At 37.2% G+C, this 70,287-nt stretch overlaps 2 protein-coding genes across 5 annotated transcripts; both read left to right on the forward strand.

Annotated features, from left to right (window-relative positions):
- The first annotated feature begins 19,351 nt into the window (after nucleotides 1-19,351).
- Nucleotides 19,352-19,738, forward strand: LOC131167398 (dehydration-responsive element-binding protein 2A-like). Its single transcript, XM_058126207.1, has one exon. It carries the CDS (start codon nucleotides 19,352-19,354, stop codon nucleotides 19,736-19,738), a length of 387 nt encoding a protein of 128 aa, XP_057982190.1.
- Nucleotides 19,739-25,788: 6,050 nt separating this feature from the next.
- On the forward strand, nucleotides 25,789-60,513 carry LOC131167296 (threonine dehydratase 1 biosynthetic, chloroplastic). 4 transcript variants are annotated; one of them, XM_058126049.1, is made up of 9 exons: nucleotides 25,789-26,366; nucleotides 27,143-27,322; nucleotides 27,426-27,695; nucleotides 45,279-45,485; nucleotides 46,712-46,960; nucleotides 47,042-47,115; nucleotides 52,481-52,598; nucleotides 55,936-56,070; nucleotides 56,187-56,675. In XM_058126049.1, the coding sequence occupies exons 1-9, from the start codon at nucleotides 25,803-25,805 to the stop codon at nucleotides 56,331-56,333; spliced, it is 1,944 nt and encodes a 647-aa protein (XP_057982032.1). In that variant the 5' UTR covers nucleotides 25,789-25,802; the 3' UTR covers nucleotides 56,334-56,675. The 4 variants fall into 4 exon arrangements, with proteins under 4 accessions (XP_057982032.1, XP_057982030.1, XP_057982034.1 ...); XM_058126051.1 differs by lacking the exons at nucleotides 55,936-56,070; nucleotides 56,187-56,675 and adding exons at nucleotides 58,553-58,689; nucleotides 60,234-60,513 and having other exon boundaries at nucleotides 25,822-26,366; XM_058126048.1 differs by lacking the exons at nucleotides 55,936-56,070; nucleotides 56,187-56,675 and adding exons at nucleotides 58,553-58,689; nucleotides 58,935-59,409 and having other exon boundaries at nucleotides 25,822-26,366.
- Nucleotides 60,514-70,287: the final 9,774 nt, after the last annotated feature.

Genomic DNA, 70,287 nt, shown 5'->3' on the forward strand with positions numbered 1-70,287 from the left:
ACTGCCCCCACTTTTGGCCGACTTATGGAAATAGGAAAATATGTTATCGATGCACATTCTCATCGACCCATCTTCCTTTTTCACAAACAATACCGACACTTCTTAGGGTTACACACTGGGCCAAATAAACCCTTATCTAATAATTCTTGTATCTATTCCTTTAACTCTTTTAATTCTACCAGTGTCATTCTGTATGACGCTTTAAAAATCAGCACTGTCCCCGGAACCAGATCAATAGTAACTTCTACCTCACAATCAGGAGGTGGTCCCAACAAATCCTCGGGGAATACATCAGGAAAATCCCTCACTACCGGGATATCCTCTAATATCAACTCCCCTTCTAGTGACCCTCTTGGGGTACCTGATTACCTTTTCGGTACTGATGTTGTGGAGGTGGATAATTCAATGTTGTACGGTAGTCCCAAGCCATATGTCTAGCCCCACCACACCAATATCAGACAACTGGTCCCTGGGTCAGGTACAGGAACTCTTGAGCCTTCACCACTCGAGTGGCAGTAAGGAAGTATCTGTCGAAGAAGACCTCCCTAAAACGGCTCCGAGTAATAGATATATGCTTTGGACGCTATTCCTCCACCAGTTTGGCCAATCGACACTATCTCTTTGCTTCTCCTACTAATTTATAGGTGGCATACCAAACCTTCTGCTCCTCTGTGCACTCCAGCACACCTAGTAGTTTCTCTATCTCTTGAACCCAATCTTCAGCCACGATTGGGTTCGCCCCTCCTACAAAAGTCGGCTGATTTGTCCGGGTAAACTACTGAAAAGTGCAGCCCCGACCGGTGGCTGATCCTGCTCCCTAGAGTTCCCCTGGTTCCCCTTCCTAGCCTGACGAGCTATACTTCTCAGCACTACTGAAGCATCGACGTCATCCTTACTAGACGAATCCATGTGATTATCCCCTCCAGCCACGATGTTATTTACCCTAGAGTCCATCCCGAAGATAGGATAGAAACCGACTTAAAAACTCTTCATTTATCCTAATTGAAGCAAGTATGAAATGAAGAGATTACTAATACGTATGAATTCTCTGTTTAAAGATTCATTCCCTTAGTTCTGTCACAAAACCACCAAGATAACAATCTCCAACATAACACTATTCCACACACGTACCCGACCGCGCTAACGTCCCAACCTAAATTTTTGAGCTCCAGTCCCTCAACCCAGAAACGAAACCATCGATGGATTTACCATGGTTTTCATAAAATCGTCATTCCAGGAAAAGCACAAAAAATCGTCAAGGATCTCTGCCTCCAAGCTTCCAAACCAAAACTCAACCTAATCTACCCACTCACATCCTTATCCTATATCAACCTATACTCTAGTAATTATCAACCATCAAAGTCTACAGAACCTAGTAAACCTAGGCTTTGATACCACTTGTAACGCCCCAACCCGCCACATGGGGCCCGGGATGCTACTTTAGTGACGTCTGTGTTCTTATTACCAAACTCATCATATAAAATGTAGCGGAAATAAAAGATACAATCTCCAACAAAAATCCATTACCAGAGTTCTATAATACCTTTATATACAAAAGGTTCCAAAATCCTTAATACAAAACAACGTACTATACTTAAACAAAAACCAATTCAAACTACACTCACCACATACAAAAAACTATACTACCATCTCACCCTCTAGCCTGCTAAGAACATTTCTCGGAATTTCTTGAAAAGATAGTTTGTAAAGTAGGGGTGAGGCACAGCTCAATAAGGGAAAGACTAAGTTAATGTCAGTGTGTGGTCAGCATGCATTTAGTGTACAGAAAATAACCCGTTCACTAAGTAGATAAACACATTTATGAAATCATTCTTATTTTACACTCACACACACAATTAGCCAAGGATAAGGAAGATTACTTGCCCATACAAGTAGCTTCCCTCTACTCTAATATCATTACTGCTATTAGGGCACTCACCTTTCTCAGCAAGCCCTCGAAATTATCTTATTAATTATTCGTATTTACATAAATTAACAGATATGCATATAAGACACTCCCTGTGACAAACACGTCATTTACATCCCCATGGCACGGGCTGTGTGGCCCGAAGGCTGGACTAATGTCTTGGGGGATCCACCCAGACAGTAGTCATCTATACTCTCCGCTAACATACTCCGCGGGTACACGCAGCTCCAATTGCTGGTCCAATTGCCCTCACCTAAGGGTGCATTCTCCTCACGTAGGCAAATCAAACAAGGTCACCTTACACCTCTCAGCACAGGTGTGGGCGCACACGACCACATAACAAATCTCTAGAAACGGTACCGTGCTCACACTACATTGGTCCCCAGGGTTCCTAAAGCATATCATGCAATTTAGATAATAGAAAATACTATTTAAAACATCATTTCACATATATTTCTTATTATTCCAAAAACCCGAGCCTCGACCAAAAATACAATCCGGTATATAGCCATCAATTAAAACTCGGCCCTCGGCCATCAAATAATAATCCTGGCCCTTGGCCAATCAAACAATACCCAGCCACTGATTGTTAGTTCAAACTCTTGCATTTCATAAACAGTTCTAGTATTTTTACAAGCATTTTCAGTATTTTCACAACAATTCTAGTATTTCAAAATCTCAAATCCAGATATATAATAATCCATACAAATTAAATCATCTATCACACAATTTTCTACATTTTAGCATATCCATATAAAAAACAACATTTCCACCGTTCATTTTATTCAAAAATATTATACCATATATCCTACGTTTGTAAAACCCATTTCGAACGATTGGTTTTCAAAATAGCCTTTGAATTCTCAAATGAATAAATAAATAAATATATTAATTTAATTGATTCAAATTAAATAAAATTCCTGACTTAACTTAATCCTCTTACCTGATTCTTGAAAATGCCCGATAACACCCTAGCCTACGCCCCAAGTGTTCAAAAACCCCTAAACCCTAAAATTCAAATTTCACTATATTATTCGTCACAATTCCTAGAATAACTTTCCCTAAAATTTCCTTAGGTTCTGAATACCCTAAATAGCCTAATAAAAACCTAAATTATCAAACTTACCCCCAATTTAAGATTGGTACCCTGGAGCTCCAATTTGAAAACTCGTTACGGCTAAAATGTAGAAAATCTCCCCGCGAGTCTCCTGGAAATTGTCATTCATTAATGGGGCTTATAGTTTAAAAGAAATTAAGGTAAGTTTGAGATTTGGCCTTACCTCAGGAGATATGCCTACGCCGCTCCCATGACAGATCCGCTCCAGTAGAAATGTTGGTGGCGACGAGCAAAGCCCAACGGTATTTTTGATTTTTCGATCGGCCGAATATATGCCGAGAAAATAAGAAGAGAGAGAAGGAGGCATGAGGTGAGAGACGGACGAAACTGAGAGAGAAGCAGAAAGTGAGATGAAAGGCATGAGGAAGTTGGAGAAGATGCGTAGGAATATCCCAAATTGAATTTGGGATGAAGCTTCCTGAAGAAGCATTAATCATCATTTATTTATTATACTTTAACATATATATATATATATATATATAATTTATATTATATTAATCCTATATATATATATATATATCTTTATTTCAATTAATTTTTATTTTTTCATACTATTCCTTTAATTTGTTTATTTCATTAATTAATTTAATAGTATTTAATTAATTAATTGATTAGTAATATTATCTCTTTTTTTTTCAAGTTACTACATTCGTATCTTTTCTATATCTTGAAAAGTTTCCAAGACTGCCAAAATCGGAATTTTCTGATCCTTCACAATTTGCTTCAATCATTTCTTTGACGTGCCCAACCCTCTTATATTCTAAAACATAATTTTGTCAATCATAGGTTCAACTTTTGAGGTACTGCCTTAGACCTCTTAGACTTTCTCACTTGTCCATCATCTTTATTTCTTTATTTCGATTCACCCACTGTCACATTACCTGGATCAGAATAATATTCTTTTTGAGTATCAATGCAAACCTCCAAATCTCCCTCAGATAACACATCATAATTATCCCTCCACATCCCCCTCTCTCTCATTCACCTCCTCCACTAAAATCAACTCCCCATCCTTATCATTTTTAACTTTTCCCCTCCCCCCTTCATAAACAACTCTGATTTCCTGAGTAGACTTAGAACAATCTCCCAGTTCTACCTGTACCCCTACCACCCCTGACTTCTGGTCTTTACAACGATCGGCTTTCTCTCCACTATTCTTCTCTACCAACTTAACTTCCTCCACTTTTTTAGTACCCACATTATTAGCCTCATTTACAATTTCTTTATTTTTCTCAATCACCTTCGACGGACCATTCACGTTTCCATCCTTCTTCTCCTCCACTCGTTGATCCTGACTCTTCAAAACAAGAGCTTCCTATTCAACTATCATAGTTTCTTTTCTACCCACTTCTTTCCAAACTACCCCATCTCTCTCCTTCCTTATACCTACCTTCCTTTTATCCTTAAGCTTAACTCCAAATCGACATACTACTTCAGTGTGACCTTGCCTATAACATTTGTTACAATAGAAACCCCTCTTCTTATATATTATCCTTTGCCAATTCTGTTTTTTTCCTACCACCAACGGAAAACCCTCCACAGGATCCTTCTGCAAATCCACTTTAACACATAATCTCCCACCCGTGGCTCGTGTTCTATATAACGTGGCATTATCCGTTCCCAAGAATCTGCCAAATCTAGTGGACAAACTCTGTAAACAATCCATTCTATATAAATGTAAAGGCAGACCTGGTAAGAAAATCCATTGAGGTGCGATTGATGGCTCCCTGTTGACATCAAAATTCACAAACCAGCTAAAAAGTTGAAATTGGCACCCTGCCACCCATCTTCCTTCTCGTGCCCATGCATGAATGTAGTCCTTTTCGTTTACCAAATGCAACAGAACATGGTAGTTGTCCATAAAACTTATCATGGGGACTTTAGAGAGGCCCCAGGATTGGATAATATGCCTCCGAAGGATATCGATAGACGGCCTTACAAAAAGAAATTTAAGCACCAACACAAACTTCAGATCCTCCGCAGCCTTTTCCATCTCCACATCTTAGAAAACAAAACCTAATTCCCCATTAATTAGTTCCGGTTTTCTCAATGGGATTTTGAATTTTGAAGATGGAATTGGCCTCTTCATGGCTTCCGCAAACAATTTTCCCTCAGCGAAACCTTCCCCCTTTCGACCTTAACATCCCCCGAACCACTCCCTGCCACCCGTATACTAACGTCGACACCTCCCCTCAACCCTCCGGTAACAGCTACCGAAGATGGCGCAGTCATGTCTAAAAAATTACTTATTTTCCATATTGAACACCAAAAAAACAAATAAAAATAATAAATAAAAAAACCAAACATGTAGTCACGTAGACCTACGTCTGCTGTCACCGTATGTCGCCCACACAGGTTTGCCATCACCACTTCATATTTGCCCCAACCCTCCACGCAGCAACGCCAGAGACAATCGCTACCAACGTCGGAGGTGAAAATGCTGCTGCTCCCCGATGAGAAACGCTGCCACTGCAACTAGATAGTGGCACTAGCACACGGACGAGTTCTTTGACGCGGCGGATGCGGCGCTGGTGAAGACAAAATCCTCCTCCTTGGAACTGCATGAGAGCCAGTCCCAACGCCACCACTAACTGCAAAAAACACCGATGGAACCTCCCAACGCCATCTAGGGCGACGGAAAGCCACAACGGCAACGCAACCAGTGACTCCCCTCGCCTAATTCCTCGCCCTCGCTCAAGACGCCTTCGTCGTCGTCTCTCGTCACTCCGGCAAATAGGGATTCAAAGAACTCTCCTTGCCGAAGTCCCCACTCCACCTAGAGCACCTCGTCGTTTCACAAATACGTCCTACCGTGACGGCGAGTACGTCCCGATTCTCCCTTTCACAACTAGCAGAGCTCTAACGCCGTCGTCATTGTCTCTTATCGCGATGACGACGGCGAGTACGTCACGACTCTCCCTTTCACAACCAGCAGATCTCCGATGCCTTCGTCGTTGTCTCTCACGACGGCGACTAGGGCTACTAGGGTTTTGTCTTTTTCTTGTTCACACAAAAAAAAATAACCTTGGAGGTTTCATAATCATGTTTAATATGTTTTGATAATATTAACCTATTTATTGTTCTTAGTGTATCATATCTTTGCAGATCATGTTTAGTACAGGTATGCATAAAGTACTGGATCAAAGATAAAGATCGGACCGAATAGATGTCAAGTAAGAAAGATCAAAAGGACACTCACTGGGAAGAACTCAAGCACATACAAGGAAGCTTAATGTAAAATTATATGTATTGGGGAGTGTTTGAGGTAGTAATCATTGTAAGTCTTATGGTTCTGTTTCATGCATGATTTCTGAGTAAGAGTCGAGCAAAATGCACATGCATAGTAGGATACAAGAGTATATAGGATTTCACTAGTCACAAACTCAACACTAATAGTTTTCAAAGATAAAACAAAGAGTTTATCAAAAGAATCCTATACTCAAATATGTTTTCAAATAAGACAAGTGTTAAGTGGTATTTGTGTTTTAATCTTTTATATACTTGGTCCACAACAAGTTTTATGTCCTAAAGACTCAAGAAAATTAAGTATATATTCATAAGGACAAGTTTTAAATCATATTAGTATTATAATCTTTTACAAACTTGGTCCTGATTGGGTTTAAAACTTTAGTTGTGCACTTATCAAATTTATTGAACACCTTTCGGTATTTGGGCATAACTTTTGCCAAAAAAGTCCAAAAATGACCACCTTGGTATCTATGGAAAGTTAAGAAAAAGTATCACAACTTTCATGTTAATGACTTTTTCTAATTTGGGGTAATCATAGACGATTTCAACCAGAATGTTAATAGTGGACGAATTGGGGCAAATAGTCGATGAATTGGGGCAAATAGTCGACAAATTGGGTCAAATAGTTGACGATTTGCATCGAGATTCGGTCTCCAACGGCTATAAAGGGCTAGTTTTCAATTTAAACATATAATATATCATCCCAAAGGCCATAAAATAGCTAGTAGCCCATTTTGCCTATAAATACAAGTCCATAGACTTGATTAGACATGGTTTTGATGATTTTTACATGAGTTTAGTGATTAACATCTTTTGAATACAAAACCTAAGTGAATTTTAGTTCTTACATCAAGTGCTCAATTTCTCTTTTGCTCTCTAAATGTTGTTTGATTTATTACTTGAGAGATTAGTTTGAGGTTGTGTTGTCTTTGATATCAGATCAATTAAAGGAGCATCATTTTATATCTCATCTTCTTGTTGTAAAGGGATTGGCTCCCGTATTAAAGGGTTTGTGAACCTTGCGGCTCTTGGTGAGCGTTGAGGGATTTGTTCCTGTGTTGTAAGGCTTCTCCATTGGTAAATGAGTTCGTTAGTGGATTGTGGAATCCTTGAGTTGGTCTCAAGGAGTGGATGTAGGCTTGGTACCGAACAACAATAAAATATTGGTGTTAAGCTTCTCTACTCTTTACTCTTCATTTCATATCTTGTGCATGATTTACACTTCATATATTGTGATATAATTGTTTGTATCTTATCAAGATTATTATTTTATAGAGAAAAATGAAAATACTCGAAAGAGTCCATTCACCCCCCTCTTGACTCTACACCTGGGCTGACAAATTTAATTTATAATATGATAAAATGTGACAACTTTAACAACTAACTGTAAAAATTTAAAAAGAAAAACATTACCAATGATTTAATAAATTTGTTATTATTGTAGTCAACTTGCCATGTAGTGGTGCAAGTGCCACAATTGCGATGTGCATTGGTGTTGGTACTATTATGGTATTGGCCCATGGATTTTAGTTGTAGGGTTTCTACTTTCTAATTTTCTTTTCAGATTTTGACAAATGTAGTAGCAAATTTGTAGTATAGACTATACATTGGATTGAATGACTAGTCATTATTTTGGGCTTTGGATGGGGTTGGGCCTTTAGAGTTTAGGCTTGCATCATGGCTTGACACTTAGGCTAGGTAAATACTAAATAAGCTAAATTGTATGAGCTTTTGACTTAATGGATCAAGCAAATATTCATCTAATATAATCGACCTGGCCCATTTAGTAGCAAGTAAGATATGTTAAAACCATATTTTAACTCATATAACATGTGGATTGAATGTGAGTAAGTTTATTCCATTCAATTTTTTTTTTTTTAATATTCATTTTGACACTTGGTGGTGGCTAATTACACTTGGACTACTGTGGATAATGAATTTTTTTTTGTCATTTCTACGCAAGACAATAAAAAGGCTCACAAGTAATTATAATCATTATGTGTTGTACAATATAGATGGTGTAAAATATAAAGCGAGGTTGAACTCGTAAGAGTTCGTTATAATGATAAGAGAGAATGAGGGATTATAAGAGTTTTGCTTTTGATTCTTTATGTAGATGTTTTTGAATTAGTTAACATTGATTATGACCAGCACAATCAATTTACCTTAAATTTGATAACCCAACCATCATAGGTTTCCAGTCATAAGAAAAATTTTGTTAGATGTCCCAGTCCGGGAGTATATACGTGTGCCCCATAGCAGATATACAATATAGAGTCATAGGGAGGGTGAATGACCCTTTTCACGTATTTAAAATTTTCTCCACAAAATAAAATATTTGGCAAGAAGCAAGCAATTATATCACAATATATAGCAAATGCAAATCAAGCACAAGACAATATAATAAAGAGTAGGGAGATAAAATCTTAACACTGGGTCTTAACATGGTTCGGCACCAAATCTTCGTCCACGCGTTAGCACCAAGTCAAGGATTCCACAATCCACTATAGACGCTCCTTCCCCGGTGGAGCAAGCCTTACAACTCAAGTATAAAACCCTGTACTTGGGAACAAATCCCTATGCGCTCACAATAAGCTTTCACTTCGGTTCACAAAGAACATTCACCAAACCAGTTCATAACAAACCTAACAAAGAGATGGAAGATTACAAATCAATGCTCCTCAAATGAGCAAATATGAAATACAATTCAAACCTCACACTATTATCTTAAGGAATGATTCAAACAAGATGAATGAGTAAGAGAGATTGAGCACTTTGGGAATGAATAACTAGAATGCAAGTGCAAAGTGCTTGGTTTTGGATTCAAAGATATTTTTCACTAAATGCTTGTAATAATTAATCAAAACCATTGTTAAACAAGTCTAAAGACATGTATTTCTAGGCAAAAGGGCTACTAGCCATTTATAGTTGTTGGGGCGGAAATCCCAATGCAAACCGTCGATGGTTTTCCCAAAACCGTCAACTATTTTCCTAAAACCATGAAAATCATCAACATGAAAGTTGTGAAATTTTTTCTTAACTTTCCATAGACACCAAGATCGCATTTTTTGGATTTTTTTAGCAAAAGTTATGCCCCAAATACCGAAAGTTGTTCAAGAGATTTGATAGGTACATAAATCAGATAAAAAAAACCTTTTAATCACTTAAAACATTCTTTGACAAAAGTAGATAAAGTCTAATGAAGATTAAAACTTGTCCAAGTGAGCGTTTCCTCAAATATAAGATATCTTGAATTATGAAAACATATTTGAAAGACCGTTTAGATATCTTATATGCTTAATATGTCCTTTATAAAATATTTTTTGACTTTCTTAACACTTTAGGACATAAAGCTCATTTAGCCACAAATGGGACCAAGTATGAACATGTTTATAAAATCCTCATATTTGAAAACTTGTCCCTTTGAAAACATGCTTGAGTTTAGGATTGTTTTGACAAACTCTTTAATTTACCTTTGAAAACCATGAATGTTGAGTTTGTGATTTTAGTGCAATCATATAAACTCATGTGTCCTAGTATGCATGTGCATTGCTCAACTCTCGTTCAGAAATCATGCAGAAACAAAACGCAAGAGTTACAAAAAGTTTCTACCACACACACAACCCTTATTACAAATAATTCTACAATTAAGCTTCTAGTTGTGCTTGGGTCCTTCCAAGTATGTGTCCATTTGATCTTTCCTTCTTAACGACTATTTGGTCCGATCTTTGCCTTTGATCCAGTACTTCATGTATGAGTACTTGTACCAAACATGATCTACAAAGATATGAAAACATTAGGAACAACATATAGGTTAATATCATCAAAACACATTAAACAAAGATGGTGTAGCCACCAAAGCTAATAGAAAAATTATAAAAGGGTCACAGGCCCCCATTAGGAGTTTCTTTTTTTCTTAATTTCTATGATATTTAATTTTAATTTTAAAGTCATATATTAATAGTACAACATTAGATTTTGTTAGCCCCAAGGTTTTATTAACCTATTTTTTATGATAACAAACTATTATAGACTAATAACGTTGTGCTTAAGTTATTTTTCTATGGGATTTAAGCCATTGAAGTTGGAGAAAAGTTGAAGAATTGACAAAGATATTGAAGGTTTTAATTGATTCATTTGTATTATTTTCTCTCATTTGTATTGTACTTCAACTTGTTAAACTATGAGAAAATATAAGGTACTACTAAGAGACTAAAATCAATAAAATGGGAACAATTGGAAGATCAAACCTCAGCCTTGTGCTAGGGGTAATTGACCTGCCTGGGGGTTGTCAATTGGCCTAGGCAAAGGCCAAAGGTAGTCAACCAGTCTAACAAGTTTTAACTGCAACAATTTTTTTATTGCCTCTAATGACTATTAAGCGATCGACCAAACCGAGTAAGTGGTCAACTGGTCTGACAAGCTAAAAGACTATAATAGGCACAAACTGACTTGTTTTCATCCAAACTTTATATATATGCCTTCCTAAGCCCTGAGAACATTAGGGAAGCTATCCATATTGAACAACAAAGTACTTTTGCTTTCATTCTCCCTTAATCTGTCTTTGTGCTTTATGTGCTTACTTTTGAGAGAACACCAAAAGCTCTTGTGCCTTATTTTTAATTATACTTTGAGGGTAAATTTCTGTGATCTTTAATTGTATATCTTCCTTGTGAGAAATTTGTGTTTGTATGTTTTCTTGTATTGTTTCCTCGGTCTCCAAAAAAATAAGGGTTTTATTGTGATTGCCTTGTTTTCGTAGAAAACAAGGAGTGTATTGGTTTCCTTGGTATCCATTAAATGAAAGGGAGTTAGTGAGACATCAAGACATTGGTCTTGAGAGAGTGGACATAGGCAACGACTGTAAAAGAGTTTGCATATCCCTTTTCCCTTCTCTCTTTGATTTCATTACTTTTATTTTGTGTGAATTGCTAGTTTTCATAACTTGCTTTAAATTTTGTATCATTAACTTTAATTTTCATCAAACCTATTCACTCCGGCCCCTCTTGGGTTGCCTTTTGGGCCATCAATTGGTATCATAGCAAGGGTTCTTTTAAATTTTGACTTAATCGTGTTTAAGTGATTCATGACAGCCAACATCTAAAGTTCTACCTTCAAGGGGTATTCCACCATGAGACCACAATTTTTTTATGGAAATGATTATATTTTTTGGAAAACTAGGATGAGTATATTTCTTCAAACTCTTGATTTCAAAATTTGAGATATAATCCAAAATGGATATGTTCTTCCAACAACGGTAAAATAGTGCGGCAAAGCCTAAACATAGATGTATTGAGAGAAGACAAAGGATAAGGAAGAAGAAGAAGAAGCATCAACTCATTGCCTCATAGCTATTGAAGATGAAAAAAGAAAAAAAAAAAAAAAAAAAAGCGGAGTGGGAGGGAATGAGAAAAAGGAGGCAACTTCTTTTCGTGCCAAACATCCCTAGCCCCTATGATGAATTATACAATGCTTTAATTGAAATGCATGATAATCTTGAAAATATTGGTTTTAAATACAAAGAGCTCAAGAGAAAATTAAATTTTTTGAAAAATGAAAATGAGCTCTTTGAAAAGGAAAATAAAATTTTGAAAGCTAAAATTATGGTTAGTTCTCATACAAATGAGTTGATACTAAAAAAATAATTTTCGAAAAAGAAAGTTAATCAATCATTCTTGTCATGATTGGAATTATTGAATATTTTGTTGATATGGAAAATATTTGAATGATGATCTCTTGAGCTCATTAAATATTTGGTTAGTTTTCATCTAAAATCTATATATATGTTCTCCTAAGCATTGAGAACATTAGAGACGCTATCCAAAATGAACAACCGGTGTTTTTATTTTATGATCTCTTAATATCTCTTTGTGATTTATTTGCTTACTTTTAAGAGAACACCAAAAACTCTTGAGTGTTGCATTTGATTATTCTTTGAGAGTTTATTTTGTGAGTTTTAATTGTATATCTTCTTTGTGAGGAATTTATGTTTGTAAGATTTCTTATATTCGTTCCTTAATTTTCGAAAAACAAGGATTATATTGTTGTTGCCTTATCTCCCTAGAAAATAGGGGTTGTCCTGATTTCTTTGGTCTCCATTAAAACAAGAGAAATTAGTGAAACCTCAAGACAATTGATCTCCATTAAAATAAGAGAGTGGATGTGGACAGAATACCGAACCACTATAAAAGAGTTTGTGCATCTCTCTTCCCTTTTCTTTTTGATTTAATTGCTTTTTTTTTTTTTGTGAATTGTTTTTTTTTTTGTATGAATTGTTTGTTTGTTTCCCAAGTTCACAAAACAAAGAAATTTTACAAGAAAAGTTAGCGCCTCTTAATGGGGTGCTATTTGATCAATGAAAAACCTTTATTAAATGTATTATTTGACATTTAACTGAGTCACATAATTTAATAATAACTAGTGACAAATGATTAAAAAAATTTTATTATTATTTTAATACAAATTATTTCATATGTTAAATTCAACATAACCTAAATTTGAAAGGCTAAAAGAAAGTGGATTTCCATAAAATATTTTTTAAAAAAAATTAAAATAGTTTTTTTGAAATTTTATTCCTTGTAAATTTCTGAGTTATTTTTTATCAATTAAATATTTAATAAAATTAAGTCTTCTCCCAACAAAAGAAAATTATTTTTCTCTCTCCAAGGGTAAGTCTTACCTGAAAATTTAAATTTTCTTTGAAAAGTCAAAAAGCAAGACGCAACGGTAATTCCGATACGCGGGGATCGTGTGGCTGGGGAAGCTTCCAGTGTTACTTATTCAATCCTACGGACTATGAAGCACCACGTCACATATATTCGGGCGCGGAAATTTGTCTGGAAAGAAGCTATAAACATCTCACTTGTCTCTGTCGCATGGCCATGGGAGCAGAGCAAGAACTCCAGACGAAGCCTCTCACATGCGCATAACTCGGTGAAGAAGCTGCGAACAGACGAAACGAAACCCTAGCACAGACCGTGATCAGACTTTCCGCGTCTTCCATGTCGCCGACGCCGGGGAATATTACCCAGAGGTTGTATGATTTCTTTTCAAGCCTTTGATTCGTTTCTATTTCCTACTCTGTGGGTTTATTTTGGATTTTATATTGTAAATCTGATTTCGGTTAGGGTTTAATATTGATTTCTTCTGTAGTCTCTTTCCAGTTTAATCTTGATGACTTCACTACGAACGTGCGATTAGTTTATTTTGGATGATAAACTACTTCTGTAGTTGTGTTTTTTTTCCCCCTATCTTTTTGTTTCGGATCGTCTAGGGTTTTTTCTTGCGTGTGTTCGTGTGTAACAACAATACTTCGAAACATTGTGGTATAATTGTGTTGAATTCCGCAGGTGTGGAGCCGCAGACAGCCGCACCAAAACCAGCAACCATCTTTGACACTGGAGATGGACGGCCACCTGCTCTGCAGGCTTTGCTGAAATTGCAAGCCACCATATTTGAATATTGCTCCCCCCTCTTGTATATATATATGTGTGTGTAGCAGAGAGTTGTGAGAGTGTGTGTATTGCAGAGTGCAGAGAGCAGAGAGTTGTGGTGAGAGAGAGAGTTGAGCAGTGGCTCCTCCGTGTGTTATTTCTCCCAGATTATAGTGCAGTGGTGTGCTCCCGTGGACGTAGGTCAGTTTGGACCGAACCACGTAAATCCGGTGTTCCTTGTGGATGTGTTTGATTTTTTTTTGTGCGTGATTATTACTCCAGGTCGGTTTATTCCCCAACAACTGGTATCAGAGCTTTGGTCGGAGTAAAAATAGCCAGATCAAGAAAAATTTCGGTTTTTTGAGCCCCTGTCCAGTACCTCAAAATTTAATTTTGAGGCTACCATCGAAGTCCCCTCGCCGAGACGAAGCCAACGGCAGTAACCGGAGCTCAAACAGAGCTCAGACGAAGCTGCACGCGCCCACACGCGCCGCCAACGTCCAAAGGACGTTCCCACGCGCCCTCACGCGCTCCCACGCGCCGGCGACAGGAAGGGAGTGGTCCTCACGCGCCCCTACGCGCCGGCGAACGTCCGGCGACCAGAAGAAGCTTGAAGACGCTGACGTCAGCGCCGCGTCAGCCAAGCCCGCCACGTCAGCGCTGCTGCGTCAGCGCCACGTCAGCTCCAGTCAGCGCCACGTCAGCGCCAGTCATCTGCCACGTCAGCCGCCACGTCAGCACCACGTCAGCGGTGGGCCCCAGTGCCACATCAGCAGTGGACCCCACAGTGCCACGTCAGCAGTGGGCCCCACAGTGCCACGTCAGCAGTGGGTCCCACGTGCCACGTCAGCAGGGTTGACCAGGTTTGACCAGGTTTGACCAAAAGTTTGACCGGGTTTTTTGAAGCCATTTCGGGTCCGTTTTTCGAGCGGCTTAAGCCATTCCTAGGGTTTTCGACCGTTCCGGATCCAACCGTGCTGTCCGATTGAGCTAATTCCATCTCTAGATCAGTGAATCGAGATGTCGAACCAGAAAAGCTCTCACATCGAGATGTTTGACGGCACGAACTTCGGTTTCTGGAAAATGCAGATCGAGGATTTCTTGTTTGGTAAGGAGTTACACTTACCACTGATGGAGAAGCCAGAATCCATGAAGGAGAGCGAGTGGGAGTTGCTTGACCGAAAAGCCCTCGGAGTTGTGAGGATGACGTTGGCAAAGTCTGTTGCCTTCAACATCAAGCACTTGACAACCACCAAGTCCCTTATGGATGCGCTATCGAACATGTATGAGCAGCCATCAGCCGCAAATAAGGTACATCTAATGAAGAGACTTTTTACCATGAGCATGTCTGCAGGTGAAAGCTTCAACAGACACCTGAATAATTTCAACGAGTTGTCGGATCAACTCGCCTCGGTCGGGATTACCTTTGACAGTGAGATCCGTGCTCTATTAATTCTCAGCCAGCTGCCTGAGAGTTGGAAAGGTATTGTAACTGCGATCAGTAGCTCTGCAGGAAAATCGAAGCTGAAATACGACGAGGTTATCAGCATGATTTTGACAGAGGAGATCAGAATGCAATCGAACAATGCCTCCACTTCAAGTTCAGCTTTGAATGTGGAAAGCCGAGGAAAGGGAAGCGGGCATGGAAGATCTAACAATCGTGGCAGATCCAGGACTAGGAGGTCCAAATCCAGAGATTCCAGAGGTACTCAGGACACAGGTTCTCAGAGCAGAAAAGTTATTGAGTGCTGGAACTGTGGAAAGACTGGTCATTACAAGAACCAGTGCAGAAGTCAGAAGAAAGATACGAGGGCAAAGATAGAAGCAAATATTGCTTCCGAGAACGATGATTTGTTGATCTGCTCTTTGGAGAGCAAAAGGGAGTCTTGGGTGTTAGACTCTGGAGCTTCATTCCATGCCACTTGCAGCAGAGATTGCCTGGAGGAGTATACATCAGGTAATTTCGGTAAAGTATATCTGGGCAATGATCATCCTTGCGACATTGCCGGGAAGGGGACAGTAAAGATCAAAATGAACGGGTCAGTATGGAAGCTGAAGGATGTCAGACATATTCCAGACCTGAGGAAGAATTTGATCTCAGTCGGTCAATTGGCAGATGAAGGTTATAACACATCTTTCATTGGTGATGAATGGAAGATTTCGAAGGGTGCATTGACAATTGCTCGAGGTAAGAAAAGTGGCACTCTTTATGTAACTCCTGATACATGTATGTCTATTACAGTTGCTACAGAAAATGATGATAGCAACCTATGGCATCAACGACTTGGACACCTGAGTGAGAAGGGACTTAGGGTGATGCACTCAAAGGGTAAGTTGAGTGATTTACAGTCGGTGAAGATTGACACATGTGAGGACTGCATATTTGGGAAACAGAAAAGAGTTAGTTTCCAGGCAAATATCAGTACCCCGAAGAAGGAGAAACTTGAGCTAGTCCATTCAGATGTATGGGGACCAACAACCGTTTCGTCTACAGGAGGAAAGCATTACTTCGTCACGTTTATCGATGATCATTCACGGAAGGTATGGGTTTACTTCCTGAAGTATAAATCTGATGTTTTCAATGCTTTTAAAAATTGGAAAGCGATGGTAGAAAACGAAACTGGTTTGAAAGTCAAAAGGCTGAGAACTGATAACGGTGGAGAATATGTTGACACCGAGTTCAAGAATTTCTGCTATGAGCACGGCATCAGAATGGAAAGAACTGTGCCAGGTACGCCTCAACACAACGGCGTAGCCGAGCGGATGAACAGAACGTTGACAGAAAAAGCCAGAAGCATGCGTATGCAGTCAGGCTTGCCAAAGATGTTTTGGGCACATGCAGTCAACACAGCAGCTTATTTGATTAATAGAAGTCCTTCAGTACCATTGGACTATTGCCTACCAGAAGAAGTTTGGAGTAACAAAGAGGTAAGACTTTCACATTTGAAAGTTTTTGGTTGTGTTGCATATGTACATATCAATGATCATGTCAGGGATAAGCTGGATCCGAAATCCCGGAAATGCACTTTCATCGGTTATGGTGGAGATGAATTTGGATACCGCATTTGGGATGATGAAAACAAAAGGGTGATCAGAAGCAGAGATGTGATTTTTGATGAAAAGGTGATGTACAAAGATAGGCACACAGCTGAATCCACCGAACCAGTTCAGAGAGAACCAACCTGTGTAGATACGGATAATGTCCCAGAATGTATGGGAACACAACAGCAGAATGCCGAGAATCCTCAGGCAGAGGAACCAGTGGAGCAATTCGTCACACCACCGCCTCCTACTCCAGCTCCGGAGCTTAGGAGATCTACTCGGCCTCATATACCAAATAGAAGGTATATAGATTATTTACTTCTTACAGATGGAGGAGAGCCCGAATGCTATGATGAAGCATGTCAGGCAGGAGATGCGAGCAAGTGGGAGCTTGCAATGAAGGACGAGATGAAGTCCCTCACCTCCAACAGAACGTGGGAACTAGCTGAGTTGCCCAAAGGTAAGAAGGCCCTTCGCAACAAGTGGGTGTACAGAATCAAAGAGGAGCATGATGGCTCCAGAAGATACAAGGCTCGGTTAGTAGTTAAAGGCTTCGAGCAGAAGGAAGGAATTGACTACACCGACATTTTTGCACCAGTTGTGAAGTTGACAACCATCAGATCTGTTCTGAGTATTGTTGCCTCGGAGGGCTTACATCTTGAGCAGTTAGATGTGAAGACGGCATTTCTTCACGGTGATCTTGAAGAGGAAATCTACATGCATCAACCAGAAGGATTCTCAGAGAAAGGTAAAGAGAATTTGGTGTGCAGGTTAAAGAAGAGCTTGTACGGTCTCAAACAAGCTCCCAGACAATGGTACCGGAAATTTGACGGCTTTATGCACAGGAATGATTTTACAAAGTGTAACGCCGACCACTGCTGCTACTTCAAGAGGTATCAGTCTAGCTATATCATTCTGTTGTTATATGTGGATGACATGTTGATCGCAGGACCAGATATAGAAGAGATCAGGAAATTGAAGCAGCAATTGTCAATGGAATTTGACATGAAGGACTTAGGCTCAGCGAAGCAGATACTTGGGATGCGAATCTCCAGAGATAAGCGACAGGGAACATTGCAGCTATCTCAGTCGGAATACATTGGCCGTGTTCTACAGAGGTTTAACATGAGCAACGCCAAAGCAGTAAATACACCTTTGGCAGGACACTTTCGCCTCTCCAAGGATCAGGTTCCCCAGACTGATGAAGAGAAGGACTTCATGGCTAAGGTACCTTATGCCTCAGCCATTGGAAGTCTCATGTACGCTATGGTTTGTACGAGACCGGACATTGGCCAAGCAGTGGGAGCAGTCAGTAGATTCATGTCTAATCCAAGGAAGACTCATTGGGAAGCAGTGAAATGGATCTTCAGGTACCTCAAAGGCACTATTGATAAATGCTTATGTTTCGGCAAAGGAGACTTGAAAGTCAAAGGATATGTAGATGCCGATTTTGCTGGTGAAATTGATCACCGCAGGAGCACCACCGGATACATATTCACTGTTGGCACAACAGCTGTTAGTTGGATGTCGCAGATACAAAAGATTGTTGCCCTATCCACTACAGAAGCTGAGTACGTAGCAGTGACAGAAGCTAGCAAAGAGATGATTTGGCTTCAGGGTTTGTTGACAGAGCTTGGGTTGAAGCAGGAGAGGAATGTTTTGTACAGCGACAGTCAGAGTGCGATACATCTGGCAAAGAACTCAGCATTTCATTCCAGAACCAAACATATCGGATTGCGTTATCACTTCATCAGATCTCTATTAGAGGATGGAGTACTGGCACTTGAAAAGATTCAAGGCAGCAGAAATCCAGCTGACATGTTGACAAAGGTGGTAACTACAGAGAAACTGAAGTTATGCTCAACTTCAGTTGGTCTTCATGATTGAAGACATACATGAGCACAACATTTGCATATACACTGGTTGAGATGCTGTCTCCACCTCCAAGTGGGAGATTGTTGAATTCCGCAGGTGTGGAGCCGCAGACAGCCGCACCAAAACCAGCAACCATCTTTGACACTGGAGATGGACGGCCACCTGCTCTGCAGGCTTTGCTGAAATTGCAAGCCACCATATTTGAATATTGCTCCCCCCTCTTGTATATATATATGTGTGTGCAGCAGAGAGTTGTGAGAGTGTGTGTATTGCAGAGTGCAGAGAGCAGAGAGTTGTGGTGAGAGAGAGAGTTGAGCAGTGGCTCCTCCGTGTGTTATTTCTCCCAGATTATAGTGCAGTGGTGTGCTCCCGTGGACGTAGGTCAGTTTGGACCGAACCACGTAAATCCGGTGTTCCTTGTGGATGTGTATGATTTTTTTTTTGTGCGTGATTATTACTCCAGGTCGGTTTATTCCCCAACAAATTGTGTCTTCAACTGCTCCAGGAAGAAGAGGTCACGGGCCAGGCTGGATGGATCTTCTGTAGCTGAGAAAATTGCAGAGTGGAAGGAGTACAACAACGAACTTGATTCTTCTAATGACGAGGGAAAGCCAGTCCGTAGAGTTCCCGCTAAAGGATCAAAAAAGGGATCCATGAAGGGTAAGGGTGGACCGGAGAACTCCCGCTAAAGGATCAAAAAAGGGATGCATGAAGGGTAAGGGTGGACCGGAGAACTCCCATTTTAGTTACAGAGGTGTAAGGCAGAGGAGATGCGGTAAGTGGGTCGCAGAGATTCGAGCACCAAACAGGGGTACAAGACTCTGGCTTGGTACATTCCCGACACCACTCGAAGCTGCGATGGCGTATGACGAGGCTGCAAGGGCCATGTACGGTCCTGTAGCCCTGCTAAATCTTTCAAACAACGCTTCAGTGAAGGAGGCACCTACATCAAGCAGTGATTGTTCGTCAGACATATCAGCATCATCTTGCATGGATTATAGTTTGGATTGCTTAAAACCAAGCTGGCCAGAAGATTATGACTACATGTTGTATGTGCCAGGAACACTTGATTTGATATTACCAGATCTTGTGTAAATTGGTCGGAGAGACAGAAAGCACAGTGGACAGAATGCTAGTCTGCTTTTTGGCAGATCTTCAAGCTATGGTCAAGTCTGAGTTTACAAGCAAGTAAACAACCCTCCATGTACATTCAGATAATCCTAATGGCAAGTACAAAACCATCCACGCAGACTCGGATCATCCTATTTTGAATTTTTCCAGACTTTTGAAATGATTTCTTTCTTTTATTCTTTCTTTTTTGGGCAAAGTGAAGCTTTGAGCAATTGTACATTTATGATATTCTTTTTGTCAAAATGACATGTTTGTTCTAGTTTGTTCGTTGCTGTTGTCTCTTGGATTATGCCCCTGGCTTGTTTTTTTATAAGTTGTTTTTCAAGTTGAATATTCTTTTACAAAGCATGCAATTGGTTTCTGTTCTCTATGTGTTTCATAGTGCAAACCACTTTTAGTATATGTTTTTGAACTTGTATTAAAGTTCTCAGATGCCTTGCTAAATATGAGTTATAGTATCTCTATCTGTGAACATTAATCTGCAGGAACACAATAAAGGCTCTTATTTATTTCTGTGCTTTTTAGATAAATTGTTAAGACTTTTTTTTGTATTCAAGTGGGCTGCATCTTGCAAGGTGAAAACTATAATAAGTTATATGTATTTGGGGTTTTGTTAGTGTGAGATGACAATATTCATCTTAAAGTGAGTGAACTAAGGAAAATGGAGGAAAAAAGAGTCTTACCATGGTCTAGAAAGAACGAGGCATTGTGCATGATATAACTGGGAAACTATCATTCGTACAACTCTCTAATAAACTACTTGGTGAGGGAATCTCCTTTTCTAATTTCTATTGAGTTAATGGGTTTTGCTTGCATGTGATATGTTTCACCTGAAAATTACTATCACCATGTTATTTAATTGACTTAGGCATATTTTCTTGTTTACATGGCATTTGCTGTGGGTTATCAACACTCATAAAAGTAGTCTTACCTTGTAATTTGTATCATCTAAATAAAACAAGGAGGGTATACCTTATTTTTCAGGAAAATGCATTGTCTTGAACTTTCAATGCTTGAATTGAATTGTAGATACATAAATATGTGTTTATCTGCTTGGTATCTCATTCTTGGTTTGGCATTCTGAACTTAATGGTTCAATTGTACTGAAACAATGTAATCTGATCTTTTCAAAATTGATTTTTATTTTATATTGTTGTATATCTTATGAAACCAAATGGAAATTTATGTTTGTTGGGAGCTTCCCATGCAGGTTGAGTTGCAGTACCACAGCCATATTCTTTTCAGTATGGATGTCCACACCCCCCCTCCCCCCAAAAAAAAGAACCCCTTTGAATTTTCAAATATATTTGTTTTTTACATATATATATTTTGGGTGGTTGCTTGATACAATGCTACTATTTTTTATTATACTTTTCATGACAAGAAACTCTTCTTTAATATGGATAATTCATTCTCCTTCTTTAAGTGAGTATATTTTGTGAGCTTGGGCTATTGACCTTGTGGCTCATCTTTCCTCTTCCCACCGTTAAAAAATAAAATAAAATAAAATAAAAATATGCAGACACAAGAAAAAAGGGAAACAGGGGAGGCTAGAGGTTGTGAGATTATTTTCGTCCAAAGAGCATTCGATAGTTTGTTACCCTTCCTTATGTTTTAACAGGTGCTGAATTCTGGTTTCAATTTATTGTGACCCTTCATTGCTATTAATTTTGGCAGTGAAGTTTTATGAGATTGTTTTGGTATGTAAAGATCTCTCTCTCTCTCTCTCTCTCTTTCACACACACACAATTTGGACAAAGCGACTTGGTTTTTTTTTTTTTTGTTTCTGTATTGAATTCCTAGGTCAAATTTCCTATATAGCTGGAGCTTCGTTACTGTTGTAAATGCTGCTGCTGCTGCTGCTGCAGCTGTAGTAGTTATTTGGTTCATTCTTTTCTGTGTGGATCCTTGCTGCTTGATTCTACCCAGGTTCCCCTTCATTTGTAAGAAACATGTCCTAGAAAATCATTTTTCCATATGGTAAGTTTACATCTAATAGATGGAGAAAAGGAAATTAAACTAGAGAATACAAAGCTTCTCTACATCAGTAGAATACTCCAATTCTGAATTTGGCATTTGTGTGTTTTGCAGTCACACTTTTTTTTAATAGAAACATTCCAAAATAGCTCAAATGTACTATTTGTATTCTGTAATTTTTGAACATATTATTTGTTGTAACGACCCCGAGCCGTCACGTGGACCCGAAGTGCTACTTTAGTGATATCAGTGTACCTGATACCTTATTCATCAAATATAAAACACACGTACGCAGCACAAATAAAATATAAAATCCTCAAATTACATTACCAGAGTTTTGACTGTCTTTATACACGAATATATCCATTTCCACATAACTACATCCCATAAAATTAAATAAAAATAAAATCTCTATATACACACTACCTATATAAAATTTACATCACTAGTCTGACTCCTCTAGCCTGCTAAACCCGATTTCTAAGATTTCCTGAAAAGACAGTTTGTAAAGTAGGGGTGAGACACAACTCAGTAAAAGAAAGACTAAGTTAATGTCAGTGTGTGGTTAGCATGCATTTAGTGTATAGAAAATAACCAGTTCACTAAATAGATAAACACATTTATGAAAACATTCTTATTTTATACTCACACACACAATTAGCTGAGGATAAAAAAGATTACCCACCCATACAAGTAGTTTCCTTCTGCTTTAGTACCAATACTGCTACCAGGGCACTCTCATTTCTCAGTAAGTCCTTAAAATTATCTTATTAATTAACCGTATTCACATAAATTAACATATATGCATATAAGACACTCCCTGTGACAAACACGCCATTTACATCCTCATGGCACAGGTTGTGTGGCCCGAAGGCTGGACTAAACCTGGGTGATCGGCCAAAACAAAGTCAAAAACAATATCCTTTGCAAACACATCTGCAGGCATCCACAACAAAACTATAGGTCCGACGCTTTTCCTTCAACCTCACGCAGGCAGTTGGCTGGACTCCCTACACTTCTATCCGGACAGTGTGTGATGCGAACCTCAATCGACATGCATTAAGACCTAGCAAACAATGTTGGAATGCTTGTCCAAGAAAGCTAAAAATAAGGTTTTTGATAGAAAACCCCGACCCAACGTTTATAAATGAAACGCGAACCGTAGGTATAAAGTAACAAACCTTGACCCAATGATTATAATTAAAACACGAACCAAAGGTATAAAATTTGAACGCCACAAGAAAGAAATCCTTGATAAGTTCACAAGTTCTCTGAAAAACCAATAGAAGAAACAAAACCTCACATTTTTTATTTAATGTCCTTTTTTTGTAGAATGTGGCTACAAGTCTATTTATAAACCCCTCCAATTAAATTTAAATTCAAATTCAAAATCAAAATCAAATTCAAATTCAAATTCAAATTTAAATTCAAATTCAAATTTTAATTTTAATTTAAATTTAATTCAAATTCAAATTCAAATAACGTAACCCTAAACACCTATAACTAATAAACATAAAATAGGCCCACATGCCTATACTTATTGAAATAAAAAGTCTACACTAAACACTAGGCTATGTCGTCACCCGTTGTAATGGATTGCACCAATCCTTACATCGCTTCCTCGATCTTCTTAGTTCTTGACCTTGTGATTGGCCCAACTGGAACTTGCAATGGATCCTTTAGTGGTGCTTGTCAATTCTCATCAGTGTGGGTGCACATGGTCTAACTAGCAACGGTACCATGCTCACAATACACTGGTCCCCGGGGTTTCTAAAGCATATCATGTAATTTAGATAATAAAAATCACCATTTAAAATGTTAATTCACATATATTTCCTGTTATTCCAAAAACATGAAACCTGGCCCCTGACCACAAAACACAACCCAGCATATAACTATCAATTAAAACTCAGCCCTCGGCCATCAAATAATAATCCTGGCCCTTGGCCAATCAAACAATATCTGACCACTAGCCGTTAATTCAAACACTTGCATTTCATAAACAATTCATGTATTTTCACAAGCATTTCCAGTATTTCTCAACTAATTCAATATTTCACAGACAATTTAGTATTTCAAAATCTCAAATCCAGATATACAATAATTCATACAAATTAAATCTTCTGCCACATGATTTTCCACATTTTAAAAAATCCATATAAACAAACAAGCTTTCCACCGTTCATTTTATTCAAAAATACCATATCATATATCTTAGGTTTGTAAAATTCATTTTGAACGGTTGGTTTCCAAAATATCATTTAAATTCTCAAATGAATAAATAAATAAATAAGTATATTTATATAAACATAACAATTTAATTGATTCGAATTTCATAAAATTGCTGATTTAACTTAATCCCCTTACTTGATTCCTGAAAAAGCCCGATAACACCTCAGCCTACGCCCCAGGTGTTCAAAACCCATGAACCCTGAAAATTAAATTTCTCCATATTATTCGTCATAATTCTTAGAGTAACTTTTTCTAAAATTTTCCTAAATTTTGAGTATCCTAAATAGTCTAATAAAAGCCTAAATTATCAAATTTACCCCCGATTTAGGATTGGTACTCCAGAGTTCCGATTCAAAAACTCACTCCAGCTAGATTGTAGAGAATCTTCCCACGAGTCTCCTGACAATTTTCGTTCATTAATGAGGCTTATAGTTTAAGAGAAATTGAGATAAGTTTGAGATTTGACCTTACCCTGAGATATGCCTACGCCGCTCTCACGACTGATTCGCTCTAGTAAAAATGTTGGTGGCGGCGAGCAGAGTCCAATGGTATTTTCGAATTTTTGATCGGCCAAATAATGGAGACGAGTGGAAGAAAGAGGACGAGGAGATGAGCAGAGAAATGAAATTGTGCAGGTGGGCGGCGGCTCTCTATGTCAATCCTCTAGATTGTCAGGATTGATTTGATTCACCTTTATCTATATAACATATATTATTATAATATTATATTATAATTATTTTATATTATTTAATTTTTTAAAATTTTAATTTTAATTTTTTTATGATAATATTTTTTAAAAATTTTTTTTACATTTTTTTATTTATGTATTATTATTATTATTATTATTATTATTATTATTTATTTTATTTTTATGATCATTACATTTGTATTTTGTTGTGTTTGGGCAATTTGCCTCAAATCAATCTACTACACAGAGCCTTTCGCACAACCTCAATACAAATTTTAGAACACCACTTAGAGTGACTAATTACATCAAACCCACATGTGTACAAATACAATCCTTATATTTTCAAATTCGTATAATGTTATAACAAATTCGGATCCAAAATAAGGCACATCTTTAAAACCTACTTATATTTCAAAGCCTAAATCCAAACTGAATCTTAGATACAATTTCAAATCTAGGACCCAAATCTATGGGTCTTCTAACCAATCAACCCCTACCCGACCCAACCCATTAGCAGCAGTACATTCATATACTATCTATGTGATTGTCTCATATTATGGATGAGCCGCAAACTTGATTTTTTTTTAATTAAACATGAGAATCTTATGTACTTTATATTAAACCGAACCAAGCTAAGTCAATTTTGCAAAAAATTCTTTAGAATGCATATGCGTCAAATACATTATTATCATTTGGATCCCCTAACTAAAAGTGTATGAAGCTCATTAAATGAACGATGACAAAATATCAAATATAGATAATTTTATAGGAAACAACTTTACACATAATACAAAATATACGTCAATTAGTCTATTTAAATATTCATATAGTTTTCCTTTTCAAACATGCAACATATAATAATAGATACGGCAAACATTTTGTGATTTCAGAAATATTATAATTTATTAAATTATTATTATTTGCTTTTATTTTCGTAGCCACGTGGAAAATGAGGCTGGTCAATACTCGCGGCTACGAAAACGAGTTTTGGCTTACGGAATCTTGCAAGGCGAGATGTGAGATTTAAACAAATCTCGCAGCACGAGATTTAAAAGGGCAGCGAAATTTGTGTGATACGCGTCATCTGCGAGATTTAGGCAAATGTCCCACTCCTACGAAAACGCCATTTGCATGTCGTTTTCGTATTTCTCCCATTTCCCCTGTCCGTCCTGTAAACAAAACGCCCTTTCCCCTTTCTTCTTTCTCTGCTGCACCGCGTTGCAGCCGCCCTCTCTCTGCAAATCCATGGAGGCTGTCCGATTCAATCTTTCTCATTTCTCACCTCTGCGCCCCGAACTCTCGAAACATTCCAATGAGACCTCCAAGAGGAAGAAAAGGAGCAGCTTCTGCTCCCCACTCCTCGTCACTGCCACAGTTTCGAAATCAGCGGCCGAGATCTCCCATAAACCCTCCGCCGCCACTCCCCGTGAAGTTCCTCCGCAGCCCTCCCCCGCGCCTCCCCTTCTCAAGGCCTCCGCCCATTCCCTACAGTACCCCTCTGGTTGCCTCGGTGGCGTACCGGACCGTACAGTGGCCGACGGCCGCCACGGGCTGCTCACCGCCATGGGCTACCTGACCAACATTCTCTCCTCCAAGGTCTACGACGTGGCGATTGAGTCGCCCTTGCAGTTGGCCACGAAGCTCTCCGAGCGGTTGCAAGCTCGAGTCTGGCTCAAAAGAGAGGATTTACAGCCTGTGAGTTTTATTTATTTCTTTATTTACTGAAAAAAATTCCCCAACTTCATTCAATGTTATAGAACGCGAGTGGGTTTTTTTTTCTTTCTATTTATCTATATTTTGATGAATTTGTTGTTTTTGATTGTGGATAATCTGTAATAATGTGTCCAATTTTCAATTTTGTTCATTCCGAGCAATTTTATGCTTTTATTCATGTGTTCTAAATTTTAAGTTTGTCTTACTGTTAATATGCTGTGGCATTTGGTTTCTTCATGTACCTTAAGTACCTGGGTTTTCATGCGTATGCAAGAATCAAAATATATCTCTTTTCATGTTTAATGAAAGGTGGCTGTTCTAAGATATCTACGATTTCTTGGATTTGCAGCTAGTGACTTTTATTGTTAAGGTTATATCATAAAAAAGTTGAATTATTTGAATATAATTTTGACTTTGATTTAGTTCCAGGGGCAGACATTGGGTTGATTTAGGTCCCAAACATTATGGAGACCAGTAAATTTATCTTCTTTTTTTTTTTGTTATTTTATTGTATTGTTTTTTTTTTTTTAAATAATTTGCACTGGAGAAAATTTACTTTGAAGTTTTGATCTTCATGGCTTTTTCTTGAGTTCTACACTTTTGTACACAAAAATTTCTTTGAGGTGTAATGTAAAACGTAATATGTGGTTGGTTTTCTGTAATATGATAATGTATAAATTAGTGCACTGAACTGCTGGAAGAAGTTGAAATTTTCATATTCAGATGAGGAAAGCTACTTTGTATGATTGGGTTTGTAGGTTTTCTCATTCAAACTTAGAGGAGCATATAATATGATGGCAAAGCTTCCTAGAGAGCAGTTGCAAAGTGGGGTTATATGCTCATCAGCCGGAAATCATGCCCAAGGGGTAGCTTTATCTGCACAGAGACTTGGTTGTGATGCTGTTATTGCCATGCCTGTTACCACACCAGAAATTAAGGTTTGAGTTTTGTTTGATGTAATTTCTTTTATTCATTTTTGATTGTAAAATGGATCGCCTTCTCTTACTTGAAATAGTGAATTTTATTTATAAAACTTTTCAGTGGATGTCAGTTGAGAGGTTGGGTGCTACTGTTGTTCTTGTGGGTGATTCTTATGATGAAGCACAAGCATATGCTATGAAACGAGCTGAAGAAGAAGGTCGTACATTCATTCCCCCCTTTGATCATCCAGATGTCATCACGGGGCAAGGAACAATTGGGATGGAGATTATGCGACAGATGCAAGGCCCACTGCATGCAATCTTTGTTCCTGTGGGGGGTGGTGGATTAATTGCTGGCATTGCTGCTTATGTAAAGAGGGTTTCTCCAGAGGTCTGTTGGTTGCAGTAAGATTATTCTTGTCCTTATTATTAATGTCCTGTAAGGTTGTGTGCATTTAAGGCTGTCAGCTATTTCAATGACCCAGTGGCCCAAATCTCAATTATGTTGTTTCTGCATGGGAACATGGTTGTTAAAATCGCAATCCGGATGGTCCTCCTTTACCCAAACAAAACCATGAACCCTAGATAAGATTACAAATTTCTAGGATCACATTAGTATTGTAATAGGATCAACAGGACTGGTGGGCCACCTAGTAGGATTGTAAAATCTCGTACTACATTATATTTTAAACCTTTGTTGAATTTCTTGCACTATAGGGTTGGTTTTTGTCCTGTATAACTTGTACAAAGAAATGGACAACTTAGAAAGTGATTTGGTTGAACTAATATTAATGACATTATAGACTCCACAATTTATTTTTAGATGGATTTTGATTTAGTGGTACAAACATGGAACATCATTGTTTATGTTGAGGAATGCAACAATCTGAACACTTCATCTCTATTCTATGTGAGAGCTATGCAATTCTCTAGGTTTATCATGTTAAGTTGTATGAAAAATAGCTGCATTTCTTATATATATATATGTTATATTTTATATTTTTAGTAGAATTTCACAATCAACGATCCGATCTTGCTGCCCCTCCTACTGATCCTATGTAGGATCCTATTTTAACAACCTTGCATGGGAATATTTCATTTTCTGAATGTTTCTGTTTGATGGTGTCCTATGTAGTTGCATTAGTTTAGTACAGACGATAGAGTAGTACTTATTTTGCTGGTTTAGGGGAATTTTTTGTCCCCAGAAATATTTTATTTTGAGCACAGCCAGTCCGGGAGTAATTCTCCCCTAGCTGATTTTATACTCGCACTCTCTCCTTTCTTTTCTACGGATTGTGTCCCCAGCACTGCTGCTTCTGTTTTCAGCTATTGAATCAGGTCTCCTGGATTCACAACACGATATCAGACCACTAAATGTCCCAGAACCTGATTAATCTGACTTATTTGTAGCCTATTCTCTTCCTCTCTTCCTTTCTCCCCCTTGTCAACTCTCAAATTAGTCGAAAATATAAATAAACACTCTTGCTTACTTCCCCTCGTCGACTCTCAATTCATCCCCCTTCTCTAAACCTGATTATTCTTGTCCTCTTTTTTGATCTCTTGAAAATCTGCATATATGTAAGGTTTCCAGCTTTCTAAATGACTTAGTGGCCCAAATAATCAGTAATCTCAGTGACATTGTTTCTGTATGGGACGCGGTTGTTAAACACATGATCTGGATCGTCATACTTCACCAAAACAAACCCAATCTCGTATAGAATCACAAATTGGTAGGATTGTTACAGGATCAGCCGTATTCGAGGGTATTAGAGGGATTGATTGTAAGATCCTATGATACACTATATTTTTAAATCTTTGTTGAATTTCATTTAATATAAGCTTGGTCTATGTTTTGTATAACTTGGATAAATGCAAAATTTAGGGCCTGTTTGGTATCACCGTTAAAAATATTTACACATGGAAACAAAACCGAAAATGAAAACTGAAAACTAGAAATAGAAACTAAAAACTAAAAACTAGCAACTTGTTTAGTTAGTATTTTCAAAGCTAAAACAAATTATAAACCTAATCGAACTCATGTTCATCTTTATCCTTGAATCAAATAACAATTAGAAAATATGATTAAAATAATAGAAATGCAAAAGAATATAAATTAGAAAAATGTTACATTCACAAATAGAAATTAACTATTGTAATTTTATTTAATTACTATATTTTTAACTCAATTTTCAATGCTCCAAGAACAATCCTATTGTACATGACTATTGAAAAATGACAAAAAAATGTCTTTTTGAGTGACTTCTATTGTTTTTTTCAAAATTCTATGATTTGTTTAATTTTAATTATATTTTAAATTCATTGTGTAATTTTGTTGTAGTTTTAATAAAAAATTTTGTATATAATGAATGATTTCATCTATTGAACTCAATTTTGGACAAATTGAATTTTAAAATTTTGTGAAAACTTGCAACAGAAAATTAGAAGTAGAAAGCTAGCTATAAGGACAAACGTATTGTTGTAACCTGTTTCTTCATTGTATGGCAACGAAAACAAAAATGATAGGAAACAGCCCCTTAGGAAGTAATTTATATATGATATTAATAAAATTATAGACTCAAATAATTTATTTTTTGATTGATGATGATTTAGTGGTACAAACTTCAACATCAATGTTTAGGATAGGTTGAGGAGTGCCATATGAACACTTGATCTCTTGTTGGGGGCTCTACTATATGAGTGACTTGTTATTTTCTTAATCCCAAACACTTACTAGCCTATTTTCAAGGTTTATTATAGTTGAAATATTTGAAAATAGCATATAAATGCATTAAATTTATTTATTTATACCGTCACTAGAGTCTTGCAGTGCATGATCTGATTGGGCAATATGATTCTCTTCTAAACCCCAAGTATTGAGGATCCTATTTAACGACCTTGCATGGGAAAATTTCATTTTTTGTGAATGATTGAGCTTGACAATATACATGGATATATATATATATATATATAGCAGTGATCATTTAGTATAGAGTTGTATTTATAGGGGCATATTTATCCCATGGAAATATTTTATTTAGAGTATGGTTGGTCTGGGAGAGTAATTCTCCCCTAGCTGACTCTGTATTTGCTCTCCCTAACTGTCCTCTCTCTTTTTATGCATGCATTTGTCTCCTGTTTTCCTGGCTATTAGATCAGATTTCTCAGATTCACAGCATGATATCAGACTGCTAAACTTCTCTAAAACTTTTTAATCAGACTTAGTTGTAGCCTTTTCTCTTCCTCTCTTCGTTTCTTCCCCTTTTGACTCTTATTAGAAACCTCTTTTCTGGTTTGAGAGTTGTCTATGTTTTCTTATCCTTTTCTTCTTAGCCTTGTGCATCTCTTATGGGTGTTATATGGGTCTGTGGTGGTCTGTTTATGTGGATTTGTATACTCGTACTGGGAGACTGCTGTAGGTGTGCTGCTGTTTCGTCTGGGTGGTTGTGGTGTGGTGATGCTGTATTCTTGGATTGGTTGCCGGGAATCTTATATAAGTTGCGTGGTTGGTTTCAAATTAAGTTTAATCACTATGTTTGTGCCTCCATGCTCCTAGCTGCTGTCAGCTTTTGTAGATATTGTTTGTCTTGTTTTGTCTTGTTTCTGTGTGCCTGCAATTATTCATTGTGTTGTGCTCTATTTTGCATAGTTGTTGTAAGGCTCCAATTATATCTTGAAGTCTTGTTAGGATTTGGTTGTGGCTGCCTCTTGAAATTCTGGAATGCTGTTGTGTGCTGCTCCTATTTTGCTGTGTTGTTGGGTTGTTAATGTTGGGGATCGACCTGGTTCAAACAACACACGTGCCAAACAAAGGAAGAGCAATCACAAACGAGACAACAAGATTTAACGTGGTTCAGGACATCAATAGCCTACATCCCCGGAATGCATACACTCATCCACTAATGGCAAATACAAATTGGATTACAACAATGTCTAGCACAACCCTAGCCCAAAACACCCTCTCTAACACAAGATTTGCCTCACACTTGCAACCACACTTGTTGCACTCTTCACAACTCTCTTCACCCTTGTTTGTCTTGCACACAATACACTACTCACACGCACACTTATATAGCCGTCAATGGTAGGTGGGAAGGGAGGTAGGTGGAGATGGGAGTCAAATAGGGTGGGCGGTAGGTGGAGGTGGGTATGGCGGCTGCCTACTCCATTACGAGCCACATTCTAACAATCTCCATCTTTGCGAGTATCAACTCCCAAGTCCATAGCTCCACCTTGATTCAAACTCGATCGAAACAAATCTTCATAGCTTGGCTCAAATGTTTGAACCACGCAAAGAGCATCGCCTTCTCCATCGGCAAACCGAACTCGTTTGTACCTTCTTGACGACGTGCAACTGTCATCATCCGAGGTCAAACCACCAACCACCGTGGTTCCCATCAAATGATACAGCCCATGAGACTCCTTCCCGGTAAAAACCATTGAGTCATGTCGAGTCACCTCCATAGCTCCACCTGCAACAAAGATTTGGCAACCCTTAGAAGCCAATCGACTAAGGGAGATCAAATTTCTTCGCATCTTTGGAATGAAGTTTACGCCATCCAAAATACGAACTGCTCCAACAGGCGTCTTCAACTTCATAGATATAATCCCTCTGACATCGCATGAAGACCCATCACCAAGTGATACCATACTACGAACTTCTTTGAAAAAATGGAAAAGTTTTTTCTTAAAACAAACATGAACTGAACTCCCAGAGTCCAAAACCCATCCATCATCGTTTGGAATGCTGCGAGCATTCATGCTCTTTCTCATCAATTTCTGACACTCCCTCTTCATATGACCATATTTCTTGCAATATCGACACTGCACATCATTTTGATTGATTTGTCGATGTAAGCTGCTTGCCGTTACAAGGACCTCATCATTATTATGCCATGTGGCATGCTGCAATACATTGACACCGTACCGTGTCTTCTTTTCTTCTTCATACTGTTTTCAATCTTCACAGTCCCTTTTGAAGTGACCCTTTTTATCACACTAATAGCATACAACCTCGCTCGTATCTCGTTCTCTTGATTTTGAACGCCATTGTTTACCTCCGAGTTTTCGGTCTTTGCTTCTTCCTTGTCTCTCACTCTTAGCTACCAAAGCCTGCTCATGAGAAGTCACAACCGACCTTTTTAGCGTCTTAGAATCTTGAAGTGATGCCATCACATCATCAAACTTCAATGTATCTTTCCCCACGAGCAATGCAATTACCAGACCATCAAATGGAGCTGGTAGAGACGACAAAAGTAGAAGCGCCTTATCCTCTTCGTCAATTTTCACGTCGAGGCTCAATAACTGGGTCAAAATCTTGTTGAAATCATTTGTGTGATAAAAAAGACTACTTCCCTCGTTCATTCGGAGTTGATAAAGTTTATTCTTTAGAAACAACTTATTAGTAAGGGACTTCGACATATACCTTTGCTCCAATTTCTTCCAGAGCTCCATTGGTGAAGTTTCGTCTAACACCGAATATTTGACTTCATTTGCCAGACACAATTGGATTGTGTTGACCGTCTTCATTTCCAATTCGATCCAAACATTAGTAGCCATACTCTCCGACTTCGTCTCGATCAACGACTTTATCAAGCCTTATTGGACCAAAATATCCTTCACCGTGCTCTGCCACTAGTTGAAGTTGTTCTGCCCATCAAACTTCTCCACCTTGAATTTTGAAATGCCAACACCCGCCATTTTGCTCCAAATCTCACAAAACGGACACCACCAATGGCTCCGAAATGCTGAAAAACTTTAAGAATGACTTAAGGTTTAATTTTTTGAGACCTTCGGGGACAAAGTTCCCAAATCTAGGGACTAAACTGCAATATCCAGAAAAATATAGGAACTAAAAATGTAATTACAAATTTTGAGGACCCTTTTGTAATTACCAGAAACTCCAGGGACTGCTTGCAATAAACAAAAAAATTAGTCAAACTCAGTCAGCCTTGGTGAGTCAACTCAGCGAGTTGAAACAATGCTTCTTCAACTTTCACCAACACGATCTCTTCTTGCTCAGGATAACAATGACAGAAAGAACAAGCCCCGGGCACAGACGGCGGCCGAACCAAAATAGACTGGGCACCTACCTCGCTTTGATACCAATTGTTGGGGATCGACCTGGTTCAAACAATACACGCGCCAAACAAAGGAAGAGCAATCACAAACGAGACAGCAAGATTTAACATGGTTCGGCACATCAATAACCTACATCCACGGAATGCATGCACTCATCCACTAATGGCAAATACAAATTGGATTACAACAATGGCTAGCACAACCCCAGCCCAAAACACCGTCTCTAACAGAAGATTTGCCTCACACTTGCAACCACACTTGTTGCACTCTTCACAACTCTCTTCACCCTTGTTTGTCTTACCACGCAATACACTACTCTCTCTCTCTCTCTCTCTCAAACACACACACACACACACACTTATATAGCCATCAATGGTAGGTGGGAAGGGAGGTAGCTGGAGATGGGAGTCAAATAGGGTGGGTGGTAGGTGGAGGTGGGTTGGTGTATGGCGGCTGCCTACTCCATTACGAGCCACACCCTAACAGTTCAGGCATCTATCTTTGGTTCTCCTTGCCTTCCTTTCCTTGCTACTTGGTGATTCCTTGTGTTTGGGTAGTATATTTTGTGCTTCATCTTTTGTATTGAGTGTATTGTTATGGCTTCAACAATAAAGATTCAGCTAATAGTGTTGATATGTAGATTGCGGCCTTACATAATTTCCGTCAAAATTTTCACAAATCACCCAAAATTTATCTAGATCTAATATTTTTAAATTTGATTATGAAACTAAAATTTGCTTGAAATTGATTTTGTGAACTAGTTTTGTATTGAACTTGAACCAGTCACTGAAATATGATTTTGTGAACCATTTATGAATTGAACTTGAGCTAGTCATTGAATCAAAGTACTATCTAATATCGGAATATGTGTTTTATTTATTTATTTATTATTTATAATTTTAACCTTCTCAACTCTCAAGAGCATAAATATTTGATCAAATTAGCAGGTAGTTTCATAAAATAAAGTTTTTTAATATAATATAAACATTATTTTCTTGTTTTTTAATCTAATATAAACATTATTTTCTTGTTATATATTTAACTAATAATTATAAGTAAATATAATATAATTTGTTAGATAAAAAAATTATTTTTTAATTTTAACCCGTTGGATGTTGATTTTTTTTTTGTCATTTTCATTTTTCATAAGGGATAAAACTAGAACAGAGACTTTGGATTTTCCTCTTACCAAATTAGACTTGTTTTTAAGTGCGATTTGTTTAGATGAATTTTAAGAAAATTTAGAGCTACCACCAAATACTATTGTGTCTGACCGGTCAATTATTTAGTGAACTGATTCAGACACTGCCTATTTGCTTCTGTTTAGAGGCTGCTCATATCAAATGAACGCCTCCTTAATAAATCTTCTTCTTTATTAAAATAAAGATTAACATGAACTATAATTATTTGACTTTTCAAATTTTTTGCAAAATTGAACTTTGATATTAGTTGGAACAGTCTCTCGAACCTTTATTGTGTAAATGAGTTGTATTTGACTGTAGTTGATAATAAGTTGTATTTAACTTTAGTTGATTTATGAATAACATTTATGTGAATTGAATATGTTCAATATGATTATGGATTACGGTTGTTGCCTCTTTTACACCACAGACCTGTTATTTATATATTTCATTTACATTAATTTAATTTTAAATCTTGCAATATTGTGTTTATTAATGATTGCTAAGTTTCTATAAAAATTTCCATGCCTTAATATTGATTTCCTTCTTTTTTCTAAACTAAAATTAAAATTGAAATTGAAATTGGCATCAATATTGGAATTTCTCTACTTTTGAAGCCTTAAAATTTTAGTAGAAATTGAGATTTCATACCTCGATGATACCTGACTCTTCTATTGAGGGGCGAGTACATTGTGCCTTAAAAGGAGTATGACAACACATTTTGAATAAAAAGTGGGGTACATTTGACCTATATTTTGTGGTAGTTTTAATCATGGGCATTGATTCTTGAGCATTTGCTGATGTGGTGTTGTTTTAAGAAGCATGTTGAAATCAAGCACTTGGGTATCTTTCAATATTTTATTGGAATTAACCTTGTTGGAGTGGAAATATAATTTAGTCTTGCTCGATGAAATCACTTTGTTGGGAGTTGGTTTCTAAACCAACTCAAACTCCTGTATCCAAATGTGAAGCCTAGGGATGATGGACCAAAATTTAAACCTAAATCCTTTGTGGTGGGGGTGGTTCGTTCGTTTGTGGAGAATCCTAAGCAGAGACACTAGGATGCTGTGTAGGATCCTTCATTACCTGAAAAGCTTTGTGAGTAAATTGTCAGTGTGAGTGTAATAGAAGCTTTAATATTTTGGAGTAACTTTCACGTCAATTGGGCTAATTTCAGTCAAAGAAATCGGATTTTGGGTACTAAACATCTTTGTGTGGTAATCTTGCTACCTGGCATAGTAACAAACATGCTGCAGCTACTGCTTGGTGTCATGGGCTGGATATTTCACACCGAAAGGACTATGCGGCGCTAGTTAAAGTACTCTTGTTTAACTAGCCAGCCTAGCATTTACCACAATTCACCAACAGAACACTTTCATTGTCATTCAAGCAAATATAAGCGGAAGCAATAAACAACTTATGAAAGCAATGAGATTTAATTAGAGTCAAAGGGCCACATGTAAGGGATATGGATTGGTTGTGGCACAATTTCTTGCCAAAGAAGGTCAGCATATGTGCTTGGAAAGCTCGTTTTGACAGCTTGCCGTTGGATGAGAAAGTTCAATCCTTGGGAATTGCTCTTGCTTCTTGGTGCAACTGTTGTGAGCTGGGGCAAATAGAAACCTTGAATCATGTGCTTTACTTGAGCGAGATTGCTGTGAAGGTTTGGGATTTTGCTGCTACAGCCTTGGGGGTTCCTTGTGCGAATGCAGTTTCTTGGATTTGTTGTGTTCAACAATGGTTTTCTTATACTAAGAAATCGACTCAAAGGGGTGTAATCATTGGTATCTTGCCGAGTTTAATAACTTGGAGACTTTGGGTGCGTCGATGTAGAGTTTGAATGGAAGGTGCTAAGGAATCGGCTGAAGGAGTTTGGTTGGCAACCAAGGTATGGCTTAGGAGGATTTTGGAGAATATGATCAAGCGGATCCTTTTCCAATCAGGATAGCAAAGTTCTAAGTGCTCTTGAGATTCCAATTACCACTCCAAAGGCATGGACTCCTTGTGTTGTTAGGTGGGGGAACCCTCGGGTTGGGTCCGTAAAGTTGAACGTAGATGGCAGTTGCCGTGGAAACTTAGGGACATGTGGAGGGGGTGGTGTGATTCGAGATTACAGCGGGGTTTTCCTGGGTGCTTGTTCTTCCTTCTTTGTCTATGGCACTAATAATAAAGCCGAACTTAGGGCCCTGATGGAGGGAGTGCGGATGTGCAAAGAAATGGGTTATATGAATGTGGAGATTGAATGTGATTCTAATGTAGTGGTCGATTGGGTTCATTCTCGGAGATGCATGGATGGTATTTGTGGGATTTTTGGGAAGAGCTTCTTGAGGCTCTTTCCATGATTAATTTCACCATTGCTCACCAATTCAGAGAAGGAAATAAGGTTGCGGACTTCTTGGCTCGTCAGGGAGAGGAAGGCACCACTATGAGATATCTGGAGTTTGCTTCTTTACCCCGTCTAGTTAGAGGCATGATACGCCTTGACAAAATTGGTCTTCCTAATTTAAGAGTTTAATGTGTCGTTTTGTCTTCGTTTCGTTTTGTTACATTTAGTTTTTATCTGTTTGTAGCTTGTTTTGCTGGAACCACAGTATTCCTCCGCCATAAATGAGGGGTTTTCTAATAAAGAAAGGAGGTGCCGCCCTCTTTTACAAAAAAAAAAAAAAAAAAAATTATGAAAGCATTGACACACGAGCAATAAACATTGAAGCAACGTAATTCATTATCAACACCTCCATTTACAACGGGTGTCTAGCGAGGGAGACAAGTAGGGTAAACATGTTTACAAATGCTAGTGAGTTTTACAAGTTGATGAACACTCACCCTGCCCTAAAGAGCTTTCTATGCTATTCTCACTTTGGCACTATGAAAGTTGAAACATCAATATGACTAAGGAGAAGGAGTCATACTCCCTTCTTAGCCTAGGAAAAAACTATCTCTGAAAAATAACCTCACACTAGTATTTACATGATAGAAACCCATCCCAAATGCACAAGACAAGCAATCACAGGCAAGCATAATGCCCTAAACAAGCTCGGGTCATGATGCTCCCCCACTTATGCGGTCGACGTCCTTGTAGACTTTGATGCTAGGTACACTTCAACTTTGTCCATCGACGGTTGCATGTCTTCTGCAAAATCCTAGTTAATTTCTTCTTTGCCAAGGCCTTCCCACTTCACTAAGAACTCCTACTGCTTCTTTCTTGAGGATTTGAACTCTCTGTCTGCAAGGATGTCTTCAACTTCTTGTTTGTCGAGTTGCACTATCTTCAATTCTGCTCTGGTTGATTGACTTTTGCTTGGATCTTTGGTGTCAGCGTTGAACGGTTTGAGGCAGCTAACGTAAAACATGGAATGCACTTTTATTCAAGTTGGAGGGTCAATTATGTAAGAGACTTTCCTGACTTTGGCCAAGATAGGGACTAGGTTTTCATATTTACAAAGTAGTCTCCTATCTCTTTTGTCATAGTGGCTTGATCTATTCAATATTGAGTTTAACAAGTACCAAGTCACTCACGTTGAAGTGATGTGGTCTTCTCCCCTGATTTGCCCACTTCTTCATTTGCTTTGAAGCTTTATCTAGGTAGGTTTGGGCGATCTGGACATTCTATCTCCATTCTTTAGTAAAGATGTACGCTCTGGGACTCTTTCCTATGTACGACTCGTCCACTATACGAGGTAACGAAGATTGTTGGCCTGTAACAAGCTCAAATGAACTTTTGTTGGTTGTTGAGCTCTTTTAGGCATTGAAACATAATTGAGCGACATCAAGTAATTGCACCCAATTCTTATGATTGGCGTTGACAATATAGTGCAAGTACTATTCTAGTAGCCCATTGAATCTCTCTACCTGTCCGTCTGTTTGTGGATGGTAGCTCAAAGAGATGTCAAGCTTTGACCCAAGGATTCTGAAAAGTTTTGTCTAGAAGTTGCTAGGGAATCTTAAGTCTTTGTCACTAATAATGTCTTGGAAAACACCCCAATACTTCACAATATGTTTGAAGAATAGTTGTGTCATCTCCTCTGTTGAACAGTACTTCAGTGCAGGTATAAACGTTCCGTACTTCAAAAACTTGTCTAGAACCACAATTATAGACCCTGCATCTCCTACTCTGGGTAGGTTGGTGATGAAGTTCAATAAGACACTTTCCTAAGGTTTGGATGGTTCTAGTAGGGGCTCCAATAGCTTTGCAATCTTTTCTGCTCCACTTTTTTTTGTTGGTAAGTGAGACAAGTTTGGGTATGATCAATCACATCATCATGCATGTGTGGCCAGTAGCACCTTTGCTTCAGTAATGCCAAAGTGTTTTGCCATCCTGGATGTCTAGCCCACATGGTATCAAGACACTGTCAACAGTGTCTTCCTAAGATCTCTAGCTTGTGGCACAAAGAGCCGACTACCATGGGTCATCAGCAATCTGTCTTCCATTTATAACTTACATGCTTTCCCCTTTCTGTCGGCTTCATGGGGTTTTGCGCAATTGGATCTTTGGTTCAATTCTGCTCGATGCGCTCTTGAATTGTCGCCATTGGCTTTGCTTGGGTGACAACTTCAGTTGTGTGAAGAAGTGGCTAACCCTCGAGTTATCCATTTTAACTACGAACCTTGACCCAAGTAGATAATGCCTCCACACGCGAAGACAATGGATCACCACTAGCATCTCCTTCTCTTGAGCTATGTACTTTCGTTCCACTTCATTAAGCTTACGACTCTCGTACGCAACTTGCACCTCTTGTAACAAGACTCCTCCAAAAGCGTAGTTCGATGCATTTGTGTGTACCTTGTAGGGTTTCATGATGTTCGTAAGAGCAAGTATTGGATCTCTCATTATGACCTCCTTAAAGTCATCAAAGGCTCCCTGACACTTCTCTGTCTAGTTCCATTCTTAACCCTTCTTCAGTAATTTTGTCAAAGGAGTAGTTCTCCTCAAGTACCCCTTTACGAACTTCCTGTAATAGTTGGCAAAACCAAAAAAGGAATGTAGCTCCTTCACTGTTGTTTGGATCTTCCATTCTTGAATAGCTCTCACCTTCTCCATATCCATCCTGATATAACTTTGGTCAATCACATGATCAAGGTATTTGATGCTCAATTGAGCGAATTAACACTTCTCTTTCTTTATATATAGAGCTCCTTCAGCCCATCAAACACGTTTCATAGATGCTCTTTGTGTTCCTCTAGAGTGGCACTATAGACAACAATATCATCCAGGTACATTATGACAAACTTGTCAAGGTACTCATAGAATACTTGGTTCATCAAGGTACGAAAAGTCGCAAGCACATTTTTCAACCCAAATGACATCACTAGGAACTCATATGCCCCATATTGCGTCACACAAGTTGTCTTTGACTCACTTCGATAAGCTATTCTCACTTGGTAGTAGCTTAACCTCAAGGCAAGTTTAGTGAAGTACTTGGCATGACTCAGCTGGTCAAACAGATCGACAATCAACGGAATAAGATACTTGTTGCGCACTGTCACCTTGTTGAGCACTCGGTAGTCTACACACATCCGCATGTTCCCATTATGTTTCCTCTAAAACAACACTGGTGCTCCGAATGGTGCTTTGGAGGGTTGAATATATCCCTCTTCCAACAAATCATCAAGTTGTCTTCTCAACACTTCTAGCTCTGGAGGTGCCATCCGATATGACCCCTTAATAGGTGGTTTCACTCCTAGGATCAACTTGATCTCATACACCACACCCGATCATGGTGACAAGTTGTGAGGCAGCTTATTCGGTATCACTTCCTTGTACTCATCCAATACTGCTTCAAATGATCGTTAGGGGTGGAAAAACGGGTTAATGGGCCGGGTTTGGGCGGGTCATAAAAGTGTTCGGGTTCGGGTTGATTTGTTTATTAACGGGTGACTAATATGTAAACTCAAACCTGCTCGTTTATAAACGGGTTACCCGTTTTAAACCACCACGCAAACATGCTTATAACAAAAACAGATACTTACAATCACAAAAACAAAACCAAAAAAAACAAGCAAGGACATTAAATAATGAACAACATATTTATATAATTATAGGAAAACCGATAAACTAATCACGCTCCAAATTTTAACACAACAATTTTTCTCACTAGTTCAGTAATCCAAACTATCAAGTCCTTTTTCGGAAAAAAATTAGCAAAAGAGAGAAGTGATGATTAGAAATTTGAAATGGTAAGATAGCTAGTCAAATACCCAAACTCCAAATTTTAGCCACACAAACCAACACCAAAATTCTTGTTCCAACCAAAAAAGCATCAGCGGTAAAAACTCTAAAACAACAATTTCCATAAACTCAACAAGAATGAAAGAGAATACATGAACCACTAAAATCTTTCTGTCGTCGCAAACACAAAGTTAAATGAACATTCCCCACATTACCAAACAATTAGCAGAATATATAAAGATATCAAGAAACACATTTTTCCATGAGCAAAATAACGATGATAAATAATAATTGAAATTGAAAGCCAACTTGGGGCCAAAGAAATATATAAAGGTGAAAAGTAGTGGTTATAATCAGATTGGGAAGAAAATCCAATCAAGCAAAAGAAGAAGAAGTTCCAGTGATACAGTAAAAAAAATAAAAAATAAAAGGGTTCATTGCCTATTGCCGTCATCAAACAGTGTTGATTTGATTTTATCTCGTTGAACTGCGAACATGTGCTTGGTGCCTTTTGGGATTTTGGCTGAAATTGGGTTCAGCTCTAACTTGACACTATCTAGCCATGCGTATGGTCTGATTGCATTCACCTTAGACCATCACAGGAAACAGGACTACCCTCTAGTCTCGTATCGCGAACAGGGTTTGGGCTGCTTAACTTGCCGATTGCCGTTGGCAAACGGGTCAACGTGCTGATTGCCGTCGTTGAATAGGGAGAGTCTGAGAGTGGCGTGGGGGGTACTGTGGCTATTGCCATTGCAAGCCTGTAGTTGCAGCTGGGTGTCTGGGTAGCAGGTACAAAGACAACACAGGTAGGTTTAGGTTTTATTTATTTTATATATATATATATATATATATATAGCAAGATAAACACTGACAGGTACTCAACCCAAACCCGCCTAAACCATTTAATAAACGAGTCTTCGGGTTGACCTGTTTATAAACGGTTCAACTTGTATTAAACCCAAATCCGGTTTCAACGGACGGGTCCCGGGTCACCTGTCGGGTTTTGACCCGTTTCGCCACCCTTAATGGTCGTAGGCACTAGTTCTTGGTCTACTTCTTCCTCTACCACCACTGTGGTGAGATACGTATCTATTCACCCCTTCTCAAACCCTTCTTGAGTTGCATGGCTGAAAGGAACTTCACATCATCTCCTTTCTTTGCAATGGCTTGCACCATGTAAGGGTGATCTTCGGTCAAACACAAAGAACCAGCAAAAGGCATCGACACTCCCTTAGTCTTCCTTAGGAATTCCATTCCCACAATGACTTGCAAGTTATCGAACGACATCGTTGTGAAATTTGCATGACCTGCCCACTGCTTAAGCTTCACATTCACTTGCTTGGCTACTTTTAGAGCACGCTGGGCTATAGAATTTATTGCTTTCATGCGTTTTGAATCCTTCTCCTAGGATAAATTGAGTCTCCCTACTTCTACCTATGAAACAATATTTTTGGGTAGCCTCGGTATCCACCATAACATGGGTAATTTTCCTATTGATCCTCCACAAACATCAATCCTTTAACTTGTGTGACTTTCGGTGCTTTCTCCTGCTTTTCCAATGCGTTCACTAGCCGCATTGCACCCATCCTCGAGGTATCCTCTTCCTCATCATTCTCTAATGCCCCCTCTGTGATGGAAGCTTGTAAGGCATTGGGTGATAACTTGTGACGGCATTCAACAATGTTGTAAGGGGCTTGACATAAGTTACATGAAATTTTGTCCTTCCAATTAGGTGTGTACCTTGAGACAATGAAGCTTCTTTTGAAGTTGATGCCTTATTGTCGGCTTCCCCACTTTTGGGTTTGCCCTTCTTGAAAGACTTTCCGTTGTTTCCACCCACGCTACTTTCTTTGGACGAAGCGGTATTATCACCAACATAGTCAGTCAAGCGTTCCGCTACAGCTTGTGTGGTAGACAAGTCTTGAACTCTTTGCCTATGAAGTTTTGTCCTTGCCCACGATTTCAACCCCAAATAGAACAACTTGTCATTTTCCGACATGTCCCTAATATCCAACAACAAAGCTGAAATTGGTTCACGTATTCCCTGATTGACCAAGTATGCTTGAGGTCTCTCAGCTTCCTCTTATCATTCTATTCAACATTTTTAGGAAAGAATTTGGCCTTGAGCTCTCTAGTAAACTCTGCCCAACAATCAATCACATAACGTCCATTCTCAACTTGGTCCGACACCATAGTTTGACCAACCAAGTACATAGTTGCAGTATTTACTTTCACCTGTTCTGAGTCTGTCCTTAAAGTGCAAAAGTACTGTTCCATATCAAACAAGAAGTTCTCCAACTCCTTGGCCTCATGAGGACCCTCATATGTCCTGGGCTATGGTATATTGGTCTTGCTAAACCTTGAAGTGTTGAGTTTCCCACAACAAGACCTGTTACATTCATCTTCGCAGTTAGATTAGCTATTTGAGCTTGCAAGGTCTCCACAGTGGTGAAAGTCCTTTGACATTTCCTACATCGAACTTTGTTGATGTTTTTTTGATTCCTCCAATTCATCGACACGTTCCGTCAGTCGGGCCATCACTACGGCCACATTGTTGGCTGCCATCTCAGCTTGTGCTTCTAGCCCATCTATTCTTTGGGTATTGGTCGGCATTGTCATTTACCAAAGCTCTACCAACCCAACAACGAAGGCAACTAAATTCACGTAACCGAGCTCTAACACTAGGTGTCACGAGCTGAATATTTCACATCTTTGTGAAAAGACCGTGCTACGCTAACTAAAGCACTCTTGTTTAAATAGCTAGACTAGCGTTTACCACAATTCACCAAAAGAACACTTTCATTGTCATTCAAGCAAATATAAGCGGAAGCAATAAGCAACTTAGGAAAGCAATGACACACAAGCGGTAAACATTGAAGCAACATAATTCATTATCAACACCTCCGTTAACAACATGTGTCTAGCTAGGGAGGCAAGTAGGCTAAACACGTTTACAATAGCTAATGAGTTTTACAAGTTGATGAACACTCACCTCCCCTATAGAGCTTTCTATGTTATTCTTACTCTAGCACTAGGAAACATCAATATGACCGAGCCATACTCCCCTTTTTAGCCTAGGGAAAAACTATCTCTGAAAAAAAACCTTGCACTAGTATTTACATGATGGAAAACCATCCCAAACGCATGAGATAAGCGGTCACAAACAAGCATAATGCCCTGAACAAGCTCGACTCGTGACACTAGCTATGACCCACATTACCTTTGAATTAATATGGTTGAGGTGTCTTATGTTAGATGGAATTTCTTGGTGACAGACTATGGATGTGTTCTGCGATAATCAGGCTGCTTCTATGTTGCAAGCAATCTTTTGCGTTCCATGATAGGACAAAACACATTAAAGTTGATTGTCATTTTATGAGAAATGCTGTCATGTAAAGGATTGATGACTAAGTTTGTGAGTGCTTTTAACCAGCTAGGACATTTTTCCACTAAGGCTGTGTCTAGACCTGGGTTGTTGCTTGTTCCCAGGTAGGCGTTGGCCTTTTTTGTGCACCCCAACCTTGTGGGGAAGTTTTATAGTAGCAATAGTTAAGTATAGGATTGTAGCTATAAGGGCATTTTGTCCTTAAAAATATGTATTGGAGTACAGCTGGTCTGGAAGAGTAATTCTCCCCGTAGTCAACTTATTCTCTGTCTCCTCTTTGTTGTATGACTTTTCTCCCTGTAATGCCTGTCCTGTTTTCCTAGTTATTTAATCAGATTTCTCAGATTCACATTATATATGTGTGTATGTTCATGCAAGTATGCGTGTGAGCATGTAAGAAGTTTGTAAAATATATGGGAGCCATAGATACTATTTTGGAGATGTCCTCATTGGCAATGTGAAATGAGTGAGTCAATAGCTGTGCTCTAAAAAGTTTGTGGTTTAACCCTTGCAAATCTCATTCATGACTTTGTGGGAGATTAGGTCCCCAAGTCATTTATCTTGAGACTCAAATGGAACCATATTAGTGACTTAAAATATTTGTTCTGCCATGAAAGTATGTTACACAATATGAAACTTGTTTAAAAAAAAATTGAAGATTTTCAAATTTTTTTATTAAGTTGGTTGTTTCATTTGTTTTTTCAACTTGAAATCCTTTGTTACGTTGATTTTTCTTAGTAAAATATTAGGTAAGATTATCTGAAGGATTAAAAGAAAAGTGGCCATGAAGAAAATGCTTAGATGAATGATTAAAAAGAATATGTGGAAGAATAACAGAATCAATTGCAATTAGGAGAATATAAAGTGATCCGACAAATTAAAATGAGACAGTTGATTGAGCCCTAACTAAAATTTAACCTTGAAGAATATTATTAAGCAGCGTTGAAACCATAATTCTCTTGATACTTGTACCTTCATTAGACCCTTCATATTTCAACCATGTTTCATAACAATTCTGCGCTTTTTAACTTTTGTCATACTGCATATCATTTACTGAAGTTTATAATCATTCTTGTTCTATTAGTTGGAAATAATTGTATGGTGAGTGTCCTGTTATTTTTGGGGACTTTGCATCTCACATCACTTGATGTTTTTACACAGGTAAAGATTATTGGGGTGGAGCCATCTGATGCCAATGCAATGGCATTGTCATTACATCATGGTCAGAGAGTCGTGCTAGATCAAGTGGGGGGTTTTGCAGATGGTGTGGCTGTTAAAGTGGTTGGGGAAGAAACTTTCCGCTTGTGCAGAGAATTGGTTGATGGGGTAGTTCTTGTTAGTCGTGATGCTATTTGTGCCTCTATAAAGGTGAGGCTGCTTTTATATTTCACGGCTTGGATCTAGATGCTTTCCTTTTGCTTATGATGTATTAATGGGTCAGAGTGTGAGTGTCTTCCTTTCGTTTTATGATAGATCACATAATATGGTATTTTCAAACCTTCATATTTCAACTCTGCAATTTTTGATTTTGCAAAATCTTGATTGAACTTTGGATTGAGAATAGCTGACTGGAAATAGGTGAAAATTTGACCTCTATTTACTGTCAAATAATATTGGCCCAATGTTCAAAGCTCCTGCTTATAGCAGGCTGAGGAAGTTGGCCATTTTTCAAAAGGTGGTTAAATAATGTAAATTTATTGTTATTATACTTAGTTCAATCTTATATGTTGCATCCTTCCTTCTACATAGCCTCTGGTTTTTGGAGGATCTTTAAAGCAGATCTCAATGGCCAATATCTTATGCTGCATGTACTATGTGAAGCATATTGGTGGGATCAACTTGAGATTTTTGAGACAAGGTGTTGATTAAGTGGGTGAATGCAAAGAACTTTTTATTCTGTGTTCCATTTGTGCAATTTCTAGTATTATCTGGAGTCTTTGATTAGTCTGGTAAGTCAAATGGATGTTTGGATGATTTTACCATTTTGCCATCTGACAAATCTTCAACTCAACAGTGGGTTTTATAGACAATAAATGCCATAGATGACTGAGGTATCAGAATTGTTTGAGGTCATGTGCTTGATAGTGGCACTGAAGTTCATAGACAACCTTTGGAGTTTTTCTCTAGTCCATCATCAACCAAGTTGCCTAACAAAATTAATACAATTTGAATCTCCTTTCAATAATATAGTGATGTTCCTTCCATCATGATCTCAAAAATATTCATTGTGCTTTGTTAAATAGGTTATTTAAATAAGCATATTTTGAATTATGAATAGTAGAGCTCTTTCCCCATGGGGTCTATAATTTTTATTCAAGCTCTAGTGTCTTAGCAGGTACTACTTGCTCTGTCATCTACCATTTTCACCTTTTCATTTTTCTTTTTTTTTTGGTTTTTTTTTTTTTTGGGGGGGGGGGGGGGGGGGGGAGTGGTTTCAAAACTGACTCAGCTCAGTTCATTTTCTGAATTTGGTACCCTGAGCCATTATATTATGGAGCACATAGTTTTTTGCTTAGTTGTGGCTGATGCTGCAATCTGCTGGCTTATGGGACTTCAAATATTTGATATTTAAAATCAAAATATTCTTGTTGTAGGACATGTTCGAGGAGAAAAGGAGCATTCTAGAGCCAGCAGGTGCTCTTGCCCTAGCTGGAGCTGAAGCCTACTGCAAGTATCATGGTCTCAAGGGTGAAAATATTGTTGCAATAGCCAGCGGGGCGAACATGAACTTTGATAGACTGAGGCTGGTAACTGAACTTGCAGATGTTGGTAGGCAACGAGAGGCTGTGCTTGCAACTTTTATGCCAGAGGAGCCTGGAAGCTTCAAACAATTTTGTGAACTTGTATGTTAAAATTTTAGATGAAAATTTCAACTAAACAAGATTCCTTTCTTTTCATTAAATGAAAATCTTTTGGCTTGGCAGGTGGGGCCGATGAATATCACTGAGTTCAAATATAGATATAATTCTCATAAAGAAAAGGCTCTTGTTATGTATAGGCAAGTGTTTCTTAATCCGCTGCATCTACCCCCTTGCACTGGGCTTGTTTAGGCATAAAAAATGATATCGATCTGCCAATCTGTATGATTGTTTTGTTCTCTGTGTGTGTGTGTGTGGGGCCACCTTGTCCAGTTTCTTATATGTAGTTATCATTTTATGTACATTTTATCTTGGTAGTTCAAAAAATGCTATCTAGCAGTTTATAACTTTTTGGGAAGGGTTACTTATTGTTAAAACTGAATGAATGCATTCAAGTTTTATTCATATTCAGAAAGAATTACAATAGTTCGTATATATATACAACAATCAGTAACAGAATTAGTTTAACAATACAATAGCTAAAATATAACAAAAAACTTCTGTTAAATGGCTTGCAGTTAACTGTTGCTAACTGTTGCTGCTTCTGTTGCTAACTGTTGCTGCTTCTGTATAGCAGCATTTTCTTCAACACTCCCCCTCAAGTCACAATCCTTGATCTTTGTGACTTGCACTGAAGATTTTACCTTACTTTGCCTTGGAATAAAAATGTCCTGTAATCCCGGCCTTTTTGATAACCTTGAGAATGAAGAAAAACCCAATGCCTTGGTAAATATATCAGCTACCTGGGAATTTGTTGCAATGTGAAGAGTTTTTATCATGCCTTCCATTATCTTGTCTCTCACTAAATGACAATCCACTTCGATGTGCTTTGTCCTTTCATGAAATACTGGGTTTGCAGCTATGTACAAAGCTGCTTGATTGTCACAGAAGCATGGCTGGCTTAGGATGTTCAATCTTTAAATCTCTAAGCAATTGTAATATCCACATAATCTCACAAGCTGCACTTGCCATAGCTCTGTGCTCAGCTTCAGCAGAAGACCTAGAAACGACTCCTTGCTTCTTTGATTTCCAAGATATCAATGATTCACCCAAATAAACAGCATAACCAGTTAATGATCTTCTTGTATCTGGGCAACCAGCCCAATCTGCATCACAATAAGATTTAACATACAGCTCTGAATTGCTTGGAGAAAATTCCTTTCCATGGTGAACCTTTAAGACACTGGAGTATTCTTTTGGCTGCAAGCTGGTGAGGCTCTCTGGGTTGTGATACAAACTGACTCAGCCTATGCACAGCATAGGTAATGTCTGGTCTGGTTAGAGTTAAGTACAACAATCTACCAATTAACCTTCTGTACTGAGCTGGATCATCAAGTAGTTTACCTTCATGTTTGGATAACTTCAAATTTTGTTCCATGGGAAATCTACAGGTTTGCTGCCAATAAAACCTGTGTCTTTCAGAATTTCTAATGCATACTTTCTTTGGTTTAAACTGATCCCTTTATCAGTTCTAGCCACTTCAAGTCCTAAAAAATACCTTAGTGATCCCAAATCTTTCAAACCAAACTTGGCATCAAGGACTTGCTTCAAATTGTCAACACAAGAAGGATCATTACCAGTAATAAAAATATCATGTACATAAACCAGTAGTGCTGTAAAGGAACAACCAGACGTGCGAGTGAATAATGAATAATCAGATCTTGATTGAACAAATCCCATCTGCAAAATTGTGGAGGAAAATTTTTCAAACCATTGCCTTGAGGCCTGCTTAAGTCCATAAAGGCTTTTATTCAGTTTGCAAACAAGATGCTCCCCCTTACTGTGAAAGCCTGGTGGAAGAGACATATATACATCCTCAACTAACTCCCCACGAAGAAAAACATTATTTACATCAAGCTGATGTAAAAACCACCCTTTCACAGCAGCTAAAGCAAGTACTATTCTTATTGAAACAGACTTGGCAACAAGTGAAAAGGTATCAAAGTAATCTAAACCAAGTTTTTGAGTGAAACCCTTGGCAACCAAACGAGCCTTGTACCTTTCAATAGAACCATCAGGATGATACTTGATTCGGTATACCCATTTGCACCCAATGAGAGATTTATCAGGAGGCAGTGTAGTAAGAGTCCACGTATTATTTAATTCCAGAGCAGCAATCTCTTTATCCATGGCTTCTCTCCATTCAGAATATTGAACTGCTTGATGTAAAGAAACAGGTTCTGGAGGAGCAGAATTAACAGCCATAACAAAAGAATGAAAGGAAGGTCCAAGATGTGAGTAACTGAGACCATCAGAAATATCATATGGTAAACCAGGAGCAGGTTTGGTACTAACAAGCTTACAAGAATAGTCTGATAAGTAAGAAGGAGGATGATAAGATCGAGCAGATCTTCTTAAAGAAGGAAGAGGAATAATAGAAGGAGAGGAGATATTAGGCATTGAAGAGAGAGCATCTGCAGAATCAAAATTAGAAAGTTCAGTTGCTGAATTTTCAGAATTATGATTAGAAGAATTATGTTCTGCAGAATTATGATTAGAAAGTTCAGTTACTGGATTTTCAGAATTATGATTAGAAGAATTATGTTCTGCAAAAGGAGGTAAAGATGGGCCTGGTTGTGAAGCATAAGAATGTGCAAAACTGAGAGGGAATAAAATGAAAACCAGAAGAACCAGAAGTGCAATGAGGAAAAACAAAATTATCAGATAAGAAATGGAAGGATTAACAGAATTCCCAAAAGGAAAAATATGTTCATAGAATTGAACATCTCTGGATATAAAAATAGAATTGGTCTGAATATCCAGAAGCTTATATCCTTTAATGCCATGAGGATAGCCTAGAAACACACATTTTCTAGCCCTTAGAGCAAACTTGTGGCTATTGTGAGAGAGGGTAGAAGCAAAACATAGACAACCAAAACATTTTAAATGAGAATAAGAAGGAGATTTGTTGAAAAGAAGTTCAAAAAGACTCTTATTACCTAAAGACTTGGAAGGAATTCTATTGAGTAGGTAAACAGCAGTCAATATGCAGTCACCCCAGTATTTCAATGGCACTTTTGATTAAAATAACAATGCTCTTGCAACATTTAGGATATGTTGATGTTTTCTCTCAACAATAGCATTTTGTTGAGGAGTATCAACACAACTCAACTGATGTAGGATGCCATTGTTATGGAAGAAATCCTTAAGGAAAAATTCAGTGCCATTGTCACTTCTAATAGTTTGAATTATGGCATTAAATTGAGTTTTAACCATAGCAACAAACTGAGGAAGAAGAAACTGAGTATCAGATTTTTGTTTAACAAGATAAACCCAAGTACATCTAGTGAAATCATCCACAATTGTTAAAAAATATCTAAAACCTTCAAGAGTACAAGTAGTAAAAGGACCCCATAGGTCACAATGTATTAGCTCAAAAGGCTTATTTGAAACATGACTACTACAAGCAAAGCGTAGTCTTTTTTGCTTAGAAAAATGACGAACATCACAACAATTTAGTGTATTAGAAGTATTTACATCAAGTGCTTCTTTAAGCAAATAAAATTTGGAATAAGAAGGATGACCCAGCCTAGTGTGCCACAATTCTGAAGAAGAATGGTCAACATGAACAGTATTGGCAGCAATAACAGAATGCAGAGTAGAATCTTGCAGCAAGTAAAGCCCATTATGTTCTTTACCCAGACCAATCGTGCTCTAGAGAACAAGGTCCTGAATAAAACAACAATTACCAAGAATTATAAGGCAACAAGAAATATTTTTGGTAAGTGGACGCAAGATTGTACAATGGAGGTGATAGAAGTTTGTTGTGAGACAGAATGGACCATATGGTCAGTGGCCCCACTATCAATGATCCAATCATTTGATTTAAAATCATGTGTATGATGAAATTGGGCAGAAAAAATGGAATGAGATAGATCTGATTGAAACCAGAAAGGATTACCTGAAAAATTGGGAGAATAAGGAGTGGAAGTGCTGCAAATAGGTTGAGAAGATGCAATGGGTGTCGTGACAGATGTAGCTTGATAAGAAACTTGAGTACCAATTCCTGATTCAGATGCTGAATTATTTTTCAGAAAAGTGAGCAACTGCTCACATTGAGCCTTTGTAATTGGACATTGTGCTAATGAAGGCTGTGAGTAGTTTGGCTGCAAAGAACCACCAAGCACATTTGATGTAGACATAATTTCTGAATGAGGACCACTAGTCACTTGATTAACTTGAGACTTAGTACCCTGAGAATTGATCATAGTAGAATCCAAATTCCTAAAACCACCAATCACTTGATTAGCCATAATTTTGTTTCCTCCTGCTTTGGGTTTGTATCCTGGAGGATAACTATGAAGCTTATAGCACTTGTCAGCTATATGACCTGTTAGACCACAATAGTTACATATTGGCCTTTCTTTCTTAGAATAACTTCCTCCTTTGCCACCATTGTGATTCTGAAATTGGCCTTTGTTGTGATTAACAAACATTGCAGCAGCTTCAAGATTATAACCCATAGTACCATGACCAATATTCCTTCTCTTTTCTTCTTGTAAAACCAAAGAACAAACTTTGCTCAATGAAGGAAATGGTTCTATTAACAAGATTTGACTAATAAGATTGCTATAACTATCATTTAAGCCCATGAGAAACCTGAAATCATGTTCCTTGTGTTGAGCATCCAACTGAGAAGCCTTGGATCCACAGGTACAAGCACAAGAACAAACAGTAAAAGGCTGGTAACTGATAAATTCATCCCATAAAGTTTTGAATTTTGTAAAATAAGAAGTTACCGAGAGTGATCCTTGTGAAAGATGAGAGATTTCTTTCTGAAGTTCAAGCAACCGTGGTATATTACTCTGTGAGAGCCTGTCCTTCAGATCAAACCACAAATCTTTTGCATTATTGATGTGCACTAGCCTTTAATTCCATACTCAGAGAATTGGTTAACCAAGAAAGAATCGTGGTATTGCAACGATTCCAAGAATTGAATAATAGAGAAGAAGAATCTGGTTCTGTGATTGTGCCATTTACAAATCCAAATTTATTTCTGGAACTCAAAGCCAAGAATACAGATCTGGCCCAACTCACATAATTTTCTGGACCTGTGAGAGGTTGAGAAGTAAGAACAAACCTGGATTTTCATTCGCAGGAAGAAAATAAGGATTGTTAGCATATTCGTCTGCCAATGCTGTGGTTGAATTGAATTGTGATGAACTGGAAGTCGTTTGCGAAGAACCAGCAACAGAAGCCATTGAGATACTTCGAAAATTTGAAATCAAGAAACAGAGAGTAAATGCTCTGATACCATGTTAAAACTGAATGAATGCATTCAAGTTTTATTCATATTCAGAAAGAATTACAATAGTTCGTATATATAGACAACAATCAGTAACCGAATTAGTTTAACAATATAATAACTAAAATATAACAAAAAACTTCTGGTAAATGGCTTGCAGTTAATTGTTGCTAACTGTTGCTGCTTCTGTTGCTAACTGTTGCTGCTTCTGCATAGCTGCATTTTCTTCAACACTCATCTCTCTTATATGGTATATGCAGTGTTGGTCTTCACACAGTTTCTGAACTCAGAGCAATGGTGGAGCGGATGGAGTCATCTCAACTTCAAACCTTTGATCTCACAAATAATGACTTGGTGAAAGATCATTTGCGGCATTTGGTAACCATCTTTTCTTAACGATTGCTCTTTGTTTGCACTTGTGGACTGCTTATAATGACTGACTTGATATTGGATGCGTTGTTCCCCTCTGCCCTTTTCATCCTCCTTTTCAGCAATGAAAAGTTGGTCAACTTGTTTGCTTTTCTCCAAAATAGTTCCGAGACAATTAGCCGATTTTTCATTCTTTAATTAGAAAGAATTAAAATTATTGCAAACATGCTGATCAAAATTGTAAATTCAGTTAATAATTTGAACAATAAATGTAGTAATTCTTAATGAATACCAACCTTCCATCACCTAATCATAGTTAATGCTGTAATTGTTCTTAATGAATACCAACCTTCCATCACCTAATCATAGTTAATGCTGTAATTCAATTTTTTCAATGTCTTCTTTCATTCTTTTTTTGGCAGTTGATGTATATCTTGCTCTCGACCCAATCTGTAGAATTTTATTTAGCATTCTAATAGAAATTTTATCACATATCAAGCTGTAGTACAATTACCTTTCTGCAATCACTATCATCCTACAATTCCTATCAATGTCGCTGCCCTAACATCATCAGAACTTCTATTGTCACCCCAAAAAAAGTTGAGTTTTAGAATACTCCGAGAAAATATTGCAACTAGGGTTGCAAACGAGCTGAGCTGAGTGGAGCCAAGCCGAGCTTCAGCATGTTCAGGCTCAGTGCAGCAGGGGAAAAGCTTGGCTTGGTTCAAGTTCAGAAAGTTGGATCAAGCTCTGCTCAGAATTTTGGGCTCGAGCTCGAGCTCAGGCTTGGCTCATTTGCGGGCTCGAGTTCAGGCTTGGGCTGGGGTCATTCTCTTTTAGTTTGTTTGATTATTTTAAGCTCTTGAATGGGTGCAATATGCTTGCTTGCTTGGTTTGTTCCTTAGCCCTTTGCCTTGGGATCGAGCTTGGCCAACAATAATGATAAGTGCTTAGTCCACTCCAAACTTTGTTTGACCCTATTAATGAGCCCATTACTGAGCCTCTTAAAGAGCCTAGTCGAGCTTGTAATTGGCCTGTTCATGAGCTGAGCCTATCTGTGTTTAAGTTCTGTTCATTTATTAAAGGAGCCTGAAAACTAATTGCAACCACTATCCCCCCCCCCCCCCCCCACCCAACCAAAAAAAATGGACAGCTTTTCCCGTGTGGAAATGGAATATAAAATAATATAATCCACTCAAAATACAAGGTACATTCTCCCTCTGAAAAACTAATATGGTAAAATCCATTGCAGTAGGAAATGTCCAATAGTACTATTTCAAAGAATATCCCAAAATCAAATTTATGAAGTAAAATTGTCATAAATGAGATCCTCAACTTAAGATTTTTTCCTTTCTTTAACTAAAAATATTTTTTAAACACTAGAAATACACTTGGAGTATAGCAATCGGACCTTTAGGGCCTTATAAAAAGTTAAAAACTAAGTAGTGATGATGGGGGGAAAAAACCATGGAAAACAATAAAATAAAACAAAAATAAGGATGGTATTCTACTATATCAAGCCAAAAGGGCCATACTGCATGCTAAATACGTGATAATAATACCACTTTTCACCTTCACAGCTCGTGTTTCTTTTGACTCTCTTTTGTATCCTTTGATCACTTAAATTTATCCAGACACTGTTCTTTATTGATGCATTTATCGATCTTTGTTTCATGTTCAACAAATTAACTTATAATTTTTTCTTTCTATAAATACATTTATTTATTTTTATGGAGGGTGAACCTTGGATTATCAGTAAGGCTGCTCCTTTCTGACCAGTTGGTCGCAGGTTTGAGTCCAAGGAAGCAGTTTCTTTGCATAAAAAAGTAGGGGTAAAAGGCTGTGTATACTGTGACGACCTCGCTTTACCCTCGCAAAGCGGAAAGCCTTGTGGCCTAGAGATGCCTTTTAGTTATTTATTTATATTAATTTTTTTTCACTTTTTCGTTTCACCATTCATCCTAAGTAACATCCATATCTTAGTTGCATTCAAGTTTTAAATTTTTATTTCCTAGCTGCCCAACATTGGTACAAATCAATAATTTTAAGCAAAAAGGCAATGCTATCTCATCTTTTTTTTTTTTTCTCTTTCATATCTCCTGCCTATATTTCTTCTAAGGGGACATTTTGTTTGTGGCATAAAAAATGTTCCCATGGAATGACATTCCCAAGAATATCATTCCCAGCCACCCAGGAATGGGATGCCTGTCTCATGAGAATATTTTTGTTTGATTTGCGTTGTAAGATTCTCAAGAATATACACAAGATTCCCATCAATGTTTGGTTGAACATTTGAATCCTAGCAGGCATTTCAAGATGACCATTATATCCTTTGACGTGTATACCCATGAAGAGTAATTATAGTTTCAACACAAAAAATTACTACAAATATATACTTAATTAAATTTTTGTCGTAAAATTCTCAACAATCATAAATTAAAAAATATTAACAGTTAAATAATCCAGTTAACTAAAATAATTTAAGGTAATATGGAATATAAATGTTTATAATTAATTTATATTATTATAACACAATAATAGTATTACTTTCATTTTATTAATAATTTGTCATTTTAAATATAAGAATAGTGTAATAATACTAAATTATAGGAGTATTATTGTCCAACTTGCCAAAATAACAAGGGCAATTTGGTCCAAAAATAGGAATCTCATGGGAATGTGATTCCCATGACACTTACCTAAGGGGGAGGATGGTGTTGAGATGCCCATGTTTTGTGGTTTTTTTTTTCTTTCCTAGCAATTTTAAGATGCCTGCCATATGGGATTGCATGCTCAAACAAACTTGGGAATGAGATGTTATGGGGATCATATTCCTGAGAATGTTGAATGATTCTATGAACCAAACACCTCCTTGGACCTTTTTTGATATTCTTTATAAAGATGAATTCAAAATTTTTAAATTTTGAATGGTCTGTGGAGCTTTGAAATTCTATGTTGATGTTTTGTCGAGGATAAATGCCTAACTTCATCATATCCCTCACTACTTGAAAGTGCATATTGAAGATGGAACATTCATTTATATGGGCAGTGGAACGGTTCAAAAGTCTTTGTTCAGCTCCCTTCTCCCATTGCTGCACATGCACTTTGCAAGTGCTTTGCAGGATTATGGGTGTTGCAGAGAAATAAAAACAAAAATGGCCTAGTTTTTTAGCTTCCTAATGCAGTGCTCTCAGAGAGTTTTCAAGCTCCAAATTAGTGTGATGAACATCAAGAAATGTCATTTCCCGTCCTCAAGTTCTTACCTCTGGGTATTTTGCAGACCCAAATATTTCTTATTGGGTGCTTTGTGCTGCATGTATTTACTTTCATTGTGGATTTCTTTCAGATGGGGGGTCGATTAGATGTTCAAAATGAGCTTCTTTGTCGGTTTATTTTCCCAGAAAGGCCAGGTGCTCTGATGAAGTTCTTGGATGCTTTCAGTCCACGCTGGAATATTAGCTTGTTCCACTATCGTGGGCAGGTCAAAATCTAAAACCACCTTGTTCCATAAATTTTTGGTTCCCAGTAGGGTGCATTCTTTGAGGTTTGATCAACTTAATCTTTAGTTTTATCATTTCATATTTACCCATATGACAGGGTGAAACTGGTGCAAACGTGTTGGTCGGAATCCAAGTTGCAAGGACACAGATGGTGGAGTTCCATGAGCGTGCCAGTAGTCTTGGATACGAGTATGCAGTGGAGACCTGCAATGAGGCCTTTCAGCTTTTGATGCACAGAGTATAGCACAAGCAGTTTTAGGACCCTATGGCTTTAGCTTCCCATCGAGGAAAACCAAAGGATCTCGATGTGTCTTCGTCTAGTTGATGAAAGAGCGACATGCATTTTTTATCCCCTCTTTTTAGCCTGGAATAGGAGTGTGTGAAATGGGTGCCAAGGCCTTTTTCCCTCTCACTTCTTTAGGTATTATACTTTTTGGACTCTACTTGTTTTCAATTAAGAGTGTTGGGTTTTTAGCATCTGCTGTATTATGATGTTTTTAACTTTTATATTATGATGTTTTTATTAGTGATTCAAGTGTAATATTCAGGGAAATGAGAGGCTTTAAGCTTTCGAGGTTGTAGAAAACATCGCGCCGGGGTGAATTAGTATTGGAGCTTTTATAGAAAATCTGAAAAAACGACCTTGCTCCATCTCTGTAATTTCCATTTCTTCTCCCTTTCCTCTTTGAATTTAAGGTAATGGAAAGGGCTGGTTTGTACCTCTGGATGTCAAAGAGGACAGGAAAAACTGCCCTGCCACCTTGGTCACCCTCACGCTCCAAAAGGGTACAACGAATTTGACGTGATGTCAATTTAACTCTTCACCTCTGCATCTCCGCAGCTGATGCCTGCAGGCTTGGTTCCTACTTCTCCACTGCACCACATTTAAAAGAAGGAAATCGGCTGCAGATAAGAAGAGAACGAAAATGGATAAAAAGAAGAAAAAGGCAGTTATTTTCATAAAGATTGTGACTGCCATTCAATGCAACTTTTGGGGTTACTGTAATAAATATAATGTACTCGGGAAAAAAAAAATGAAAATTTAAGTAGGGGTGAAGGGAAAAAGAAGGGTTGATGGGGGGATTCACTCTTAATCATCTTAGAACAAATTTAAAATTTATAATAGTTTATATGTAGAATAGATACTATTTTCATGCGCTTTCTTCTTATTTTGTGTTTCTTTTCATTTTTATAATTAAAATGCTTATATCCAAATAGATGGAAAAAGGTAAACTTAAATTCTAATTAAAATGCTTATAATTAAAATGCTCACAAAAATTCAAGAGCGAGCAAAATTAGGCCCAATCCAAGACCCCTTAAATTAATTACGGGATTGTGATTCTGACATACATCCTAATCTTATGAGATGTAAGTTGGAATGCCTTAAGAGATGCATTTGATTGACTCATTATGGACCAATGCACAATTAGACTCAAGCCACCCATCTTGGTAGATGCAGCGAAACATCTAAATTTAAAGTGGCGTGTGTACCTCCTCAATCAATGTTGCCTCTTCTAAAATATTCATGTTACCTTTCTTAAAGCCCTTGATCCAAGGAATATAAAGGATTTTTTTTTTCTTTTTCTTTTTTAAATATAATAGACCACGAAGAAGAAGAAGAAGAAGAAGAAGGTGAAGGAAATGACCTCGTCAATATTTAGTCCTACATGGGTGCAAGGGTATTTATCTTGATTCCTTATGTATATATATACTCGGTCTCATCAGCAGGCTTATATATATATAGCTGTAGTGAAATCCATCCGAAGACTTGGAAGTTTGGTTTTTTTTTTTTCTTCTTCTTTTGAAACACAGAAAGTATTCACAATTGTTGAAAATTTCACTTGTAAGGTTGTCTTACATTGGAAAATTAGAGTAGATGATGGGTGCTTGTATACATGGTTGAGCCCAAAATTCAATAGGCTTAAACTTTTGAGTTAAGTTGGTGTTCATCCATATGTATCAAACCCACCCATAGGCTCCTCCGGTCCTGACAACACTTAATTGATTTATGACACGAGTGTACGTTGGCCTAGCTAGCTTCCTCTGTCATGATTTGGGAAAAGAATGAACAAAGAACGAATCAATTAATGGATGGGATATATATAGTCATGGGGCGAGAGGCGACAATGTTAAAGTCAAGATGGAGATTCTAAAAAGAACACGTACAAATAACTATACGTAACATGCATGCATGGAGTCAAGACACGATGCATATATACCTAGCTCCTTGTCTTGATGCAAATTATAATTTTTTCATACCAAATATATTACCTCTATTACAGATTGATATAGATTGATATAAAATAGATTAAATATGTAGATATTTTTCATTGGTTTATAACTGAGTTAGTATTAGTTACATTCTACTCTGTATAAATACAGAACATTCATTTGTAATTCAAGATATTAAAAGAATGCAGTCTTATTTCTTTTCTTAGTCTGCTTTTTGTTTCATGGTATCAGAGCCTGCATTCCACCATTCTTGTCAAATGTAGCAATTTTTTGGACAGTACCAAATGCAAAGAACACCGTATGAAGAACATCCACAATGACAGCATATTGCATATTCTCAATCGAAGCAAGCAGCACATTACTCTCAGGTTTTTTTTTTCTTTCCATCAGGATCTAAAGCAGGCTGCATTACTCCCTCGATTGTTGTTTGATTTACAGGAAGATAAGGATTTGTATAAGCATCAAGAATACTCTGTTTCTCGTTTCATACTTTTGTTTCTACATTCAGTATGGATAATATTCCAAGCTACTATCACCTTCAAAATGGTGATTCGCCAGGAACAGTACTGGTGTCAAATATCCTCACTGGGGACAATTATTATACATGGAGCAGGTCCATGATTATGGTGTTCAAAGCAAAGAATAAAATTGGTTTCGTGGATGGATTGATTTCTCAACCGAGAGCTTTACAAATGAATCGTATGAATTCTGGGAAAGATGCAACAATATGGTGTCTTCTTGGTTGATCAATTCTGTTTCGAAGGAGATTGGGTGCAGCATAATATGTGCAAAAACAACAAGAGATATGTGGCTGGATTTAAAGAATCGATTTACTCAAGGTAATGGTCCAAGAATCTATCAATTGCAAAAAGATTTGTCAGATTTGGTTCAAGCAGATTTGTCTGTACGAGATTACTATACAAGATTCAAGTTTTTGTGGGATGAATTGTTGGATTATAATCAGATTCCTACATGTTCATGTGGAGCTTACAAAAATGCAATTGTGGTGCAATAAAGGTATTTCTGAGTTATCAAGATCGACAACATGTAATACAATTTTTGATGGGTTTAAACGATTGTTTTTCTCATATCAGAGGACAAATTCTAATGCTGGATCCAATGCCAGACATAAGTAAAGTTTTTAATGATGCAAGAAGAAAAACAAAGGGAAATCAGCAAGAATAGTTTGGTTGATATTGTTGCATTTATGAGCAAAATGCAAGAAATAAACTCAGATATGAAGAAATTTAATTCTGGAAAACAGAAAACAAGAAGAGAAAAATTGTATTGCACTCACTGTGACATTAATAATCATACGGTGGATAAATGCTATAGGATTCATGGTTATCCTCTTGGATTCAAGCAAAATTCTGGCAGACAGAAAGGAAAGTTTCAAGCATCTGCAAATCAAGTTTCGGGTCAACTTTTGAATAATCCCTTTGAGAACTTTAATCAATTGGTTTTCTCTCAAAAAGATTATCAAAAATTGTTGTCTTTAATTCACTCACAGCCTAATGATAATGCCAATCATAAAGCAGTAAATGTTGTTTCTAAATCTGCTGCTCATTCCACTCAAGGTATATCATCTAATCCAAGTATTTCCTTAAGTGCATCAATTTACACTTTAATATCCCATAATACTTGGATTGTAGACATCGAAGCCACAAATCATATTATTCATTCCATTGATATGTTTACTTCCATTCCAAAGATTCTAAACATCTCCATAACATTGCCAAATGGTGATAACATACTTGTTACCCATATTGGTGTGGTTCGAATATTAGAAACTTTAATTCTTAAAGATGTACTTTGTGTACCATCTTTCTCATACAATTTACTTTCTGTAAGTAAACTTACTTCAACACAGAAATGCTCATTCATTTTTTCATCTGATTATTGTTTCATTTAGGAGCATACCCCATGGAAGATGATTGGGATAGCTAGAAGAAAAGCTGGTTTATACATATTGCAGAAATCAGGTGCTAATAATGATGAGATTCAACCTAAATTGAGTCTTATCAATTCTGTAACAAACTCTAAAGTTTGGCATAGCAGATTAGGACATCCTTCCATGTCTAGATTGTTCTTCCTTTCCAAAAATGTATCTGATATCAATTTTACAGATAAAATTTCTGATCATTGTATTGTTTGTCCATTGGCAAAGCAGAAGAGACTTCCTTTCCAAGTTCATACATATAATGAAAGTTCTATTTTTCATATTGTTCATTGTGATATATGGGGACCATTCTCGGTTTCAACTCATAATGGATCCAGATTTTTTCTTACTATAGTTGATGATATTCAAGATTTACAAGGGTTCATTTGATGAAAAACAAATCTAAAGTTAGAAACATATTGATTATGTTTTACAATTTAATTGAAACGCAATTTGGAAGAAAAATAAAATGCATAAGGAGTGATAATGGTCTATAATTTAAAATGACTAATTTTTTTTGCTTCAAAAGGTATTATACATCAAATGTCATGCATAGAAACACCTCAACAGAATTCTATAGTTGAAAGAAAACATCAACATTTGTTAAATGTAGCAAGAGCTTTAAGATTTCAATCAAATATTCCTTTAATTTTTTGGGGGAATGTATACTAACTGCATGTCATCTTATAAATAGAATTCCATCTTTAGTTCTAAACAACAAATCTCACATGAAGTTCTTTATAATTCAGTTCCATCATATAGTCATAACAAAAACAAATTTTTGGTTGTTTATGCTATGCATCAACCATTACTCATAACAAAAACAAATTTTCACCAAGGGCCAGAAAATGTATTTTTATAGGTTATCCTTTTGGCATAAAAGGATATAAGCTATATGACTTGGAACTTAAAATTTTTTTTGTTTCTAGAGATGTAGTTTTTCATAAATCAATATTCCCATTTCTTTTACAAAATGACTCATCAATTACTAATTCAGATCAGGATATTACTTTACGGATTTTTCATTCAAAATCAGATAATATTGTTCGTCCAAAATCAATTCCTGATTCCATTGAAAATCCTATATCTTTTTCATCTGTTAATACACCACATCGATAAGCAAATCCTATCAACACAGAGACCACAAATATTCCATCTCTGAGTGATCAAAATCATTTTCCTTTTCTTAGAAGATCAACCAGAATGCACAAATCACCTGAATATCTGCAAAATTATCATTGCAACTTAGCTACTTCTGCTTCTAAATTATCTTCTACAACTTCTGCAATTAACTCAGCTAATAAATATAGCATTTCTAATGTTTTGTCATACTCAAAATTGTCTAAATCACATAAAAAAAATTTTCTTGCCATTTCCTCTGAAATAGAACCAAGTTTTTATCATCAAGCTATCAGGCATTCTCATTGGAGAGATGCCATGTTTGTGGAATTATCTGCATTAGAATCAAACAATACTTGGATCTTAACATCACTTCCTCCTGATAAAAAGCCTATAGGTTGTAAGTGGGTGTATAAAATAAAATACAATTCAGATGGTTCTATTGAGAGACATAAAGCAAGACTTGTAGCCAAAGGGTATACTAAAAAAGGAGGCCTAGATTTTTTTGAAACTTTCTCACGTGTTGCAAAAATGGTAACTGTTCGATGTGTTCTATCATTGGCTGCTATACATAATTGGTATCTTTTTCACTTAGATATCAATAATGCCTTTTTATATGGAGATTTAGATGAAGAAGTATTCATGACATCACCTCCTGGTTATCTTCCTAAGGGGGACACAAGGGTATGTAAATTACAAAGATCCCTTTATGGCTTGACACAAGCATCTAGGCAATGAAATTCTAAATTCAAATCTGTCCTATTTGATATTGGCTTCTCACAGTCAAAAGCAGATTATTCATTGTTTACCAAAAGGGAAGGAACTTCGTTCGTGGCATTATTACTTTATGTGGATGATATACAACTTACTAGCAAAGATTTGAAAGCTATTGAAGCTGTCAAAACAACTTTAACAGTTCAGTTCAAATTAAAAGATTTGGGTCTAGCTAAATTTTTTCTTGGAATGGAAATTGCAAGATCACAAAAGGGTATTTCTTTATCTCAAAGAAAGTATACTCTAGAATTGATTGTTGATTTTGGTTTACTTGCTGCCAAACTTGTTTTATTTCCTATGGATACTCATGTCAAACTGTCAAAAGATGAGGGAGCAGTGATTGATGATATTTCTGGTTATAGAAGATTAATTGGGAGGTTACTTTATCTTACTCATACCAGACCAGACATCACCTTTGCAGTCCATCATTTGAGTCAATTTCTGGATTGTCCTCGAGTGCCATATCTTCAAGCAGCAATGAGAATTTTGAGGTATTTGAAGTTAGCTCCTAGAAAAGGTCTATTTTTTCAAGTTCTTCAGACATTCATATCAAAGGTTTTTTGGATTCAGATTGGGCTAGTTGTCCAGACACACGAAGATCAATTAGGATATTGTGTGTTCATTGGTGAATCACTAATATCTTGGAAATGAAAGAAACAACACACAGTTTCAAGATCATCGGCAGAGGCAGAATATAGATCAATGGCTTTTACCGTTTGTGAGATAATATGGATTGAAGCATTACTTAATGATTTGCATCAGCCACATATTCAACCAGAACTGCTGTTTTGTGATAATAAGGCAGCAATCCAAATTGTAGCTAACCCAGTTTATCATGAACGCACCAAACACATCGAAATAGATTGCCATTTAGGGGGCGAAAAAATTCAAGAAGGCTTATTAACTGTTCTTCATGTTAATTCTGCTCACCAAATAGCAAATTTAATGACAAAGCCGCGCAGATCTAAGCCATTTGATATGCTGTTGTCCAAGATGAATATGCATAATATATACATATCATCTTAAGAGGGACTATTACAGATTGAAATAAAATAGATTAAATATGTGGATATTTTTCATTGGTTTATAACTGAGTTATTTAGTATTAGTTACATTCTACTCTGTATAAATACAGAGCATTCATTTGTAATTCAAGATATTAAAAGAATGCAGTCTTATTTCTTTTCTTAGTCTACTTTCTGTTTCAACCTCAACTCCTACAATATATATCATCATCATATACGTAGGCCGGAAAATATGGCTCTTTATATGGAATCCATCCAAGACTTCTGTGGGCACATATATAGGAGCAAGCATTGACACTGGATTACATGATGATGATTGGCCTCCCGCGCGATGTCATGATTTGGAAAAGAATGAAGAAATGACAAATACTTGCATATATGCATGGAGTAATCAGTAGACTGAACTAATAAGCACACATGCATAAGCTCTTTTTTCTTTATCTCGGTGAATGAATAAATTAATGAATGGGGTGGGAGATCTTTTTTTCTTTAAAGAGAGAAGAAAGAAGAAGAAGAAGAAGTCATGGGTAGATGTCACTCTATGTAGACTATATAGTCAGCATAAAAGAAAGAAGAACAAAATAGCAATACATATATACATATAGATAGATAAGAGAATAGTAAAAAGAGGATAGCATGTGTGGTTTACAATATTTGATCGATCGCCTAATCTGTGGCTTCTAGATGGATTGCTCTAGTGTTCCATGATGGTACTATAGATTCTGACTACCTTCAATCACAATGGGATATAAACGCAAGGTCAGTTCATGCATCAACTTTTGATAACACCCAAAGATCTGATAATTTGTGTGTGATATGTATCCAGTTAATTAAAAGAGAATTACTAGTTCAAAGTTCGTCTACTATGTAATCCTGATTAACTTTGATATGTATTCATTAAGTGAAGGTTCAAGTTTTAAAAATACCTTCATTTATGTATAAATTATCTCTTATTTGAATAAATTATTTTTCATCTATATTTTGAAAATGATGGGGGAATGTTGAAATATTTTCTAAAATATACGATTTTATGGGTGGGTTTTTAAAGTCTTCCTTTGATGAATTTTCTAAAGCATGTAAAGTTATGTCGATTTGTCCCACAATATTGGAAAAAGTAAAAAAAGGAAAGGTCATTAATAAATGATAAGATAGAATAATCTCTTAAAATTGGTTAAGAGATGCAACCTTTTGCAACGGATGCAACCTTTTGGAAAAGACATGATTTTGTCTATATAAAGACAGAGTTAACTCCACGAAAAATAGCAGAAAATTCATCATTCTCTCATTCTCTTTCTTACAAAAAGTTTCCTCAAATTATATCTTTTTAAATTTGAATTCTATTTTTTGCAGAGATAGAATTTCAGAAAATTTGTTTATTCTAAGGGTGTTTGTGATCATTTTTCATTTGTGTATAATGCAAACTGATATTAGATCATAATTTGGGTTTCATTGTATCTTGAAAACTTATTTACTGACTCAATACACTATGAAAAACTAGCCTCAACTTAACAGCAACATCAGAGCTTCAGCTTAACAACAGCAGCAGCAACAGATTTATATCTGGTGCAGCAACAGTTTAATAGAAAAAATAACCAAACTGATTCTTCATCCGTATAGCAGCAACAACAAACTAATTTTGTTTTAGTTAGTTAATTAGTTTTTCTTTATTTCTTCACCAGATTCAGCTTCATTTGTTAAACTAAATGTATATATATACATTCTTTTGTATTGTTTTTTTAATCAATTGAATGAAATCAGTTTTCTTCATCAAGATTCATTTCTTATATGGTATCAGAGTCATCTTGTTCTCCATTGTTCTCTTCTTCGAATTCTTTTTCTTCAATTACTGTGTTCTACAAGCTTCTTCAATGGTGGAAACAACAGCTAATACTTCTAACACAGAGGCTTCATCTTCTTTGCAAGATTCATATAATATTGGTGATCCTCTGTTGTTGCATCTTAGCGAAAATCCTGGAGCAATTCTTACTTCTCAACCATTGATTGGGGGAGAAAATTATCCTGCCTGGGCAAGATCAGTAAGGAAATCTCTAATTGCCAAAAACAAGTTAGGATTTATTTATGGATCTTTAACCATTTCTTCACCATTGGTGATTTCTCCAAATGCTATTCAAGCATGGATTTGTGCTGATAATATGGTAGGTACATGGATCATTAATTCTGTTTCACCAAAGCTTCAAGGTAGTATTATCTATAGAGATACTGCTCTAGAAATCTGGACTGATCTTCGAGCCACTTTCAGTTAAGGAAATGAGACCAAGATCTTCAATATTCAGAAGCAAATTGCTGAGATTCATCAGGGAGAGCTGTCACTCACCGAATATTTCACTCAACTCAAGATTTTGTGGGATCAATTGCAAAATTTGAATCCATTTCCTCAGTGTACTTATGGTCTCTGTGTGTGTGGGATTAATCAAAACTTACAGAATCTTCAAGCTAAGGAGTCCACTATGAAATTTTTCATGGGAGTGAATGATATTTTCTCTCAAGTAAGAACACAAATTTTATTAATGGATCCTTTGCCTTCTGTTAACAAGGTGCATTCTTTGTTTATTCAAGAAGAAATGCAGAGGTCTGTGCATAATGTTATTAGAGTTGAATCTACTGCTCTGGCAACCAAGAATTCCGAAACCAATTTTAAAGGCAAAGAAAGGCACTTATGCACTCACTGTGGAAAGTTAGGTCAAACCATCGACAAATGCTATAAGCTGCATGGTTTTCCACTAGGTTTCAAGTTCAAGAACAATAAATATGCCACTACTCATCAAGTTTCATCTAGTATTGACTTCATTCAAAGGAATAATTCTGTTGGATATACTGATTTTGCTTCATCACAATCTGTTTCTCAAGCTCCAGCTTTCACTCATGATCAATATCAACAACTTTTGACACTAATTGGTTCTTGTTCTACTTCACAATTGCCTAAAAATCCAGAACTCCATGTAGCTAACGCTATGACTAGTCCATCAAATGTTGTTGCAGGTAATTGCAAGCATTCTGTTCTTTCTTCTAAAGCTGTTAACAGAAAAGCATATGATCTTCATACATGGGTTATTGATACTGGTGCAAGTGATCATATAGTGTGTTCTACTTAGTTATTAACTTCTTATACTGAGGTCTTACATACTACGGTGAAGATGCCTAATGGAGAAGCAGCTGTTGTTACACATATTGGCAACATTCAACTTTCTTCCCACATAATTTTTCACAATGTTCTTTGTGTACCTTCTTTTGATTTTAATCTTTTATTAGTTAGGGCATTAACCAAATCTCAACCCATATGTTTTGTTTTTTTGTCACAATTCTGTTTTCTACAGGACCTTACATGTTGGAACATGATTGGAATGGGCAAAATGCATGATGGTTTGTACTTATTACAAGCTTCGAGTCTTTCTCAAGCCATTGCATTTTTTCCTAAGCAGAATCTTAAGGCTTTCTCTGCTGCTTGCTCTTCTTCTCTTTCTTCAAATGTATTTTCACTTTGGCATTCAAGACTTGGACATCCTTTTGATGTAAAAATTCATTCTTTAAGCAGTGTTTTACCTTTTCTTAAGAACTGTTGTAATAAAACTTGTACTATGTGTCCTTTGGCAAAATAGAAGAGAATTCCTTTTCCTTTCAATAACAATAAATGTGCTTATCCTTTTGATCTTGTTCATATGGATGTTTGGGGTCTTTTTTCTGTTTCAACCTCTAGTGATCATAGATATTTTCTTACTATTGTTGATGATGCTTCTAGAGCAACTTGGGTTTTCTTACTCAAAAATAAATCTGAAGTTAGATCACTCATTGAATCTTTCTATAACATGATTCTTACTCAATTTGGTACTAAGATCAAATCCATCAGATCAGATAATGCCTCAGAATTTTGTTTTAATAATTTTTACAGCTCCAAAGGAATTGTTCATCAATTGAGTTGTGCTTACACTCCACAACAAAATTCAGTTGTAGAAAGAAAGCATCAACACATACTTGCTACTGTTAGAGCATTACAAATTCAGTCCAATGTTCCTCTTTCTTTTTGGGGTGATTGTGTCCTCACTGCAGTCTATTTAATAAATAGACTCCCATCTCCTTTTCTAAATCATAAAACACCTTTTGAACTTCTATTTCACAAACCTCCTTCTTATTCACATCTTAGGATTTTTGGTTGTTTGTGTTATGCTACCAATCTCAGTCCTCATAAACATAAATTTACTCCTAGAGCCAGGAAGTGTGTTTTTCTATGATATCCCTTCAATGTCAAGGGTTATAAAATCTTTGATCTTGATTCTCATACATTATATTTATCTAGGGATGTTGTCTTTCATGAGTCAAGTTTTCCTTTCGCTTCAAATGACTCTTTTACATGTGATAATCTCATACCTTTACCTATTTTTCCTTCCATTCCCTATTCTAAATCTCCAGTTGTTTCTTCTCCTCTTTTACCTCCTTCTAATGACACCATTGTTCACATTCATCAGGACTTTGATGATAATATTCATGATTTTCCTAATACACATGGTGTTTCTAATACATCTAACTAGCCTATTGTTCTTAGAAGATCTACCAGGCATACTAAACCACCATCTTATCTTGAGGCTTATCATTGTAATCAAGTACAATCAACTTCTACTTCAAAATCTTTCTTACATGATTCAAGTACTTCTCATCCCATTCAATCTTATTTGTCTTACAATAATCTGTCTCCTTCATATAAATTTTTTTATTGTGCCATCTCTTCCATTTCTGAACCTATTTTTTATCATCAAGCTGCTGGTAATCCTAAGTGGCAGGCTGCCATGGATGCTGAGATTTCATCTTTGGAAGCTAATAATACTTGGACTATAACTTCCTCGCCACCAAGTAAGAAGCCCATTGGTTGTAAATGGATATAAAGTGAAATACAATTCAGATGGTTCAGTTGAGAGGTACAAAACCAGGCTGGTTGCCAAGGGTTTTACCCAAAAGGAGGGACTCGATTATCTTGACACTTTCTCACCAGTTGCTAAGATGGTATCTGTCAAAACTATACTTGCTGTGGCTTCTGTGAAAGGCTGGTTTCTTAGCCAACTTGATGTCAATAATGTGTTTATTCATGGAGATTTGAATGAAGAAGTTTATATGTCTTTTCCACCAGGTTTTCATAGCAAGGGGGAGCAATATCAGGTTGTTCACAGCTAGGGGGAGCAGGTTGTTCACAGCCAGGGGGAGCAGCAGACTCACTTGGTTTGTAAGCTCAATAAATCACTCTATAGGCTTAAACAGGCTTCTAGAATGTGGTTTTCTAAGTTTTCAAATGCCTTAATTGATCTTGGCTTTGTTCAATCCAAGGCTGATTATTCTTTATTCACTAGGCAACAAGGAGATTCATTTATTGTGTTGTTAGTGTATGTTGATGATGTTCTCATAGCAAGCAATGATCAAAAGGGAGTTGAAGATTTTAAAATACTGTTAGATTAGAAGTTCAAGTTGAAGGATTTAGGGAGTTTGTGGTATTTTATTGGTTTGGAGGTAGCAAGAACAGCTAAGGGCATTTTCTTGTGTCAAAGGAAGTATGCTCTAGAAATTTTGGAAGATGTTGGCTTACTAGGATGCAAACCTGCAAAAGTTCCTATGGATCCTACTTTAAAACTTAGCAAACATGAAGGTGATGTGCTAAATGATCCAAGTCAATATAGAAGATTGGTTGGCAGATTGTTATACTTAACTATTATTAGGCTTGACATTACATTTGTTGTTCATAAGCTTAGTCAGTTCATGGCACAACCTAAAAAGTCTCATTATGCAACTGCTCTTAAGGTACTTCATTACATAAAAAATGAACCAAGGAAAAGAGTATTTTTTTTTTTCTGCAGAATCAGAACTACATGTTAAAGGATTCAGTGATGCAGATTGGGCATCATGCTCAAACACAAAGATCTTCAGCTAAGGCAGAGTATAGAGCTATGGCTGTAGCAACTTGTGAAATTGTGTGGATTCTTTACTTGCTAAAGGATTTGCAGATTCGACATGATAGAGAAGCAACATTGTAGTATCCCTCAATAAAATATAACATAATAAATAAAGATGGTCAACCCGAACCCATGGGTAGCGGGAACACCTGTCAAGTATAGCGGAAAACCTAGCAGCAGTAAACATAAAATCTCGAATATCCAATCTTAAAACATAATACCAGAGTTATTTACATTCCCAAAATACTGTATTTATTTACAATTTTTCAAAAAGTCAAAAATGACACTAGGACCTTACAACAAAAAGTTTCCTAGTCCTAGTTCAACGCTTACCCTTCTAGTAGGGAAGCTCCACTCACTCAACGGCGGCCTTGACCCATCGGTTTCTTTGGGTTTCCTGAAAAATGTGTTAATGTTGGGGGTGAGACACTTCTCAATAAGGGAAAATAAACTAAATACAGCTGTGTGGCACATGAACATTTAATGCAATCATACATATACAGTACAATTCATATTTCCGTACACATTCATCGTCATAAAATAAATCATCACAAACTTTCATATTTACTAGTAAATCATATCATAAATAATGCATTTGTTATACTGATAATACTGAAAATATTGAAAACTTACCCAGGATGAATAGTTAGCTAATGTCATGTATTACTCCCCATGACGGGTTGTGCAGCTCGAAGGCGGGACCCGACAATGGTTGGCCGACCACTGCCGAATCAAATATATCTATAAGTACGATGGGCCCGCCACACCCTGGTCTAGACTGCTAGGTGGACATCCACACTCTACTGAAAGCCATATCGACTATCCATCTCCCATCCCCTCGTGGGATGGTTAGCACTAATCTGACATAGATATCTAATCTACACAAATAGCTACGGTACCGAGCCCTGAACTGAACTAAACTAACATCCTGATTGTAATAACATATAATACATGAACATACATAACATCATCACGGCCTCATGCCGAAAACATAGATACGGCATCGCGTCGAAATCATAAATACGGCCTCGCCGATAGCATAAATACATGGCCTCACGCCAAAATCGTAAATACGGCCTCATGTCGATAATATAAATACATGGTCTCACGCCAACATCGTAAATACGTCCTCGTGCCGATAATATAAGTATGGTCTCG

Source organism: Malania oleifera, chromosome 11 (assembly GCF_029873635.1).
Source record: "Malania oleifera isolate guangnan ecotype guangnan chromosome 11, ASM2987363v1, whole genome shotgun sequence".
Lineage (NCBI taxonomy): Eukaryota > Viridiplantae > Streptophyta > Magnoliopsida > Santalales > Ximeniaceae > Malania > Malania oleifera.

Excerpts from the sequence above, each read along its gene's own strand:
- LOC131167296 (XM_058126047.1), top strand. The coding sequence starts at position 25,803 with ATGTCGTTTTCGTATTTCTCCCATTTCCCCTGTCCGTCCTGTAAACAA. Across the intron at positions 27,323-27,425 it reads TTACCACACCAGAAATTAAG|TGGATGTCAGTTGAGAGGTT; the intron begins GTTTGAGTTTTG and ends AAAACTTTTCAG. Across the intron at positions 45,486-46,711 it reads CTATTTGTGCCTCTATAAAG|GACATGTTCGAGGAGAAAAG; the intron begins GTGAGGCTGCTT and ends TTCTTGTTGTAG.
- LOC131167398 (XM_058126207.1), top strand. The coding sequence starts at position 19,352 with ATGAAGGGTAAGGGTGGACCGGAGAACTCCCATTTTAGTTACAGAGGT.